The 71,888-nt window shown below is 45.2% G+C and overlaps 3 protein-coding genes across 4 annotated transcripts; 1 reads left to right on the top strand and 2 right to left on the bottom strand.

Moving 5' to 3' along the window:
- The first annotated feature begins 33,042 nt into the window (after positions 1 to 33,042).
- LOC147973201 (uncharacterized) lies at positions 33,043 to 34,413 on the top strand. The gene has a single exon (XM_087524603.1). The coding sequence runs from the start codon at positions 33,043 to 33,045 to the stop codon at positions 34,411 to 34,413; it is 1,371 nt and encodes a 456-aa protein (XP_087380729.1).
- A 4,439-nt stretch (positions 34,414 to 38,852) lies between these two features.
- LOC147973200 (FRIGIDA-like protein 4a) lies at positions 38,853 to 42,267 on the bottom strand. 2 transcript variants are annotated; one of them, XM_087521961.1, is made up of 3 exons: positions 41,232 to 42,267; positions 40,033 to 40,181; positions 38,853 to 39,768 (listed from the first exon to the last, which is right to left on the bottom strand). In XM_087521961.1, the coding sequence occupies exons 1-3, from the start codon at positions 42,142 to 42,144 to the stop codon at positions 39,193 to 39,195; spliced, it is 1,638 nt and encodes a 545-aa protein (XP_087378087.1). In that variant the 5' UTR covers positions 42,145 to 42,267; the 3' UTR covers positions 38,853 to 39,192. The 2 variants fall into 2 exon arrangements, with proteins under 2 accessions (XP_087378087.1, XP_087378086.1); XM_087521960.1 differs by having other exon boundaries at positions 40,006 to 40,181; positions 41,232 to 42,265.
- A 575-nt stretch (positions 42,268 to 42,842) lies between these two features.
- On the bottom strand, positions 42,843 to 53,291 carry XRN4 (exoribonuclease 4). Its single transcript, XM_087521959.1, has 22 exons — positions 52,856 to 53,291; positions 52,626 to 52,728; positions 52,455 to 52,531; positions 52,186 to 52,377; positions 51,976 to 52,095; positions 51,834 to 51,896; positions 51,562 to 51,696; positions 51,251 to 51,415; positions 51,074 to 51,151; positions 50,104 to 50,190; positions 49,517 to 49,588; positions 48,901 to 48,999; positions 48,007 to 48,077; positions 47,188 to 47,316; positions 47,019 to 47,095; positions 46,807 to 46,847; positions 46,647 to 46,721; positions 46,330 to 46,484; positions 46,121 to 46,225; positions 45,955 to 46,030; positions 44,707 to 44,783; positions 42,843 to 44,321 (listed from the first exon to the last, which is right to left on the bottom strand). Exons 1-22 carry the CDS (start codon positions 53,060 to 53,062, stop codon positions 43,481 to 43,483), a joined length of 3,045 nt encoding a protein of 1,014 aa, XP_087378085.1. The 5' UTR covers positions 53,063 to 53,291; the 3' UTR covers positions 42,843 to 43,480.
- Positions 53,292 to 71,888: the final 18,597 nt, after the last annotated feature.

Below are 71,888 nucleotides of genomic sequence, written 5' to 3'. Positions count from 1 at the left end.
GACTCAGCAGCTCAGAGGCGGTTCGGAGTGAGGCCGCTCCAGCGAGGGCGGCTCGAGGCAGGTCTGCGGCTTGGACGGTAAACAACTCGTCTCACAGAGGCGGCGGCCAGAGCAACTCGAGGTCGAAGCAATCCGGAGGCCAGGCGACCGGGTCGGCGAAGGCGGAGTAGTCTCGACAGGACCGCGGTGGTAACTCGGATTCGGCGAGGCGGGTCAACCCTGACCCCTCGTCCGGGTCGTAGTTTTCTTTAGATCAAGGCAATACAAAGGCTAAGGCTTGTAGCCACTTAGGAGGCGGCGTAACCAAAAGACTGATGCCTATCTTGGCTTTTAAGGGCATTTTCAACTCGGTTTCGTCGGATCATCTGGATGCTGCGGTGCGTACCGTATTGTCCAACTCCAATTTTCAACCGTGCGCCCGATGCCACGTTGTTGATCTGCCTGCGGGCATCGGTGCGGCGGTTTTCCACCGTTCCTGTTGAGGATCAACATAATTGAACTTTGAATCCGATTGATTGCGAACTTCTTGATTCCTGAGAAAAATCCCTCCAAAAACTCAACACCACCGTGCGCAGGTTCCACGGTGGGCGCCAACTGTCGTGAAATTGTCACGACAAATGTCCTTAGTGTCAGGACTTAGTCGTGAGGCCAACGCATCTATGTGGTAGCTTGAGAGGGGTTGAGCGGGACGAGAGACGCGATGTTTTACCCAGGTTTGGCCCCTCACGGTGGAGGTAAAAGCCTACATCCTGCTTCATTGATATTGATGATGACGATCACGGTTATAAGAGTGCTCTATCTCGAGAGCTATTGTCTAAACCTAACTTGTCCAACTTGTGGAACTTGTGAATCTTGTCCATCTTCTCCCCTTTTGGGGAGCCCTGCCCCTCCTTATATATGTTGAAGGGGCGGTTTACATATGGAGTCCTATTAGTATTAGGACTAGTCTATCTCTAATACAAACCGGACACAAGTCCAGGTCTTAACTCCTTGTAAGATAAACGTTCCTTATGCCTTTCCTCTTAAACCGGCCCACCGTTAAACGTGAACCGGCCTTCTGGGCTTTGGGCCTTGTCATCCGTCGATCCCGCACGCCGGATCACCAGTGAGTCATAATGACCAGGTGGGTTGCTTATAAACCGCCAGGTCAGGGCGGGTCGCCAGTAACTCGCCAAGTGTCAGCGGGGTCTTCAGATAAACCGCCAAGTCTGGCCGGGTTAACTTCTGGCCGGTTTACACCGCGGGGTATATCCCCGACACGACGAGTAGGGATTGCCATGCAACGGATGCAGTAAGAGCTATAAGTGTATGAAAGCTCAAACTAAAACTAAGTGGGTGTGCATCCAACTTGCTTGCTCATGAAGACCTAGGGCATTTGAGGAAGCCCATCGTTGGAATATACAAGCCAAGTTCTATAATGAAAATTCCCACTAGTATATGAAAGTGATAACTCAAGAGACTCTCTATATGAAGAACATGGTGCTACTCTGGAGTACAAGTGTGGTAAAAGGATAGTAACATTGTCCCTTCTTTTTTTTTCTTTTTTTGTAGGCTTCTTTGGCCTCTATCTTTTGGGGGGGGGGGGGGCTTCTTTGGCCACTTCTATTTTGATCATGGGACAATGTTCTAATAATGATGATCGTCATATTTTTATTTACTTACAACTCAATATTACAACTCGATACTAGAACAAAGATATGGCTCTATATGAATGCCTCCGGCGGTGTACCGGGATGTGCAATGATCTAGCGTAGCAATGACATCAAAAAATGGACAAGCCATGAAAACATCATGCTAGCTATCTTACGATCATGCAAAGCAATATGACAATAAATACTCAAGTCATGTATATGATGATGATGGAAGTTGCATGGCAATATATCTCGGAAGGGCTATGGAAATGCCATAATAGGTAGGTATGGTGGCTATTTTGAGGAAGATATAAGGAGGCTTATGTGTGACAGAGCGTATCATATCATGGGGTTTGGATGCACCAATGAAGTTTGCACCAACTCTCGAGGTGAGAAAGGGCAATGCATGGTACCGAGGAGGCTAGCAATGATGGAAGGGTGAGAGTGCGTATAATCCATTGACTCAACATTAGTCATAAAGAACTCACATACTTATTGCAAAAATGTATTAGTCATCGAAAAAAAGTACTACGTGCATGCTCCTAGGGGGATAGATTGGTAGGAAAAGACCATCGCTCGTCCCCGACCGCCACTCATAAGGAAGACAATCAATAAATACCTCATGCTCCAACTTCGTTACATAACGGTTCACCATACGTGCATGCTACGGGAGTCACAAACTTCAACACAAGTATGTCTACAATCCACAACTACCCACTAGCATGACTCTAATATCACCATCTTTATATCGCAAAACTATTGCAAGGAATCAAACATATCATATTCAGTGATCTATAAGTTTTATATAGGATTTTATGACTAACCATGTGAATGACCAGTTCCTGTCATCTCTCTAAATCGATATAAGTGAAGAAAGAGAGTTTAATTATTTCTATAAAAGATATGCCCACACTCTAACAAATATAAGTGAAGCAAAAGAGCATTCTACAAATGGCGGTTTTCTATGTGAAGAGAAACAGGCAATCCAAACTTCAAAAGAAATAAGTGAAGCACATGAAGCATTCTATAAAGCCATACTCAAAAGATATAAATGAAGTGCAATGAGCATTCTATAAATCAACCATGGACTATCTCATACCAGCATGGTGCATAAAAGAAAAGTGAAAACTAAATGCAAAAGACGCTCCAAGATTTACGCATATCATGTGACGAATAAAAATATAGCTCCAAGTAAAACTACCAATGATTGTTAGAAGAAAGAGGGGATGCCTTCCGGGGCATCCCCAAGCTTGGTTGCTTGGGAGTCCTTGAATATTTCCTTGGGTTGCCTCGGGCATCCCCAAGCTTACGCTCTTGCCACTCCTTATTCCTTCATCCGTCGTGATCTCTCCCAAAACTTGAAAACTTCAATCACACAAAACTTAACAGAAAGTTCGGTAAGATCCGTTAGTATAATAAACCAAATCACTACTCTAAGTACTGTTGCAAACCAATTCATATTTTGTTTTTGAATTTTAGCTACTGTAATATAACTTTTCCATGGCTTAATCCACTGATAGAAATTGATAGTTTCATCAAAACAATCAAACTATGCATCAAAAACAGAATCTGTCTTAAACAGGACAGTCTGTAGTAATCTGAACATTCACCATACTTCTGGTACTCCAACAATTCTGAAAAAATTAGAAAAAATAAACAATTTGTATAGGAAGACAGTGCAAAAAGTACATAACCGTTTGACGTTCCAGTAAAAAATGTAAAATCACGCACTACAGCCAAAGATTCTGTTTTGCACCGCACAAACCAACAAGCAATGTAAACATCCTAAAGGCAAACCTTGGCACATTATTTTTATAACACAATGGAATTGTACAAGGGGGTAATTATTTTTGTTGAAAAGTTTCTGTAATCAAGATTCACAAAGTTTCCGTGAGCACGAACAAAGTTCAAGGAGCTCCCTCACTTCAACAATGCTTGTCTCTCTCACTTTCACTTTCCTTTTTGAAAAGTTTTGGATTCCCCTCTTTATTTTTTTGTTTTTAAACTATATAAAAGCACTCAACAGAAATAAATGACTCTATAAAACTTCCAGGTTGTCTCCCTGGCAGCGCTTTCTTTAAAGCCATTAAGCTAGGCATATAGTGCTCAAGTAATGAATCCACCCGGATCCCGAGGTATATCAAAGCCAATTCTAATTAACAATGATTTGTGATTTAGTAGTGAGAACAAAGTAACATATATCATGCAACAACGAAGTCTAACTCTCTTCCTATGCATCGGCATGTCATAAAAGAACAATTCATGCACACATAGTAAAGGCCAATGCATAGTATAAACAGTTTCTTGCAATTTTATCATATTGGAAACATGGAGAGGCGGAGATGTAGTTCCTCTCTCATAATAATTGCAAGTAGGCGCAGCAAGAACATGCATATTATATCTATCAAATCATCATCTGTAGTAGTAAAATGCAACCCATCAATATAATCCTTAATAAGGGCAAACTTCTCCGATATAGTGTAGTCGGGAGAATTCAAAAAGATAATAGGACTATCATGTGTGGGTGCAATAGCAACAATTTCATGTTTAACATAAGGAACTATAGCAAGTTCATCTCCATAAGCATAATTCATATTGGCATCTTGGACACAAGCATAGCAAGCATCATCAAAAAGGGATATTTCAAAAGAATCAACGGGATCATAACAATCATCATAGCATTCATCCTTCGGTAAATTCGAAGGGAAATTAAACAGTGTATGAGTTGAAGAGTTACTCTCATTAGAAGGTGGACACGGGTGATCAATCCGCTCTTCCTCCTTTTGTTCTTCGCTCTCCTCCTCATCTTTTTCATCCAATGAGCTCACAATGTCATTAATTTCTTCTTCCATAGACTCCTGCAAAATATTAGTCTCTTCTTGGACAGCGGAGACTCTCTCAATAAAATCATCAATATCGGAATTGAATTCATAATTCTCATAGCAATATTTAAGTATAGCAAAATTTTCAGGTCTATAAACTGAATCATCAAAATCTTCAAAATCTTTAAACAAAGATTCAATTTCATAAGCACCCATAAAAGCAACGAATTCTTCTATTTGTTCCACATCATAGTAATCATATATACAATTAGCATAAGAAGCCAAGGTTTTATCATCATTAAATTTGCTTGAAAAGGGAAGGTGTGGAGCCTTCATCCTAGAGCAACAAGTATAATCATATCTCAAGCATAGTTGCCTAGCATACCGATACAACATATAAATTTGATCCCATAATAGTTTCCCTTTTTGAGTCAAGCGATAATCCCTAAAGTATTCACGTTGATCCAACGTGTCTCCCATTACATAATTGAATGGGGTTTTCTCAGGATTATTAAAGTAGTGCATAATATCCTTCACATAATGAGCATCGAGGGTTTTAGGAGGTTCCCCATCTCCATGAGTAGCAAGTAAACCTATTTTTTTTGGTATTTCGTGTTCCATATCCATAACTAAAGATAGAGAACAACTTAGAGCAGCAAATAAAAACTACTTAGTGATAAAGCAAACAAGCACACACGAGAATATTCACCCCGCTATAACTCCCCGGCAACGGTGCCAGAAAAAGGTCTTGATAACCCACAAGTATAGGGGATCAATTGTAGTCTCTTTCGATAAGTAAGAGTGTCGAACCCAACGAGGAGCTAAAGGTAGAACAAATATTCCCTCAAGTTCTATCGACCACCGATACAACTCTACGCACACTTAACGTTCGCTTTACCTACAACAAGTATGAAACTAGAAGTACTTTGTAGTTGTTTTTGGATAGGTTTGCAAGATAATAAAGAGCGCATAAATAAAAAGTAGGGGCTGTTTAGATGAAGACACAACTAAGTTAGTTTTATTAGAGAGCTTGTTGTCACAAGAAAGTTATTTGTCCCTAGGCAATCGATAACTAGACCGGTAATCACTATTGGAATTTTATATGAGGGAGAGGCATAAGCTAACATACTTTCTCTTATTGGATCATATGCACTTATGATTGGAACTCTAGCAAGCATCCGCAACTACTAAAGATCATTAAGTAAAATCCAACCATAACATTATAAGGCATCAAGTCCTCTTTATTCCCATACGCAAACAACCTACTTACTCGGGTCTGTGTTTCTATCACTCACGCCACCCACCATAAGCAAATCATGAACATATTGCAAACCCTACAGCAGGGATCCCTCATGCTTGCGCGACACGGAGAGCACCATATGACAGCACCAATAATAAAACATGCAACTCAAACCAATCACTATCATCAATTAACCCATAGGACAAAACGGATCTACTCAAACATCATAGGATAGCCATACATCATTGGGAAACAATATATAGCGTTGAGAACCATGTTTAAGTAGAGATTACAGACGGTAAAAGAGGGGTTACACCGCTGCATAGAGGGGGAAGAGTTGGTGATGATGGCGGTGAAGTTGTTGGTGTAGATTGCGGTGATGATGATGGCCCCGGCGGCGTTCTGCTACCTCTTGAGCACTGTGTTGGTTTTCCCTTGAAGAGGCAAGGGTGATGCAGTAAAGTAGCGTAAGTATTTTCCTCAGTTTTTGAGAACCAAGGTATCAATCCAGTAGGAGATCACGCTCGAGTCCCATGCACCTACACAAACAAATAAGAACCTCGCAACCAACGCGATAAAGGGGTTGTCAATCCCTTCACGGTCACTTACGAGAGTGAGATCTGATAGATATGATAAGATAATATTTTTGGTATTTTTATGATAAAGAGAAATAAAGATGCAAAGTAAAATAAACAGCAATAGAAATAACTAAGTGTTGGAAGATTAATATGATGGAAGATAGACCCGGGGGCCATAGGTTTCACTAGTGGCTTCTCTCAAGAGCATAAGTATTACGGTGGGTAAACGAATTACTGTCGAGCAATTGATAGAATTGAGCATAGTTATGAGAATATCTAGGTATGATCATGTATATAGGCATCACGTCCGCGGCAACTAGACCGAAATGATTCTGCATCTACTACTATTACTCCACACATCGACCGCTATCAAGCATGCATCTAGAGTATTAAGTTCATAAGAACAGAGTAATGCTTTAAGTAAGATGACATGATGTAGAGGGATAAACTCATGCAATATGATATAAACCCCATCTTTTTATACTCGATGGCAACAATACAATACATGTTGGTTCCCTTTCTGTCACTGGGATCGAACACCGCAAGATTGAACCCAAAGCTAAGCACTTCTCCCATTGCAAGAAAGATCAATCTAGTAGGCCAAATCAAACTGATAATTCGAAGAGACTTGCAAAGATAAACCAATCATACATAAAAGAATTCAGAGCAGATTCAAATATTGTTCAAAGATAAACTTCATCATAAACCCACAATTCATCGGATCTCGACAAACACACCGCAAAAGAAGATTACATCGAATAGATCTCCAAGAAGATCGAGGAGAACTTTGTATTGAGATCCAAAGAGAGAGAAGAAGCCACCTAGCTAATAACTATGGACCCGTAGGTCTGAAGTAAACTACTCACACATCATCGGAGAGGCCATGGAGTTGATGTAGAGGCCCTCCGTGATCAATGCCCCCTCCGACAGAGCTCTGGAAAAGGCCCCAAGATGGGATCTCTTGGGTACAGAAGGTTGCGGCGGTGGAATTAGGTTTTCGTGGTGCTCCTGGATGTTTGGGGATACATGGATATATATAGGAGGAAGAAGTACGTCGGTGGAGCAACGAGGGGCCCACGAGGGTGGAGGGCGCGCCCAGGGGGTAGGCGCGCCCCCTGCCTCGTGCCCTCCTCAATCGTTTCTTGATGCCCACTCCAAGTCTCCTGGATCACGTTTGTTGAGAAAATCACGTTCCCGAAGGTTTCATTCCGTTTGGACTCCGTTTGATATTCCTTTTCTGCGAAACCCTAAAATAGGCAAAAAAAACAGCAATTTGGGCTGGGCCTCCGGTTAGTAGGTTAGTCCCAAAAATGATATAAAAGTGTAAAATAAATCCCATTAACATCTAAAATAGATAATATAATAGCATGGAGCAATCAAAAATTATAGATACGTTGGAGACGTATCACGTTCAGGCGCCACCGGGAGAGAGGGGGAGAGGGGCCCCTTCTTCTTCTTCCTTGACCTTCTCCCTAGATGGGAGAAGGGTTTCCCCTATGGTCCATGGCCTCCATGGCATGGGAGGGGCGAGAGCCCCTTCGAGATTGGATATGTCTCTCTATATCTCTCTGTTTCTGCGTTTCTGATTCTGCCCTTTCACCATTTCTTAAATTCCCAGAGATCCGTAACTCCGATTGGGCTGAATTTTAGACACGATTTTTATCCGGATATTAGCTTTCTTGCAGCGAAAGAAGGGCACTAACCGCCTTACGAGGTGGCCATGAGGGCCCAGGGCGCGCCTGACACCCTCGGGCGCGCCCCCTGCCGCGTGGCCCCCTCGAGCATCGTCTTGCATTGATTCTTCTTCCCAAAAATCACATATATTCCAAAAAAATCTCCGTCAGTTTTTATCCTGTTTGGACTCCATTTGATATGGATTTTCTGTGAAACAAAAAACATGCAACAAACAAGAACTGGCACTGGCCACTGGATCAATATATTAGTCCCAAAAATAGTATAAAAAGTTGCCAAAAGTATATGAAAGTTGTAGAATATTTGCATGGAATGATCAAAAATTATAGATATGATGGAGACGTATCAGCGGCGGATATCGTTATTTTCTCACCTTCACGGATGATTTGAGCAGATATGGGTATATCTACTTAATGAAACATAAGTCTGAAACATTTGAAAAGTTCAAAGAATTTCAGAGTGAAGTGGAAAATCATCGTAACAAGAAAAATCGAGTTTCTGTGATCTAATCGTGGAGGTGAATATTTGAGTTATGAGTTTGGACTTCATTTGAAACAATGCGGAATAGTTTCGCAACTCACGCCACCTGGAACACCACAACGTAATGGTGTGTCTGAACGTCGTAACCGCACTTTATTAGATATGGTGCGATCTATGATGTCTCTCACTGATTTACCGCTATCGTTTTGGGGTTATGCTTTAGAGATGGATGCATTCACGTTAAATAGGGCACCATCAAAACCCGTTGAGATGGCACCTTATGAACTGTGGTTTGGCAAGAAACCCAAGTTGTCGTTTCTTAAAGTTTGGGGTTGCGATTCTTATGTGAGGAAGCTTCAACATGATAAGCTCGAACCCAAATCGGAGAAATGTGTCTTCATAGGATACCCAAAGGAGACTATTGGGTACACCTTCTATCACATATCCGAAGGCAAAATATTCGTTGCTAAGAATGGATCCTTTCTAGAGAAGGAGTTTCTCTCGAAAGAAGTGAGTGGGAGGAAAGTAGAACTTGACGAGGTAATTATACCTTCTCCCTTATTGGAAAGTAGTTCATCACTGAAATCAGTTCCAGTGATTCCTACACCAGTAAGTGAGGAAGCTAATGATGATGATCATGAAACTTCTGATCAAGTTACTACCGAACCTCGTAGGTCAACCAGAGTAAGATCCGCACCAGAGTGATAGTTCTGGAAGTCATATTACTTGACCATGAAGAACCTACGAACTTTGAGGAAGCGATGATGAGCCCAGATTCCGTAAAATGGCTTGAGGCCATGAAATCTGAGATGGGATCCATGTATGAGAACAAAGTGTGGACTTTGGTTGACTTGCCCGATGATCGGCAGGCCATAGAGAATAAATGGATCTTCAAGAAGAAGACTAACGTTGACGGTAATATTACTGTCTACAAAGCTCGACTTGTTGCAAAAGGTTTTCAACAAGTTCAAGGAGTTGACTATGATGAGACTTTCTCACCCGTAGCGATGCTTAAGTCCGTATGAATCATGTTAGCAATTGCCGCATTTTATGATTATGAAATTTGGCAAATGGATGTCAAAACTGCATTCCTTAATGGATATCTTAAAGAAGAGTTGTATATGATGCAACCAGAAGGTTTTGTCAATCCAAAAGGTGCTAACAAAGTGTGCATGCCCCAGCGGTCCATTTATGGACTGGTGCAAGCCTCTTGGAGTTGGAATGTACGCTTTGATAGTGTGATCAAAGCATATGGTTTTATATAGACTTTTGGAGAAGCATGTATTTACAAGAAAGTGAGTGGGAGATCTGTAGCATTTCTGATATTATATGTAGATGACATATTATTGATCGGAAATGATACTGAATTTCTGAATAGCATAAAAGGATACTTGAATAAGAATTTTTCAATGAAAGACCTCGGTGAAGCTGCTTATATATTGGGCATCAAGATCTATAGAGATAGATCAAGATGCTTAATTGGACTTTCACAAAGCACATACCTTGATAAAGTTTAGAAGAAGTTCAAAATGGATCAAGCAAATAAAGGGTTCTTGCATGTGTTACAAGGTGTGAAGTTGAGTCAGACTCAATGCCCGACCACTACAGAAGATAGAGAGAAAACAAAAGGTTTTCCCTATGCTTCAGCCATAGGCTCTATCATGTATGCAATGTTGTGTGCCAGACCTGATGTGTGCCCGCTATCAGTTTAGCAGGGAGGTACCAAAATAATCCAGGAGTGGATCACTGGACAGCGGTCAAGAACATCCTGAAATACCTGAAAAGGACTAGGGATATGTTTCTCGTTTATGGAGGTGACAAAGAGCTCGTCATAAATGGTTACGTCGATGCAAGCTTTGACACTGATCTGGATGACTCTAAGTCACAAACCGGATACGTATTTATATTGAACGGTGGAGCTGTCAGTTGGTGCAGTTCTAAACAAAGCGTCGTGGCGGGATCTACGTGTGAAGCGGAGTACATAGCTGCTTCGGAAGCAGCAAATGAAGGAGTCTGGATGAAGGAGTTCATATCCGATCTAGGTGTCATACCTAGTGCATCGGGTCCAATGAAAATATTTTGTGACAATACTGGTGCAATTGCCTTGGCAAAGGAATCTAGATTTCACAAAAGAACCAAGCACATCAAGAGACACTTCAATTCCATCCGCGATCAAGTCAAGGAGGGAGACATGGAGATTTGCAAGATACATACGGATCTGAATGTTGCAGACCCATTGAATAAGCCTCTCTCACGAGCAAAACATGATCAGCACCAAGACTCCATGGGTGTTAGAATCATTACTATGTAATCTAGATTATTGACTCTAGTGCAAGTGGGAGACTGGAGGAAATATGCCCTAGAGGCAATAATAAAGTTGTTATTTATATTTCCTTATATCATGATAAATGTTTATTATTCATGCTAGAATTGTATTAACCGTAAACTTAGTACATGTGTGAATACATAGACAAACAGAGTGTCACTAGTATGCCTCTACTTAACTAGCTCGTTGAATCAAAGATGGTTAAGTTTCCTAGCCATAGACATGAGTTGTCATTTGATTAACGGGATCACATCATTAGAGAATGATGTGATTGACTTGACCCATTCTGTTAGCTTAGCACGATGATCATTTAGTTTGTTGCTATTGCTTTCTCCATAAATTATACATGTTCCTTTGACTATGAGATCATGCAACTCCCGAATACCGAAGGAACACTTTGTGTGCTACCAAACATCACAACATAACTGGGTGATTATAAAGGTGCTCTACAGGTGTCTCCGGTGGTGTTTGTTGAATTGGCATAGATCGAGATTAGGATTTGTCACTCCGATTGTCGGAGAGGTATCTCTGGGCCCTCTCGGTAATGCACATCAATATAAGCCTTGCAAGCAATGTGACTAATGAGTTAGTTGCGGGATGATGCAATACGGAACGAGTAAAGAGACTTGCCGGTAACGAGATTGAACTTGGTATTGAGATACCGACGATCGAATCTCGGGCAAGTAACATACCGATGACAAAGGGAACAACGTATATCGTTATGCGGTTTGACCGATAAAGGTCTTCATAGAATATGTGGGAGCCAATATGAACATCCAGGTTCCGCTATTGGTTATTGAACGGAGACATGTCTCGGTCATGTCTACATAGTTCTCGAACCCGTAGGGTCCGCACGCTTAACGTTCGGTGACGATCGGTATTATGAGTTTATGTGTTTTGATGTACCGAAGGTAGTTCGTAGTCCCGGATGTGATCACAGACATGACGAGGAGTCTCGAAATGGTCGAGACATAAAGATTGATATATTGGATGACTATATTCGAACACCGGATGAGTTCCGGGGGTCACCGGATAATTATCAGAGTGCCAAGGGTTATCGGAACCCCCGGGGGAACTAATGGGCCAACATGGGCCTTGTGAGAGAGAGAGAGAGGAGGAGCCATAGGGCTGCCCCCCCCCCTTGGGAGTCCGAATTGGACAAGGAGGGGGGCAGCGCCCCCTCTTTCCCTCCCTCTCTCCCTCTCTTTCCTTCCCCCTCCTTCTTCCTAGTTGGACTAGGAAAGGGGGGTCCTACTCCTACTAGGAGGAGGACTCCTCCCTCTCCTTGGCGTGCCCCAAGCCCAGCCGGCCTCCCCCCTTGCTCCTTTATATACAGGGGCAGGGGGCACCCTAGAACACAGAAGTTGATTGTTTCCGGCCGTGTGCGGTACCCCCCCCCCCCCTCCACAATAATCCACCTCGGTCATATCGTAGCGGTGCTTAGGCGAAGCCCTGTTCCGGTAGCATCATCATCACCGTCATCACACCGTCGTGCTGACGAAGCTCTCCCTCAACACTTTGCTGGATCGTGAGTTCATGGGATGTCACTGAGCTGAACGTGTGCAGATCGCGGAGGTGTCGTACTTTCGGTACTAGGATCGGTCGATCATGAAGACGTACGACTACATCAACCGCGTTGTCATAATGCTTCCGCTTACGTCTACGAGGGTATGTAGATAACACTCTCCCCTCTCATTACTAAGCATCACCATGATCTTGCATGTGGGTAGGAAATTTTTTGAAATTACTGCGTTCCCCAACACCTATAGGATAAAGTAGGATGAAATCATGTAGGTACTAATCCACCTCAAACTTGTGTTTCCACTCAATCTATTGAACCACTCCAAAGTGTCATGAATAGTTCTAGAGATCGTACTATGATACTCATCAATAAAATCTAATGTCACCACGAGTATCTTTGGGTGAGACATGCATCAAGTGATCTCAAATCCAAAATATTCAATCTGGTAACAAAGAGCCCTCAAAGAGCAAGATTCAATTCACCACAAGAGGATCCACTAGGGTTCTTGATGTTGCAAATGATAATGATGTGGATGATGATGATGATGACAGGGTGGATGATGATGATGACAGTGGCGATGATGTTTGTATCTCCTCCGTGCGTGATGGGGAATATCCCCTTCTTTTCCTTGCCAATCCCTCCTCCGGATGAACTCCGGGGGCTAGGGTTCTGCCTTTTGGACGAGTTTCTGGTGCCTCCATGCGTCTAATCCATGATCCGATTCGATGGGGTGGAAGTAGTCGATCTGGCAGTGGCGGCGGCACTCCATATGAGCAGGCGCGGTCGTATGGAACATCGTCTTTTGCCCTGGAAGCGCGGCGACGACTGTTTCTTTGGTCCTCTTGCTTGATTCTTTTATGGCAGATGATTATGACTTTAAATACGTGATTCCACTACCATTTCTGAGGATTTCTTCCATTGTATGATAATTGGCAAAAGACGTTACCTAAGGGATTATCAACAAAAGAGGTGCACGAACGCAGTAAAATCCACAAAGCCTACTATGTAGGCACAAAATACTTAGCAGAATCATCACATAAGTTGGACTCATCAACTCCCCCAAGCTTAAGTCTTGCTCGTCCACGAGCAAGTACCGTAGCTTGTAAAGAACAAGGTCAGCCCTATGTTTATGAGATACGGATATAAAAGAGTCGTGAGTCCATCACTATTTAAAAGAAATGATTTGGGATGAAAGAGTTCATGACAAATGATAGCTCATCTTTACTATGATAATGATCATACAGGCATTCACACTTGGTCACTTTAATTTTGTTGTGGATAGGTAACAACTTCATACTCTAATTCATTGTTGTTTCAACTCGTCAAGCAGCTAATTCTTTTTCCTCTTTTATTTTAGAGATTCCACATTCTTAATTATTTTTGTCTCCTGTCATTGGGACATGTTAAAAGCTCATTTCTTGTGCAAGCTAAACATGAATCTCGAGAGAACTTATTTTATAAAGGAACTTTTTAACTTTTAAGAGGATTTATTCTGCTTGCCCTTTATGAGTTGAACCTTCAATGAGCTAGCGTAATGTGGAGTACTTATGATCATCATGCAAGTAATTATGTGCTACTATTTAGACAACTATCATCTGTTATGTTCTCAAGTACGCAGTAATGATCACACACATCATGATATCCTTATGGTCATCGGAAGGATCATCCCTTATTTAAAAGGAAAAATTGATAGTTCAACCTTATTGAAAATGAAACTTATAACATGTTCTCAGTTTGCGGAAAGGAGATGCAGAAAGGTAAGGATACAAAGTGCATGTGAATCTTCCCCAAGCTTACAATCAAGCCGGGGAGATCTAGACACTAAGCATTTTATGCTTACTCCTGGGCATCCTAGAAGGCAGCGAAGATGCTCCTGAAACGCTTCCTCGTCTCCTCGATCACGGCCTGCTGATCATCTACAACCTAGGCCAAAACTCAAGTTGTGTTGTGTTTTGATTAAAGTCTCAATCATAAGCCTGATCTTGTGGAGAAGATCACTTCCAGATCTTTACTCATCAACCAGTAAGAGTCAATCCCATCTCTAATAACATTCACACAAGCCTTCAAAACCTTCCCTAATTCTCTGATATTTTTGTTCATCTCTTCTAGGGTCGGTGGCTCCTTTCCCAACTCAATTTGAGGGGGGGGCAGAAGAAATAATGGAATAAATCCATGAATAATGAATTGGTAGGGATTAGGAGGATACTCATCTGGAGTGGTGTCGTCATCCCGTTCCTTTGTTGGTTCCTCCTCCTTGATCTTCGCCATCACGAATTTTTCATCAAGGTCTTTCCTCTCCGGACGTGGTTCTTCCTTGAGGCTTAGCTTCCTCAAGTCTTCCCATCCCGAGGGCACAACATCATCCAAGTTTGGGAAGGGGATGATGCAAGCACAGGTGGATGAGGTCTCATGGCGGCGACCGTGCTTGTTTTTTGCAACTAAAAGCTTTTTGGTGGAGATGGCAAACAAAGGAGAAGTGAGATTAGATGGTTTAGGGCTTAATGGTGTGCCCCTTCCCTTCTTATAAAGGTTAAGTTTACAGGTAATCACGAGATCACGAATAAAAAGTTAGTTAGAGAGAAATCGAAACAAAATCGGGAAGGAATCGCGAAAACAGACCAGTCGACGGCCTTCCATACGTATGGCCGGCCGTAGACTGTCTGTCGAAACTTTGTTTTTTTTTTCATACCTGTCAAGCCTTCGTGATCTTTGAAGCCAAGATCCTTCTCTTGTAGGGTGTGGTGTTGTTGTGGTATTCTTGCGTGCCGTTCTTGGTTTGTTTGCTCAGCCTAGTCATTTTAATGTGTCTTCATTATCATCATCAATGAAATGCAACGCCATTGCTCTTCTTAAAAAAATGTTGCCTGGCTTTGATGAAAATGTACCCTGGGGATGGATAGTGTTGCGATCACACGATTTGGCATACATTCCCTCGATATGTTACGATCCCATATATAGTTTGCTGCAAACACACAGATGAAATGCCCCGATGGGTCCGAAGGCCTGCTGCAAACATTGTTTTCATGCATCCTTTGAAATATTTTTCATGTTCGCTTTTTTGCGAATTATTCTTCTCATGTTATTGGTGTGGCAGCATTTACATGTTAGCAACTTAGCATACAGTCGGTGCCATGATTCTTCTCGACGAGGTGCTTTGTTGCGACAAGTGGAGATTTGGTACGTTTTCTCACACTAAAATAAGAATGCTATATACATTGGGTTTGCTTGGAATGCTTCGATGTTTTTTGGTATGTGCTTTGGCACACTGTAACGCCCCGAGACCGATGTGCCAGGTGTCCTCCAGTTATTCGTTGTTGTTGCCATGTCATTGCTTGCGTGTCATGCATTGCATATCATGTCATCATGTGCATTTCATTTGCATACATGTTCGTCTCATGCATCCGAGCATTTCCCCCGTTGTCCGTTTTGCATTCCGGCGCTCTGTTCTCCTCTGGTGGTCATTTCTACCTTTCTTTCATGTGTGGGGGTTAAACATCTCCGGATTGGACTGAGACTTGCCAAGCGGCCTTGGTTTACTACCGGTAGACCGCCTATCAAGTTTCGTTCCATTTGGTCTTCGTTTGATACTCCAACGGTTAACCGAGGGACCGAAAAGGCCTCATGTGTGTTGCAGCCCAACACCCCTCCATTTTGGCCCAAAACCCACCTAAACCTCCTCCATCATCTCGGTCGTTCGATCACGATCGCGTGGCCGAAAACCGCACCTCATTTGGACTCTCCTAGCTCCCTCTACCTATAAATATGTGGCTTCCCCCGAATTTTTCGGATCTTTCCCTACCCTAACCCTAGTCTTCGTCCTCCTCCAGCCGCCGGACGTGTCCGACCGGGCCGGACATGTCCACCCGTCCGCGCGCCGCCGCCCCCAACCTCTCCAGGACCGACACGTGACAAGCGCCGCCGCGGGCCCGCGAGCCCACGGCCGGCCCTCCGAGCCCATCTCCTCCGCGCGCCTGCCCCGAGCGAGGCCTGCCTCCGCGCCGCTTCTTCCTCCGCGCCGGCGCCGCCAGCCGCACCGGGCGCCATCACCGGCCGTCGCGCGGGACCCTCATCGGCGCCGCCATCCGACCTCGCCGCCCCACTCCGCCTCCCTTGCGGCGCCCTCCGCCGCCCCGCGAGATCCGGCCGTAGGTGCCCGAGCTCCGCCAGATCCGACGCCCACCGAGCTCGCCGGCGACCTTCCTCGTCTTCTCCGGCGACCCAGTCCTCCCTCCGGCCGTCGTCGTCCTCTCCGGTGAGATCCGGTGGATCGGGACGAGATCCACCGGGATCTCATCCAAACGCGGCCCCTCGATCCGGATCTCCTCGTCCCGGATATCCTCGTCCCGCGTTGACTTTTCGCGGAGGTATAAAATTCCACTAAGTCCCCGAAATTCCCAGATTCATATGGCCATGTTCATCATGCCATAACTTTGCATCCGTAACTCTGATTTGAGCATGTAGCATATCAAAATGTTCGTCTCAGAGAGCACATCATTTCATCTCATTGCATCATTTTCATTTGAGTTCATCTTGATGCCCGAAATACTGTTGGAAGAGTGCTATTTGAGTTAATTGTCAGATCTGCTCCTCCAATTAGATATTTGTTATTTTTGCCATGATTATTGTGTGCATGATATGCTCCTGAGCTCTACATGTGTTTTGTTATATGCCATGTCATCTTTCCAGGGGTGCTATCCATGTATTTTTGTGATGTGTGTGGTGACTAGCACAAGATTGCAAAGTGGTGCATTCGTTAATGCTGATTTCAGGGACTTAGCTTTTCCACTAAGTCCTTGATCTGTTCTTATCATTATGCCATATGTTCATGTTGTTTCCTAGTGATCCGTGCCTCTTTTGAGGATGATCAGTAAGGATGTTTTGTTAATCTTGTGGTGCTCTATCCATCCATGACTTTGTTTGCAATTATGGAGCACCCTAGCTTGAGTCAATCGAGCTCTACTTTTGCCATTTCGTGAATCTGGGCAGATTGTCTACTTGTTAGCGATTTTGCCGAGGATGTTGTTGTTGATCCGTGCATGCTATGCTATTGTTCTTGCCATGTCTAGCTTGTATAATGTGTATTCTTGATGGATGTATGCTTAGTTTGTTATGCCTTGCTTTGTAGTGAGTGCATCGAGCTTGTAAACAAGCCTACTTGATATCTGTTTTGCATGCTCCAGTTTTTCACTAAGTCTGTGATCTGATTATGTTTTTGCCATGTTCACATGCTTGCAATTGTATTTTCTGATCCCTTTTGGCTCAAGGTCACTAAGGGGCTTTTGTTAAGCTCTTTGAGTAGCTCCATGCCATGTTTCACTTTGCCATGTTCAGGCCCTGTAGCATATAGTTTTCATGCTCCAAAGTGTGCTACCTGATCTGTAATTCCAGACAAGTGCTAATTTCACTAAGTCTGAAATCTGTTTGCCAAATGCATTTTTGCCATGCTTGTTTAAACCTGTTAATGGATGAATTAGCCCTAGCTCAATGTTCATCTTTTGTTAAGCATCATGAATGGATCCCTGCCATGTATTTTGTTGCCATGTTTGAGTGTTGTAGCATGTTCATCTTGTTGCATTTAGATGGCTACTTGCTGTATATCGCAGACCAGTGCCATATTTGAATTGCTTGCCATTTCCAAACCGTAACTCCGATTCTGGTGATCTTTGTATCGTTTTCAAGCGGTTTCATCTCACCTTTCCAGTGGCACACTTGGATTTCCAAGTTGAGGCCAGGTTCAATCATTCCTTGTCAAATCATGCATATGCATCGCATACCGCATCCCGCATATCACATCATGTTCATGTGTTGGTTGTTTACTATGTTGTGTGCTTCTTTCCGGTGTTTGCTTCTTCGGGTTGGTTCCAATAACGTCACGCTTGTGAGGACCCGTTCGTCTACGTCCGTTTGTCTTCTTCATGGACTCGTTCTACTTCCTTGCAGGATTTCAGGCAAGATGACCATACCCTCGAAATCACTTCTATCTTTGCTTGCTAGTTGCTCGCTCTTTTGCTATGCCTATGCTATGATGTCTACCACTTGCTTATCATGCCTCCCATATTGTTGAACCAAGCCTCTAACCCACCTTGTCCTAGCAAACCGTTGATTGGCTATGTTACCGCTTTGCTCAGCCCCTCTTATAGCGTTGTTAGTTGCAGGTGAAGATTGAAGTTTGTTCCTTGTTGGAACATGGAGATGTTGTTCCTTATTGGAACATGTTTACTTGTTGGGATATCACAATATCTCTTATTTAATTAATGCATCTATATACTTGGTAAAGGGTGGAAGGCTCGGCCTTATGCCTAGTGTTTTGTTCCAATCTTGCCGCCCTAGTTTCCGTCATATCAGTGTTATGTTCCCGGATTTTGCGTTCCTTACGCGGTTGGGTAATAATGGGAACCCCTTGACAGTTCGCCTTGAATAAAACTCCTCCAGCAATGCCCAACCTTGGTTTTACCATTTGCACTAACAACCTACCACCTTCCCTTGGGTTCTGCAGACTCAAGGGTCATCTTTATTCTAACCCCCCCCCCCCCCCCGCCCCGGGCCAGTGCTCCTCTGAGTGTTGGTCCGAACTGAGCTGCCTGCGGGGCCACCTCGGGGAAACTTGAGGGTTGGTTTTACTCGTAGCCAGTCTCATCTGAGTGTGCCCTGAGAAAGATATATGTGCAGCTCCTATCGGGATTTGTCGGCACATTCGGGCGGTGTTACTGGATTTGTTTTAACTTGTCGAAGTGTCTTGTAGAACCGGGATACCGAGTCTGATCGGAACGTCTCGGGAGGAGGTCTATTCCTTCGTTGACCGTGAGAGCTTGTCATGGGCTAAGTTGGGACTCCCCTGCAGGGATTTGATCTTTCGAAAGCCGTGCCCGCGGTTATGGGCAGATGGGAATTTGTTAACGTCCGGTTTTGGAAAACCTGAAGTTGACCTTAATTAAAATGCATCAACCACGTATGTAACCATGATGGTCTCTTTTCGGCGAAGTCCGGAAAGTGAACACGGCGTTGGAGTTATGCTTGACGTAGGTTATTTTAGGATCACTTATTGATCATACTTTTATCGACCGTACTTTGCCTTCTCCTCTCGCTCTCATTTGCGTATGTTAGCCACCATATATGCTAGTCGCTTGCTGCAGCTCCACCTCATACCGTTACCTTACCCATAAGCTTAAATAGTCTTGATCGCGAGGGTGCGAGATTGCTGAGTCCCCGTGGCTCACAGATACTTCCAAATCCAGTTTGCAGGTGCCGATGAGTCCGTGCAGATGACGCAACCAAGCTCAGGAGGAGCTCGACGAAGATCTTGTCCTTTGTGTTGTTTCGTTCTGGCTGATCAATAGTGGAGCCCAATTGGGTCGATCGGGGACCTTGTCGTATTTGGGGTTCTTCTTTTATTTTGGTTCCGTAGTCGGACCCTGATTGTATTTAGCTGATGTAATGCTTTATTCATGTATTTGTGTGAAGTGGCGATTGTAAGCCAACTATGTATCTCTTTCCCTTATGTATTACATGGGTTCTGTGAAGATTACCTCACTTGCGACATTGATTTCAATGCGATTATACCTCTAAGTCGTGCTTCGACACGTGGGAGATATAGCCGCATCGAGGGCGTTACAAGTTGGTATCAGAGCCTTCCCCGACCTTAGGAGCCCCCATTGCTTGATCGTTTTTAGCAGCCGTTGTTGAGTCTAGGAAAAATGTTTTGAGTCATTTAGGAATTATATATGGGAGAGTTTAGGAATTATTTTTACTTCCCAGTCTCCTCATCGCTCTGGTAAGGCTTCCTGATGTAGAGTTTTGACTCTTCTCTTCTCAAATTTCACTAAAAAAAATTTAGGATCACGCGGGTATCTTGGAATCGTTCCGGTGGATTTGTGACGAGAACATTGTTCTTGGTGCCTCCTGTCATTTAGGGGTTGCGGCAGTGTCCCGGGGAGTTGAGCTCCGAGGTGTTGTCATCACAATTTTATCGTTGCAGTTCTGGAATACCTGAGTTTAGTACGCTGACATCGAAAATCTCTTTTATGCAGTTGTTGGTGAAATAACCTCGACGCCACCCAGTACTGGGGCGGGAGTTCGGGAGTATTGCCATAACTTGTATAACAGATGCTTTTCGAAGGTTGAGGTAGATGATTTCCGAAGGTTTCTTGGTTATGTGTTGAAGGATGGATACAGGTGGATGTAGGATTTGCTAGTTTTGGGTGAGATATTATGCTTCCCCTGTATCCCCAACACCTGATTGCATAACCGGAGAGTTTCGGGAGTTTCATAGGTGGGAATTCAAGTAGCTCTTAGGATATCTTTCCAACAGATGTATGATATGAAATTGGGGTTCGACGTCTAGTGGTCCGCCTATTCACGGTTGGTTTTACAGTGGTCTCGTTGTGTCTTAAAGAGTCCTTGGCTATGCCAACTCGGGGACGCTTCGTATGTCATGTGCACTGCCTTGTACATGATGGTGCTGTATGATCGAGCCCGTGTAGGCCCCACCACAAAAACTTCGGATGAAATCTCTATCATATGTTTGTTCCGGCCTATTCTGCAAGCCAATCCTTTGTTTTTGGTTTTGAGTTGTGGTATTCGAGTTGCTTCGAAGTCAAATGTTGATTCCATACCTTCCCCAAGCGGTGTTTTCATATTTCTATGCGAATACTAATCCTTCTCATTTATTGAGATTGTCATGTCAATCCTTCTCAACTGGTGTGTCTCTCTTCAAGTGGATCCGATCATTTCAACATCAGCAAGATCTATTACTAGTTCTTCTCAACGGTGTTTGTTTCATCCGTCTCCAAGTTGCCTTTATTTTTTCCCGCCCACCCACCCTTTTTTTCTCAAGGACTCGGATTTCTTAATCAAGCATCCTTTTATTATTGCGAAGTCTCTCCATTCTTTTCCTTCATGTTCTTACCCGGTGATTCTCATGAAGATGCTAACGAAGCTTCTAGTTCATCATTCTTCGTTCTTTTTCTTCTCCGGTGGGTTCTAGTCAAGCTTTGTTGATCATATCCTTTCCTCGTTTCAATGCCTTATCATGCCGGTGCAATTCTTAATCATTCACCTCGCGCCATTCAGTTGTTCCGGAGTGCTCAAAATATCTCAAAGATTCGTGTTTTCCACTCTGCATTCGTTCAAGATCTTTCGAGGTTGTTATCTCATTCAAGTCATTTAATTCAACCGGTGCAACCTCTCTTTTAAATCATTTCAACGGTGTTTCTTTTGAGTGGGCCCTAACCCACAGGTCTTTTCCCAGGATCTTACCTGACTCTTCTTATTTTCCCGGCATTACTCTCAAATTCTTTTCCAACTTTGACGCAAGAATGAGTTATCATTGGTCAAATGCCTTTCTCCTTGATCTTTCAAATTCTTTCATCGTTGGTTCAACCTTTCCATTTTTCATCCCGGAGTATCTCAACAATTTGGTGGTGTTTCTCATCGTCATTCTCAGATATTGAAGACCGAAGAAGAGTTTCTCTTTAATCTTGCTCCATTCTCTTCAAGATTCGTGATTCTAGTTTGTTGCCATCCTCTCATAATTGTTTTTTGATTGTGAGAATTATTTTCACCTATCCGGAGCAATTCAAGATTCTTTTCAGTCTGATTCTCCGGAGGCCATCAATTCAGGTTTATTCATTCTCAGCTTTCAGCTATCATTCTCCAAAATCATACCGGAGCTTAAATCAAGGATTCTCTAGTCATCTCGTAATCTCTTCGTTCTCAGGGATCTAAATTCTCTCGAGAATTTTTTTTTATTTGCTAATCCTTCCCGGTCTTCCTTCATGTTTTATTCATTCTTTTTTTTAATTCTTACGGTGATTCGTTCAAGAGTTATCTTCCTCGGTTATCATATTAATTCATTCGTTGTTTCAATCCTACCGGCGGTTCATTGAAGACGTTCTCAAGTTATGTTATATCTATCTTAATCCTTTCTACGAGAATAAGTAGTTTGTCAAATCCGTTGATTGTCATCAATTTAATTGGTGAAGGATATGCATAACGTAATTCTTATTCTTGCTTCATCCAAGTGATTAATTCCTTATTCCGGAGGTTCATCAAATTCTCGATTCAAGTTGTCCATCTTTCTTTTTCGGAGCTCAAAGTTATTTCAATTATCATTCCAAAGATCCATCAAATCATTGCAAGGATTCACCTTGTGTTTTCGACCTCTCTTTCCTTTCGTTTGATCATTCTTTTCTTACCGGAGTTCTTTATGGAGACTCTACATGATGGTTCATCAAGGATTTAATTCCTTCTAGAAGTGTTCATCAAGATTCTTTTCAGAGGAATTCAAGCATTCTTCATTTTGCTATCGGGAGTGCAATTCTTTCTCCTGTATCATTGGAGGTGGTATTATGTCATTCTTGGTAATCTGAGTTCATGTTCCATGATTCACATGCTGTTAAGAATGAGCTATTTTAAAGCCATCAATCTCATCATTGGAATTATCTTGGGCTATATTTCACCTAAAACCGTCCCTAAGGATTGTTGCTATTTATGGTGCTCATATAAGACCCAAGTTCTTCTTTCATCCTTCCGGTGAAATACGTTTCTCGTCTCCTTGTTCTTATCAATCCAATTCTTTTTCTCGCGAGTGGCAGGTTGTCACCTCATAATCGGAGATGTATTTCTTAAGACCATATCAAGCTTATTCTTTTCGTTGCTGGTTTTCCAACAACTCCGTTCTAGCATTTGTTGTAAGCGTGCTCCCTCAAGATCATGTTTCCCTTCGCTCATTCCATTCCATTCTATTCTTTTGTCCGGAGTCATGGTGATGTTGCTCTTTTATCTCATCATCTTGGATAGTGTTCTTTTCGTGCCTATCCATTTAACCGGAGTGTCGTGTCCTCTGCTCAAGCTCTTTTCTTCCTATCTAGTCTTTCATCTCTTTTCAACCGGAGTGCTGTCAGAATTCGTTCTTCCTTGTTTCCCTTTTCTAACGGAGTGTTTTCAACTTCATTCATCTTCGTTGTATTCTTTTCTCGACATGGCTTAACCTTTGCAAGGTTCTTGGTTTCACTCATTGGTCATAGAAGCAACTTAGTTTTACCTCTTCTCTTTCTCTTCCGTTTTTTTCCCTCCGGTGCCATTCTAGATCTCGGGACGAGATCCTCTCGTAGTGCTGGACTGTTGTAACGCCCCGAGACCGATGTGCCAGGTGTCCTCCAGTTATTCGCTGTTGTTTCCATGTCATTGCTTGCGTGTCATGCATTGCATATCATGTCATCATGTGCATTTCATTTGCATACATGTTCGTCTCATGCATCCGAGCATTTTCCCCGTTGTCCGTTTTGCATTCCGGCTCTCCGTTCTCCTTCGGTGGTCATTTCTACCTTTCTTTCATGTGTGGGGTTAAACATCTCCGGATTGGACCGATACTTGCCAAGCGGCCTTGGTTTACTACCGGTAGACCGCCTGTCAAGTTTCGTGCCATTTGGTCTTCGTTTGATACTCCAACGGTTAACCGAGGGACCGAAAAGGCCTCGTGTGTGTGTTGCAGCCCAACACCCCTCCATTTTGGCCCAAAACCCACCTAAACCTCCTCCATCATCTCGGTCGTTCGATCACGATCGCATGGCCGAAAACCGCACCTCATTTGGACTCTCCTAGCTCCCTCTACCTATAAATATGTGGCTTCCCCTGAATTTTTCGGATCTTTCCCTACCCTAACCCTAGTCTTCGTCCTCCTCCAGCCGCCGGACGTGTCCGACCGGGCCGGACATGTTCGCCCGTCCGTGCGCCGCCGCCCCCAGCCTCTCCTGGACCGACACGTGGCAAGCACCGCCGCGGGCCCGCGAGCCCACGGCCGGCCCTCCGAGCCCATCTCCTCCGCGCGCCTGCCCCGAGCGAGGCCCGCCTCCGCGCCGCTTCTTCCTCCGCGCCGGCGCCGCCAGCCGCACCGGGCGCCATCGCCGGCCGCCGCTCCGTCGCGCGGGACCCTCGTCTGCGCCGCCATCCGACCTCGCCGCCCCACTCCGCCTCCCTCGCCGCGCCCTCCGCCGCCCCGCGAGATCCGGCCGCAGGTGCCCGAGCTCTGCCGGATCCGACGCCCGCCGAGCTCGCCGGGACCTTCCTCGTCTTCTCCGGCGACCGCGTCCTCCCTTCGGCCGTCGTCGTCCTCTCCGGTGAGATCCGGTGGATCGGGACGAGATCCACCGGGATCTCATCCAAACGCGGCCCCTCGATCCGGATCTCCTCGTCCCGGATATCCTCGTCCCGCGTTGACTTTTCGCGGAGGTATAAAATTCCACTAAGTCCCCGAAATTCCCAGATTCATATGGCCATGTTCATCATGCCATAACTTTGCATCCGTAACTCTGATTTGAGCATGTAGCATATCAAAATGTTCGTCTCAGAGAGCACATCATTTCATCTCATTGCATCATTTTCATTTGAGTTCATCTTGATGCCCGAAATACTGTTGGAAGAGTGCTATTTGAGTTAATTGTCAGATCTGCTCCTCCAATTAGATATTTGTTATTTTTGCCATGATTATTGTGTGCATGATATGCTCCTGAGCTCTACATGTGTTTTGTTATATGCCATGTCATCTTTCCAGGGGTGCTATCCATGTATTTTTGTGATGTGTGTGGTGACTAGCACAAGATTGCAAAGTGGTGCATTCGTTAATGCTGATTTCAGGGACTTAGCTTTTCCACTAAGTCCTTGATCTGTTCTTATCATTATGCCATATGTTCATGTTGTTTCCTAGTGATCCGTGCCTCTTTTGAGGATGATCAGTAAGGATGTTTTGTTAATCTTGTGGTGCTCTATCCATCCATGCCTTTGTTTGCAATTATGGAGCACCCTAGCTTGAGTCAATCGAGCTCTACTTTTGCTATTTCGTGAATCTGGGCAGATTGTCTACTTGTTAGCGATTTTGCCGAGGATGTTGTTGTTGATCCGTGCATGCTATGCTATTGTTCTTGCCATGTCTAGCTTGTATAATGTGTATTCTTGATGGATGTATGCTTAGTTTGTTATGCCTTGCTTTGTAGTGAGTGCATCGAGCTCGTAAACAAGCCTACTTGATATCTGTTTTGCATGCTCCAGTTTTTCACCAAGTCTGTGATTTGATTATGTTTTTGCCATGTTCACATGCTTGCAATTGTACTTTCTGATCCCATTTGGCTCAAGGTCACTAAGGGGCTTTTGTTAAGCTCTTTTACTAGCTCCATGCCATGTTTTACTTTGCCATGTTCAGGCCCTGTAGCATATAGTTTTCATGCTCCAAAGTGTGCTACCTGATCTGTAATTCCAGACAAGTGTTAATTTCACTAAGTCTGAAATCTGTTTGCCAAATGCATTTTTGCCATGCTTGTTTAAACCTGTTAGTGGATGAATTAGCCCTAGCTCAGTGTTCATCTTTTGTTAAGAATCATGAATGGATCCCTGCCATGTATTTTGTTTCCATGTTTGAGTGCTGTAGCATGTTCATCTTGTTGCATTTAGATGGCTACTTGCTGTATATCGCAGACCGGTGCCATATTTGAATTGCTTGCCATTTCCAAACCGTAACTCCGATTCCGGTGATCTTTATATCGTTTTCAAGCGGTTTCATCTTACCTTTCCAGTGGCACACTTGGATTTCCAAGTTGAGGCCAGGTTCAATCATTCCTTGTCAAATCATGCATATGCATCGCATACCGCATCCCGCATATCATATCATGTTCATGTGTTGGTTGTTTACTATGTTGTGTGCTTCTTTCCGGTGTTTGCTTCTTCGGGTTGGTTCCGATAACGTCGCGTTTGTGAGGACCCGTTCGTCTACGTCCGTTTGTCTTCTTCATGGACTAGTTCTTCTTCCTTGCGGGATTTCAGGCAAGATGACCATACCCTCGAAATCACTTCTATCTTTGCTTGCTAGTTGCTCGCTCTTTTGCTATGCCTATGCTATGATGCCTACCACTTGCTTATCATGCCTCCCATATTGTTGAACCAAGCCTCTAACCCACCTTGTCCTAGCAAACCGTTGATTGGCTATGTTACCGCTTTGCTCAGCCCCTCTTATAGCGTTGTTAGTTGCAGGTGAAGATTGAAGTTTGTTCCTTGTTGGAACATGGAGATGTTGTTCCTTATTGGAATATGTTTACTTGTTGGGATATCACAATATCTCTTATTTAATTAATGCATCTATATACTTGGTAAAGGGTGGAAGGCTCGGCCTTATGCCTAGTGTTTTGTTCCAATCTTGCCACCCTAGTTTCCGTCATATCGGTATTATGTTCCCGGATTTTACGTTCCTTATGCGGTTGGGTAATAATGGGAACCCCTTGACAGTTCGCCTTGAATAAAACTCCTCCAGCAATGCCCAACCTTGGTTTTACCATTTGCACTAACAACCTACCACCTTCCCTTGGGTTCTGCAGACTCAAGGGTCATCTTTATTCTACCCCCCCCCCCCCCGGGCCGGTGCTCCTCTGAGTGTTGGTCCGAACTGAGCTACCTGCGGGGCCACCTCGGGGAAACTTGAGGGTTGGTTTTACTCGTAGCTAGTCTCATCTGAGTGTGCCCTGAGAAAGAGATATGTGCAGCTCCTATCGGGATTTGTCGGCACATTCGGACGGTGTTGCTAGATTTGTTTTAACTTGTCGAAGTGTCTTGTAGAACCGGGATACCGAGTCTGATCGGAACGTCTCGGGAGGAGGTCTATTCCTTCGTTGACCGTGAGAGCTTGTCATGGGCTAAGTTGGGACTCCCCTGTAGGGATTTGAACTTTCGAAAGTCGTGCCCGCAGTTATGGGCAGATGGGAATTTGTTAACGTCCGGTTGTAGAAAACCTGAAGTTGACCTTAATTAAAATGCATCAACCGCGTGTGTAACCGTGATGGTCTCTTTTCGGCGGAGTCCGGGAAGTGAACACGGCGTTGGAGTTATGCTTGACGTAGGTTATTTTAGGATCACTTATTGATCATACTTTTATCGACCATGCTTTGCCTTCTCTTCTCGCTCTAATTTGCGTATGTTAGCCACCATATATGCTAGTCGCTCTTTGCAGCTCCACCTCATACCTTTACCTTACCCATAAGCTTAAATAGTCTTGATCGCAAGGGTGCGAGATTGCTGAGTCCCTGTGGCTCACAGATACTTCCAAAACCAGTTTGCAGGTGCCGATGAGTCCGTGCAGATGACGCAACCAAGCTCGGGAGGAGCTCGACGAAGATCTTGTCCTTTGTGTTGTTTCGTTCTAGCTGATCAGTAGTGGAGCCCAATTGGGGTCGATCGGGGACCTTGTCGCATTTGGGGTTCTTCTTTTATTTTGGTTCCGTAGTCGGACCCTGATTGTATTTGGCTGATGTAATGCTTTATTCATGTATTTGTGTGAAGTGGCGATTGTAAGCCAACTATGTATCTCTTTCCCTTATGTATTACATGGGTTGTGTGAAGATTACCTCACTTGCGACATTGCTTTCAATGAGGTTATGCCTCTAAGTCGTGCTTCGACACATGGGAGATATAGCCGCATCGAGGGCGTTACACACACCACAGGAGAAAAAAATGCAAATTAAACGCTCAGTTCTCCTAAAAGGATACTATTATATATCTAGAGTTGTAGACTCCTCTCTATCTCTACTCTCTTCACCGGTTTAATTAACTTACCTTTGCCGCCACTCAGATTTTTTTAGAACATGCCACCTCTCAGATACTAATCCTATCTTGTTGGCGAAGAAATATCTATCAGATCCGGTTGAGATCTGCTTCCAAGGATTCTCTCTCTCTATCTCTCTCTCTCTGTGCCACGCTAGCTGTCAAATTAAATTAACAGCAAGTGATTCCGTTTAAACCTGGCGGCAGTCTCTCTCTCCCTATCTCTATCTGTCGCGTCGCGCTGTCAAATTAACAGCAGGTGAATCCCGTTTAAACCGCTCGTAACAAACCGGATCGATCCCAGCCTTTCCTTCCTTCACCCGCCATCGATCGTCCATCGTCTCCGAAGCGGACTCCCATCCCGCCGCGATCCACCAGCTAGCTCGATCGTAGCCTCGTGCGCCACGGAACCCCCGCCGACTTAGGCAGGCTTAAACCCTAGCTAGCTAGCGATCTACCACCCCGGCTCCGAGTCCCACTGCGCCTTGTCTCCGCAGAACGGATCTACCCCTCACCCAAGCCCTCGCTCTCCATATAAGGCAACCCACTCCTCCTCTATCTCCCTCCCCACCCCACAAGCAAAGCGTAGGCGCAGGCCCCCCACAGCACAAGCCAAGCCCTAAACCCTCCAGCGTAGCGTAGCGATATATACGAGTGAATTGCAAGAAACCACCACATTTGGGGCTTATCTTGCAGAAAACAACGTGGTCGCTAATCATTTGCAAAAGCCACCACGGATTCAGTAACAGTTTTGCAGATTGCACTGAACATGTCATTTGGCTCGGTTGAGGGTGTTTCCGACATGTGGGGCCCAATATGCGTGACATGGCGTAACGGACACGCTGACGGCGCCGTTTGAGCGTACATCTTGTCGAGCCGGACCGACCGACCAACGGCGCCCGACTAGACCAGGTCTGCTCCGTCCTCTCCCTCCAGCTCCAATCCATGGCGACGACGAAACCTAGTGGCGTGGACGGCGGCGGGGGAGTTGCTGTCGGTGGGGATGCTCCGGGCGGCGGTGCTGGAGATCCACCGGAGTTCTGTGGGAGCTCCAATCCGTCGAGCGCGCTGCCTCTTCCCCAACCGCCGTCGCCGCCGAAGTTGTTGGAATGCGCGGCGGCTACTGCGTTCGCCCAGGCGGTGAAGGCCAATCCGACGGGCAGCCACCATTTTGCCTCCTCCTTCGGGGTGTGGAGTAAGTCATCCTCCTCCTCCTTTGTCATTTCCCTGATTGGTATTCTAGGGTTAGGGTTGTAGTGTTAGGGTTCTATGGTTGGTGTTCTTGGGTAGTTGTAGTACGGCTAAGGTTGTAGTGTTAGGGTTCTAGCATTAGGGTCAGTGTTAGCTGTTAACTGAATTTTCAGTAAACTGTTAACTGTGTACTGAATTTATTGAACACTGTATATTGTTAACTGAATTTTATGAAGACTAATAAGTGGATTTTAACACTGTTAACTGAATTTCTGTTGCCAACAATTTTAACTCTGTTAACTGAATATTGTGAACACTGTTAACTGTTAACTGAATTTATTGATAACTGTATGTTGTTAACTGAATTTTGTTTACACTGTTAACTGGATTTTAACACTCTAAACTGAATTTCTGTTGCCACCAATGAGACCTCTTAACAATAATTGTGAACACTGTTAAATGCATTTTATCTGAATTTGTAGCTTGGATGATGAAGAATGGGAAGTGAGGTCCATTTCCTAGACAGAGATAACTTGGAAAGAACAATCTGTTTATCAGACATAACCTTCTGGAATCTCATTGCCCTAATAGAGGTAGAAGGCTATAGTTCAAGGGATTTTATGTATTATGTTAGAGATCTAGGAGCTGGGGTGTCAGGAATGGAAGAATTAACTGATGATGACAAGGTGGAAGAAATATTGGATCACATAGCTAGTAAAGGAAAGAATATTGTTAACATTACAGTTATGAGAAGTGATGCACCTAGACCAGTTGATTTGAACATTGGTCATGCTTATGAAGAGCAGGTTCCTTTGTCAGAAATAGGTGTACCAGTTGTCTATGAGGTAGACAATTCAGGAGTTCTTTTCCCTAGTCCAGTGAAACCCCAACCACAGCCAGTCCAAGTAATGAACACACATGAGAGCTCTTGTTTGTTGAAGCAAAAGGGTCCAAGTGAACCTGAGTTTGCTTTGGACAATGGTAATGAGAGGTATGAGTATTTCATGGAGACAGACCAAGAGCAAGAGCACATTGAGCAGATGATGGAGCAAAAAAGAAATGAAGAAATTCAGAGGTATAGGAGTAATATGATACAAAGAGAGAAGTACAAGGCAGCAAAAAGAAAACTCCCACAGTTGCTTACTGAGGAGTTCACTGATAGTGAAAGTGAGGATGAAGATCTTGAAGATGAGGACATATCGGCTAGGTTGGGGGCAATGAAGAGGCATAGGGATGATCCACTACATCACTTTGAAGGAGACACTGATGTAGAAGAGCTATATGGGCCAGATGAGGAGGAGGAGAATGAAGGAAGAGATGAAGAGGAAGGACAAGAGGAGCCACTAGATGAGGGCTTGAGAGGAGGAAGCAGTGTAGGAGGAAGCAGCAGCACAGGAGGAAGTAAGAGGAGGGGGAAGGGGCCAACAACAAGATCCCTTGCAAGTTTGGATCAAATCATAGAGCAAGACTGGGCACCTTCATCTGATGAGGAGAGCAACCCAGGTGACTTAAGTCAGGAAGAGAATGATTGTGCTCAGCTTCCACCATTTAAGCTACCAAATGGTAGGAAGAGCAGGGCCAAAAAGAATAAAGTTAGGGTTTGGTATGATGAGGAGAGGGAAAACCCACAAGAACAATTTGTCAAGCAACTTTGTTTCCTAGATGTCCAGCAGTTCAGGAGGGCACTCCTTACATTTCACATCTCACAAAACAGGAACTACTCATTTCATAGGAATTGCTCAGATAGAGTTATTGTAGTTTGCAGTACAGATGACTGTCCTTTTTTCATTGCTGCTTCCAAAATTGCACATGAGAAGACATTTTGCATGAAGAAAATGAACTTGTACCACAACTGTCCTGCTGTTGGAGAGAGCACCAAAGTCACTGCAAGATGGTTGGCACATGAGTGTGAGCAACAGTTAAGGTCTGACATAAACACACCAGTCCAGGCAATAATTGACAATTTGAAGAAAAAACATGGAATTGAAGTGTCTGTTCACATGGCCTACAGGGCAAGGAAAGCAGCTAAGGAAGTTGTCCAAGGAGATCAGAGGGCATAATACACTAGGATAAGGGATTACCTCCAAGCTGTGCTGGATACCAATCCTGGAAGTAGATGCATTGTGACAACAAAGCATTTAAAGCTTCATCCTAGCAAAAACCCTAGATTTCATGGCTTGTTCATGTGCCTCAATGCTTGCAAAGAGGGCTTCCTAAATGGTTGCAGACCCTTCATAAGTACTTGCATAATTATTTTCCCAACATATTTCCCAACATCATCCAAGTTTGGGAAGGGGATGATGCGAGCACAGGTGGATGAGGTCTCATGGCGGCGACCGTGCTTGTTTTTTGCAACTAAAAGCTTTTTGGTGGAGATGGCAAACAAAGGAGAAGTGAGATTAGATGGTTTAGGGCTTAATGACGTGCCCCTTCCCTTCTTATAAAGGTTAAGTTTACAGGTAATCACGAGATCACGAATAAAAAGTTAGTTAGAGAGAAATCGAAACAAAATCGGGAAGGAATCGCGAAAACAGACCAGTCGACGGCCTTCCATACGTATGGCCGGCCGTAGACTGTCTGTCGAAACTTCGTTTTTTTTTCATACCTGTCAAGCCTTCGTGATCTTTGAAGCCAAGATCCTTCTCTTGTAGGGTGTGGTGTTGTTGTGGTATTCTTGCGTGCCGTTCTTGGTTTGTTTGCTCAGCCTAGTCATTTTAATGTGTCTTCTTTATCATCATCAATGAAATGCAACGCCATTGCTCTTCTTAAAAAAATGTTGCCTGGCTTTGATGAAAATGTACCCTGGGGATGGATAGTGTTGCGATCACACGACTTGGCATACATTCCCTCGATATGTTACGATCCCATATATAGTTTGCTGCAAACACACAGATGAAATGCCCCGATGAGTCCGAAGGCCTGCTGCAAACATTGTTTTCATGCATCCTTTGAAATATTTTTCATGTTCGCTTTTTTGCGAATTATTCTTCTCATGTTATTGGTGTGGCAGCATTTACATGTTAGCAACTTAGCATACAGTCGGTGCCATGATTCTTCTGGACGAGGTGCTTTGTTGCGACAAGTGGAGATTTGGTACGTTTTCTCACACTAAAATAAGAATGCTATATACATTGGGTTTGCTTGGAATGCTTCGATGTTTTTTGGTATGTGCTTTGGCACACCACGGGAGAGAAAAAATGCAAATTAAACGCTCAGTTCTCCTAAAAGGATACTACTATATATCTAGAGTTGTAGACTCCTCTCTATCTCTACTCTCTTCACCGGTTTAATTAACTTTTCTTTGCCGCCACTCAGATTTTTTTTTAGAACATGCCACCTCTCAGATACTAATCCTATCTTGTTGGCGAAGAAATATCTATCAGATCCGGTTGAGATCTGCTTCCAAGGATTCTCTCTCTCTATCTCTCTCTCTCTGCGCCACGCTAGCTGTCAAATTAACAGCAAGTGATTCCGTTTAAACCTGGCGGCAGTCTCTCTCTCTCCCTATCTCTATCTGCCGCGCCGCGCTGTCAAATTAACAGCAGGTGAATCCCGTTTAAACCGCGCGTAACAAACCGGATCGATCCCAGCCTTTCCTTCCTTCACCCGCCATCGATCGTCCATCGTCTCCGAAGCGGACTCCCATCCCGCCGCGATCCACCAGCTAGCTCGATCGCAGCCTCGCGCGCCACGGAACCCCCGCCGGCTTAGGCAGGCTTAAACCCTAGCTAGCTAGCGATCTACCACCCCGGCTCCGAGTCCCACTGCGCCTTGCCGCCGCAGAACGGATCTACCCCTCACCCAAGCCCTCGCTCTCCATATAAGGCAACCCACTCCTCCTCTATCTCCCTCCCCACCCCACAAGCAAAGCGCAGGCGCAGGCCCCCCACAGCACAAGCCAAGCCCTAAACCCTCCAGCGTAGCGTAGCGATATATACCGAACCCTCACTGCTGATCGGTCGATTGATCTGGTTTCCTTCCATGGCCGGTCCCGATGATCGCCTGGCCCAGTCGCGGCGCCGGCGCCGCGAGATCGAGGAGGGCGAGGTCGTCTCGGGCGGCTACAGCACGGGCTCCGACACCGACACCGACGACGAGGACGCGCGCTACTACCTCCACCCAGTGCCCCACCGCGACGACCGCCAGCGGACGATGGTCACGGTCGCGCGGCCCGGCCCGGCCCCTGTACCGGAGGACGTGGTCGTCGGAGGCGGCGGCGCCGTCTCAGGATCAAGATCGACTACCCGGGACTCTTCGCCCACATCCTCGCTTGGCTCTGGCAGGACCATCAGCGACGTCGGCCACGCAGGGGGCGATGCTACTGCCACCACCGCATTATTCCCGGCCTGCCCCATCTGCCACAGGCAGTTCCACAGCTCCAAGGCCGTGCATGGCCACATGAGGGTCCACGCGCAGGCGCAGCCCAGAGAGGAGGAGAAGGTGTCTGCTGCGGTCAGCGCCGTGGACGACTCCGTGTCCGTGTCCAAGCCCAATGTCGTCGCGGAGCCCAAGGTCTCGGACGATCCCATGCCCGTGGATGTGGCCAGCAGCCATCAGGTTGTCCCCGGCAGCGGCAGCGCAAGCGTGGAGCCAAGTCAGAGTGCCGCTGATCTTTCCATGGCCATCGTGGTGGCAGAGGCAGCACCACCGGCCGCTGCACCTAAGCAAGTCGACATCGCCCCGACGCCTCCTGCACCGGCGCAAGTCCCCGTTCCCCCTCCGGTCGCACCAGCACCAGAGCCAGCCGCCGTCTACATCCACCAGCCCGCCCCCGCACAGCAGCATGTCTTCGTCCCCCCACCGCAGGCCGCGGCACCGCCGCATGCCTTCCACGGGCCGCTGCACATGATCCCGCACCAGGACCCGGCCGCCCCGCGTGGGTTCTCGTGCAAGGAGTGCTACCGGTGGTTCCCGACGCACCAGGGGCTGGGCGGCCACGTCGCCGGCCACAAGAACCGGCGGGTCGCTGCGGCGGCCGCCGCAGCCATAGCCGCGGGGATCGACCCGATTGACCACGCCGCGGGCGCGCCCAGGCCGGTGAGGCAGCACACCTGCAAGGTCTGCGGCGCCGTGTACAGCAGCGGCGTCCGACTCGGGGGCCACATGAGGAAGCACTACACAGGCAAGCCCATCGTGCCGAGGAAGCGGGCGCGCCTCCTCCTTCCCCCGGATCACCTCGGGCTCGCGATCCCCGGGCAGGGACCACAGGCGCCAGCTACCGAGGTGGCGGCGCAGCCACTGCAGACGCCGGCGGTGCCGGCGGGCTGGCTAAGGATCTTCGGCGTCACCATCATGCAGGAGGCGAAGGAGGAGGACCCCCCGTCGCCGTCGAGGACAAGCAGTGACCGATGAATACGGCAAACATGCAGTTTGATACGGAGTTTATACGTATAAAAATGTTAGGAGATTGGTACGATTAGAAGATTTATTAGGTCAGAAACATCTCAGGAGAAGTCTAAAGTTGTGTGATAGTTTGATCGATATGTGCTTGAATTTGGATAAACTAGTAAGTTGGCACGTGCAACCCACGTGTAATCTTTAAAAGAATAAACTAGTAAGTTGGCACGTGCAACCCACGTGTAATCTTTAAAAGAATTCTGAGCCTTCCATCTTGGTTGCCATCCATAGTAGCCCACTCTGCTCATTCACATGACATATGACATCTTTGGTCTTTTGTAGTATACTCCTCCGATCCAAAACAAGTGTCGTGGTAAACTAAAACCATGACACTTATTTTGGATCAGAGGCAGTATATAGCGGACATATGTGCCACAATTATCCCTGACATTTGCCAAATCGAGATAGTATTAATGAACGAATTAACGTCAACACTATATTTTATCCATGAATGGTTATTTATAACAGGTGATACCTAATATCGCATGCTTATGGCTAATCCCGATCTTGACAAACTAACCATATGATACCACAAAAGAAAACCCAATCAATCAAAATAACATGAACAACAACTTCTGAAGTACTCCCTCTGTTCCTTTATATAAGGTGTATTTGTTTTTTGATAAAATTTCATAATGTAAGGTGCATTTCTTATAAAACCTCATAATTCCTTTTTTAGCCCTTCAAAAAAAGGAAAGTATCTCTCTCCCGATTGCCTGTATCTCTATTTCTAGAAGAAGAAGGAAAGCATCTCTTCCCTGATTGTGTGTATCTTTTCATTTTCTAGCCTAACCGATTTACTTGCCACTAACCAACAAAATTTTAAAGTGAAATTTTGTTCTAAATTATCTATAGTTTGTTGCCTTGGTCACCGTGCCCAAAAAAATACACCTAACATAAAAGAACGGAGGGAGTATTTAATAACAGCAAAAGAAAACTACTAAATTAAACTTCGCATCAGGGTAACTTATGGTTCTTCTCAAGAATTAGAATCTCTGAATCGTAAAAATCGACGTGGCTTCCTTAGAGATATAGCTCAAGTTTGTTAATGTAGTTCAAAGCAATGGCCTATTGAAAAAGTTTGTACCGGAGCTCGTTTCAGCCAAGTTAAGTATGATTCCAGTGAAATCAATCATCTGATCCGCTATTGTGTGCATAATGGGATTATACATAGAAGATGAAATTAGTGAACGGTGAGTACACACCTTTTATTTCACTGGGGCGTCCAGATATATAACTTGTGCTCACACATCTTTCTTCACCTTGCATATCATCTATACCAATATAAAAAGACTCAGTGAGGCAGATCCAATAAATCTCAGTACATCCTGATCGTACCTCGCTGGTAATTCAAATTAGCGCACATCCTGATCGTAGCGGAGAAGCACCCGAATGACTATTTTGCATCTGCGAGATGTGTGTACAAAATCAGTGAAATCAGTATAATATGCATGAACATGGATGAGCAAATTTCAGGCAATGCAAATCACACTGGTAATGAAGCTTAAGTGCTAAATGCCTGCATTCAAATCGCCGATCAAAGAGTTTTAAACTCTGTTAACAAGCTTGATTTGCCTTCAGTTATCAAGTGTATACGGGGCTACTTTTCGGTTGATCGATCTTAGGTAAGTGAAACGTTAATCAGTACATCACATATGCCAAAACAGATAGCACACGTGAACCAATCTATAAAATGTGAAGCAAAGGTGAACAAAAGACAGTACAAATGAAAGACCTCTCCGGCCGTCAGGCCCGGCGGCGGTGTGTTTGAAGGTAGCACATCCCCTGACCGTGCGAGATGACGGGGAGATGTGAACTCACGGCGTGGCCGACGGCCCAGCCAGGCGGTTTAGGCGGCGTCCCCGACGGCCGGCCAAGCAGTTTAGGCGGCGGCGCTGATGGCCGAGGCTAGGCGATCCGATGGGTGGGAGCGGCACGGAGCTGTGAGGGGCGGCGTCCCTGAAGGTGTGGCAGCTCGATCAAGGCGATGGGGTGGCGTCCTGAATGGTGCGGCAGGTCGATGCGATGGCGGCGGCGTGCAGCGGCTCGAGGCTATTTGGGCGGCGCGAGGCGGCGTCCCGACGCTGCGGTGGTTCCGGTTTCCTTTCATGCGAAGTGTTCGTAAGGGAAGATAATCAGGAAAGAGAAAGTATTACTCGCTAAATGTGTTTAGTCGCTCACCATCAGGACAATAAGGACGGTTGGATGAACGCAAACGGATGACTGAGATTTATTGGATCTGCCTCACTGGGTCTTTTTATATTGGTATAGATGTCTCTATTGGCCGTATATACTCTTTGTTCATCCAAGTTTTATAACGTTGACTGTTACAAGGACGACACAGTGCACACCACACACACGCACAATCATCTCGATCACCGTTATTGGAACGAAAAAGACGCAAAAGCTCTGTGGCAGAAATTTTCTCGGGAGCAATGCTACAAGTACAAATCACTACAGGGTTTTACAGGGAAGGATTAATTTGTGTGTTTGTGATTGGTCAATAGGTTGTGGAGTGATAAAAAGAGTTTGTAAAACCCCCTATATTTGTTTGTACGTCTAGCATTTTTTGGAAACGATCCTACAATTCACGCTCAAACTGGAAGTGCATGCATGCGTGCACAAAGCCAAATAAATCAACACCCGAAAAGTGTGGTTCTACGGAGTGTGTCCACCAACAGGGGTTTTCCAGGAGAGGCGATTGCAGGGCGTTCGTCTTCCGCGCTACTAGGGTTAGGTTTTTCCTCTCAGGGGTGGTGAGGCGTGTAGGGTGGCGACGGCGCGGCAGCCAAAACGCAAAAGACTCCAACGCAAACGGCGAGGACGGCAACAGGATCATCAAGCCGGGGTTCGACGAAATCCCCAACGGAAGGGGAGGAGTCGGAAGAGGCGGCCAGCCTCATTGCAAGGATGGGAGAACTGCTGCTTACTGAGGAGGAGTCGGCAAGCTTTGTGTTTCAAGACCGGGGCAGGATCACCCAAGACCGAGTAGATGGTCTGCCATGGGCAAAGTCTGCTCACCCCGGCCGGTGAACATAGTTACAGTCTTACATACATGCGCTAGAAAGAACAATGATGAGGGCCTGGGGGCTGCACCGCGAGGCACAATTCAGAGACATCTTTGTTGTCCACTTTGGAAGCAAAGTGAGACTGGAAGCATGCGCTTAACAATGGACCGTGGCAGTTTGACTTCCATGTGATAGTTCTCAAGGACTATGAGGGGGGTGCTGTCAGGCCGTGGGAGATGTTTTTTAACACGAGTGGAAATGTGGGTTCGTGTGACAGATCTGCCGCTAGATAAAATATCTGAGGACTTTAGCAAAGCGTTGGGCAACTGGCTTGGTGAAGTGGTTCGTGTTGACATAGAGAAAGATGGTTTTTCCATAAGCAAACATCTTCGTGTGCGTGCAAAGCTGTCAGTTTTTGATCCGCTTGTGCCTCAAAGCATCACTGGAAGATAAAAAGAGGACTCTGGTATGATTTTTGCTATGAAAAGATGTCCCACTTTTGCTTTGATTTTGGATGGTTAGCGCATGCAGATGGTATAGCTCAAGGACGAGCGACAGCGAGAGGGGGTGACGCGGTAAAGCGTCTCATGCTCGTGGACCCTCAAAGCCACGGAAGGGAAGAATACTGCGGCACGCACCACAAGTGATAGTAGACTCGGTGATGGAGACAGGCTCAAGAAGCAAAGTCTACTAGAGTGCGGGAGACAGTGCAGCATACGGTTGGAAACCGTCAGAGGATGGTTGGCTGAAGATAAGGAAAGCGTTGATAGGGCTGTCTTTGAAACTTGCTCTTTTTTTGAGAGAGAGACTGTCTTTGAAACTTGCTGACAAAGGAGAGGGTGGTGTTTTGCTCAGAGACCACACCGACGCTTTCCGAGGAGGTGCTTGTTACTTCTTTCCGGAGGCGTTGAATCTGGAGTTCGTCGAAATTCTGGCGTGCCAGCCAGCGTTGCAGCTTGCTGAGGAAAAGAATGTGCAACTGACTTCATGTCTGTAAGGCGGTGGTCATGTCAAAGCTTACTGTAAGGTGGTGGTCGACATGCTGGCTGCGAAGCAAGGAGGAAGAACCTATCAGCTGTTGGGACACTAATCAAGGACTTAGGACCTCAAGAAGGGGCTCCAGGCGCACCGTATAAGGTAGTAAGCTGGGCTCATCGAACAGCCAACAGTGCTGCTCATGTTTTGACTAAAGAGGGTGTGAGTAAAGAACTCTGTCAAGTGTGGAATTATAGTCCACCGGATTCTATTCTGCACATTATTGTATCAGAGGCTTCCGATGTCTTTGAATAAATAGCAAGCTAAAGTTAAGCTAAGAAAAAGCATAACTAGTAACGCCAGGCACACAGATGCAATAATCAGAGAGAAATAATGACCAACGCCCCATCATAAGTATAGCTAACAGAAGATATTAATAGTCAATGCTCGAGGATTACATGCATAATATATATTTTTTTGGTTTTTCGCCTAGTGCTTTAAACGGAATTACAACACAAGGTCCACATACACGGCATCCATACTAAATTTACATTCAGTTTTTCAGTTCTCAGTGCGAAAGTAAACATGAGTGCTAATAACCGGACAGAACGAAGTAACATAAGCACCTAGTAGTGATGTATTAAGGACGTACGCAACCTACCGTTGTAGTCAGTCGCTACAAAACAGGGCACCGTTGACGAAGCCCCGTCGTCGTCATCGGCTCTTGTCATTTGGTCATTTCCGACTGATTCTACCGGTAGTAAGCCTGGTGAAAGGCTGGGGCCATGGCATTGCCATAGGCTCCCAGGCCGCTGTTGTATCCAGGGTAGATGGGGTAGGTCATGGGAGGGGCTTGGTATGGCATTCCAAGGCCAACATTAGGCACCGGCACCGCAGGTGGGTATGCATATGGCTCCCTCATTGGAAGTGGGCTCTGGCCACAGTAGAGGGCGTGCCCAGCTGACCTATCATAAGAGTAGGGAGATCCGGTACCGTAGGAGACATGGGAGGCTGGAGAGCCGATGAATGCGGTGGCGGTGCTGCTGCTGGTGGCGGTGGCGGGGGAAGATGGTGCACCGGTGTTGTCGCTTAGACGACCAGACTTGGAAGGGGACATTGCTCCCCCGGTGCTCCCTTTGATGCGCTTGCTTGCTGGGCCGCCACTGGAACAACTCGACGCTGCCTTTTTCTTCTCAGTCTTTGCCATCTCCAAATCTTCCAGCCGTTTCCGGAGATCCTCCAATGGAAACTCAGCTTCGAGTTTGTGGTCCTCAACACACTTTATAACAGCCCGAAGTGCAGACTGCTCCTTCTTGTTTGCATTGACCTACAAGAGACGCAATATTAGACCCTAATTTGGTACGAGAAACAGAGCAGGCAGAAGATCCTCGCCAAAGCCACAACGGAGAATTAAAATGCAATGCTAGCTACTAGCAAACAGAGGTAAACTGGAATATAGCTGCAACAAGCAAACATCTGTATATCTTTCAGAAAGCCCTGTTGACAGACTACTTGTAGACTTTCAGGCATGCGACACTGAATTCAGTATTACTACTAGTCTTACCCCAGATTGGCCACTGCTGGTGCTCACATTATCTGAAGTGCAATATATCTTCTTAGAATCCTCTAGGTAGGATTTCAAAAGAGGGACTGGGGAGAATTTTTCCAGAAGACCAGCCTCATAGGCAAAGTTCACGGCATCAAGTTGTTGCCCCTTTGTGATAAGTTCTTCAATGATTTCTGCAAACACGATTCAGGTCAGATAAGACAGCTTAAATTCTTAACAAACTCACTTGAAAAGAATGACCTACAAAGTGATTACTAATGTACAAAGCGCCAGCAGCACGCATACATGATCAGGCCAACTGAAATGGTCACAACAGCCCAACAAGGCAAGTCTCATACAGTAAAAAAAGCATTTACTGGATAACTGAGATTACACAAGTGTTGCATGTTTCAATAAAAAGCATCACACTTTATCGGAAAAAAAGCACCACTCTTGATGTATTTTTTAGAAAAATAGCCAGAATGGTCCGTTGTGCTGGCCATACTACTGCCCTTGGAAGACTGTACCGTTCCGCAGCGCTTGTCTACGACAGTGACAATTCATCCAGGTACAGAATACACATATCGCAACTATGCATAGGCGGACTGCATTCCCAACAATAACCCAAACATGGCTACACCACAGCAACCCACTTGTGGCTTATCAATTGAAACCACAATGCATGGCAAAACCAGGGAATCCACATGACACTCTGCTACTAATGGTTATAAAGCTCGTTTGGTGAAATAATAGCATAGAACTAGTATAAGGATAAGAATCCAGACAAAATACAGAGGATGGTACTTGGTGGCCCATCCACCAAGGCAACTGAGGCACCACTCACCCGATTGCAATAGCCAGAGTGGTCCATGGTGCCGGCCATACTGACCTTGAAAGACTGTAACGTTTCCCAACACTTGCTACGACAGTGACAATTCATCCCGGTAAGGACACACATATGGCAACTATGCACACGCGAACTGCATTCCCAGCAATAACCCAAACATCGCTACACCACACATGTGGCTTATGAATTACCAGTTCGATAAGACTTGCTGAAAGAATATAAATCTTATCTACTAACCTAATCCACACCCTCCTGAGCGAACCGTAGTAAGTAGCATCTAAACGCTGGATCTAGCCAATTTTATGCGCTGCGTCTACTAACAACTAGCTCATCATTTTAATTTTAGGGAGCATCTGGAGATAAAAGAGCTGAAATGTGGAGAGAAATTAAGTACTACCTTCCATGTCATCCTCGAGGCCAAGCGTGAGAGCAAGGCGTGGCATCTGCCTGCGCCAGGAGAAGCTGAGGACAATCCTCTTGTACAGCTCCTTGTCCTCCTTCTCCGCCACGGCGAAGGTGGCGACGTGCTGCAGGAAGGCATGGGCGTCGGGCGGTTTGGCGCCCTCCACCCCGCCCTTGCGCTCGGCGGCCTCCTTCCACTCGGCGGCCATGCCGCGGGCCCTGTCGCGCGCGGCCTGCGGCACCATGGGCCGCGCCGCCCCGATCTCCGGGTCCGGGTCGGCCAGCGCGGGCACGACCGCCTCCAGTATGAGCACGCAGGCCCAGGCGAGGTCGGTGGGGGAGCGGACGGCGCGGCGGTCCACGGGGAAGACCTCGGAGACGGCGTCCATGGCGAACCTGGCCGGGTCGACGCAGCGCTGGAGCGCGGCGGGCAGCTCGGCGCGGAGCGCGTCCACCTCCTTGCGGCGCTCGACGACGAAGGCGAGGAAGCCCGCGGGGTCCATGGCGGCGCAGAGCGCGGCGAGGCCCTCGGCGACGTCGTCCGACGGCGGCGGCGGGGGCGGGGACGGTGGCCCGTCCCCGTCCTCGCGGTCGCGCTTGGGCGCGGGGGATTTGGCGAGGGCGTCGAGGCGGGAGAGCGCGAGCTTGACGGAGGCGTCGATGGAGAGCTCGCGGCGGCGGAGCGCGTCGAGCCGGCGGGAGGCGCGAAGCTCGACGACGCGGCGCCTGGCGCGGAGCGAGTCGGAGCGGGACTTGATGCCGCGCTCGAGGGAGCCGAAGTGCTCGGTGAGCTGCTGGTAGAGGCGCGTGCAGCTGGCCAGCAGCTCCTGCTGCCGCTCCAGCTCCGCGAAGCCGTCCCTGATCGCGTCGGCGCCCGGCGCCGCCTCCTCCGCCGCCGCGGCGGCCATGGATGGGGCCGGCGGGGAACCCTAGCTGGGCGGGGATCCGCGGAACCCTAGCTGCGGCGGGGGAGTTTGCGATGGGGAAAGGGAAAGGGGAAAGCGGGGGGGAGAGCGATGGGGGGTGGGGGGTGGGGAATAAAGGCGGGGAGGGGACGACAAGTGTGTGCGATGTGAGGACGCGCCCGCGGGAGGGATGGGTCTCGCTCGCTTTGGTACCCATCGGCCGACGCCGGCCGGGGGTGGGGCCGGGCCCGCCTGGAGGGGAGACGGGCTGGGCGAGCGCGGCGTAGAGGTTTTCCGGGGGAGGAAAAGCTGGAGGCGTGGCGTGAGATGCAGTGGAACAGTGCGGGTTGGTCGGGCCTTTGCGGAGGAGCACGCGAGGCGATTCATTCCGGCTCTGCTCTGGAACAGCGGCAGGGGTGAATTATTGCGCGGGGCTAGCGTTTTCTAGGCTTTCTTTCTGCCCACCAACCTATCAGTAGCTAATCATGAAATCTATCTAGCCTAATAATCCCTTGAACTTGTTGTTGGATATGCTAAAACTGGTACTAATTCTGATTTCGCTGTAGTACTTTGTGTGTGTGTGTTTTTTTCGTTCTTTCCACTGACGACTCCTACCACTAACCAGCGCACTGGTAGGCGGAAGTCCCACCGACGTCCGGTGGTGAGTAACGCTGGCCTGGTCCTCTCGTGTGAACTGCATATAAAATAAAAACAACCCAAGTGCTAGTGCTTCTCACGCACCAGCAGGAGGCAGATTTATAGTGGTGCTAGTACAGCAGAGTTCAAAGACAAAGTTACTCCGTTTCGAAAAAAAAAAAGACAAAGTTACCACGGCAACAGTCCACACTTCACACGAGACCCGACACCCCGGCGGCAGCAACAGCCAGTCCTGTCCAAACGCACTAAGGAATGATGGGGTTCAGTCAGGCCTTGCCACCGGCGAGGGCAGTTGTTACGCACAAACACGGTTTCAGGGTTACAGGCATACAACAGCAGTGGTTGCCCTCTGCTCACGTTCTGTCCTAACGACTTGATAACGTTTTTTTTTTCTAAATCATTGCCCTATATCATTCAGCGCGATACAGCAGGTCAACTCCACTCGACCTGATCATCAACAGTTCAACTCCATTCAGACGGGGATACAACAGGTGCAGCAATGGGACGATAAATTAACAGCGGCCGGCATAGCAAGAAATCCCTACGGCTGCTTCCAGGAGTATGTTGAGTTCAATGAACCTCCTTGTAGCAGCATTGCCCGTGCACATGGAACACAACAGATCATCATCTTGCAGCAGTTCGGTGAATCACTCGGCTTGCGGGTTCTTCATGGTTATTATCTTCACTCTGGCAAGCCATTGGGAGCTTGGCCTTTGACACGGTATACCACCTTGGCAGCCTGCTGTCTGCTCTCATGCTGTGATCTCAGGTTATCCTGCTTTGGCTGTCTATTATCCTGCTTAGGCTGTCTATTTGCCCTTGGGTCCTGCTGCTTGGCAGGTGTACCAGCCTGGCCTCCGCTTGGTTGCTTGCCGATCCAAGTGCTGGGAGGTAGTGGTGGGGGAACCCCGTTCACTGGTTGCTGCTGCTGCATGAATCCTGCATTTTGAACAGGCCTCTGCTGTGGGAATACAGCATTTTGAACAGGCCGCTGCTGAACAGGCCGCTGCTGTGGGAATGGTGCATTTTGGAAAGGTCGCTGCGGTGCAAAATTGGCGTTCTGCATGGGCCGCTGGGGTGGGAACCCACCATACTGATTCGGATATGGCTGGTTTGGAAAATATCCAGGACTCTGCATCCTGGGATTTTGATGCATTCTTGGCCCATCTTGAATCGTCAGTTTTGACATCCCTGAATGGATGCCACCATCATTGTTTCGATTGTTTGGCCGCTCTAGTATCCGCACATTCTGTCTGTTGGCTTGAGCTTCACCAAAGAACTGAGGCCGAGGATTTGGAGCGCTTCTGGACATGTGTGCATGGTATGGGTTGTCCACAAAACCCCTCTCATATCCCAAAGGTCCAGAGGGCCTTGCTCTGTTTCCAGGGCCATAGGGTGCTGCTCCGTATGGAACATGAAGCAGCCCAGCAGAGCTGCCAGATTTGATCTGCAGGGAATTTTTCAGTAGACGGTGTGCAGCCTCTCCTAAGACAGAACCTGTCAGAGCTCCATGCACCTGAGGCCTGGAATTATCAAATTGTTCACAATGAGAGCAAACAATTTATCAATTAGCCAGGCTACGGCTAAAGAGAAAAGGTACAAAGTTCACATTGAGAGCAAACAATTTATCAATTAGCCAGGCTACAGCTAAAGAGAAAAGGTACAACGTTCACAATGAAAGCAAACAATTTATTTTTGAAACGGATAAGCAAACAATTTATCAATTAGCCAGGCTACAGCTAAAGAGAAAGGATTTTTATCAGTTTGCCATTATTTGTGTCCTGAATAAGATGTGTATTAATCTTCCATCCGATAGAATAGGATGTACTCCAGTAATCTATACGCGGTACTCAATGCAGAAGTAGTGTCAACAGTTTCCGCTAAGAACATATGAAATGGTAACCATACCTGTCTCGTGTCTGTCGCCGACTATTATCTTCATGCCACAACACAGGGAAAGGTTTGAAATCGTAAGGTTTCAATATCTACAAAATGGTACACTATGTTGGCCAGTGATTTATCTCAACAAAAGAAAGACCATATATTTGAATTGGGAAAATGAACAGTGGTCAACCAATCCAAGACAATAAACTATTCTTTTCCAGCAAACAAAAAAAATATGATACTCCTTTTGTTTCACATACTAGTAAATGCACACGTGCAATGCACGTAAATATTTAGGCAATATATTAATTGCACGCGGATATTAGGTATGCTATTTTTTGTGTGTTAATCCTGTTATTAGTGCAATATTTGGTATGATATTAATTGCACGTTAAACACATTTTAACGCTCGCCATTGGAGCAGTCTAGGTCGTTGGATTGACTTAGTTCGATGGCCGAGATCAGTTGGATCTGCCCCTTTGGGTCTTTTTATATTGGTATAGATAAGTTACTGTGGCTTGCATACAGACAACTTTATCCTTGAATAGTACAGTACAGTATAAAAAAGTATTTCATCCATGTCACTGCATGAAAATAATTAAATAAAAATTGGTTCATCCAATATATACTTTTTGGGAACATGATAGTATTGTAGAAAAATAATGATCAAAGTAACATCTCCTAGGCAATGCAGAGTCAAAAAAGAATGCCAAATTGCATGAGGCCGAGGAGGCGGCACAAGAAAACTCGTCACCACTCATTACACACTTAGCTGAGTCATGTTAGCAATTCCTCCATTTACCATCCAAGGCAGAAGTTTAAAAGGCTGAGCTAGAAATGATTATGCTATTAATACCAAGAAACTAAATATGTTTATGTTTAATTATCACCAATAAGTATTAATTATCAAGCTAAACGCGCACAAGGTTAGCAGGAGGATGATGCATAAAAAAAGGTTGTGATCTTCTGGAGGCCAGGTCTTGTTATGCTGCTAAAGATTCATCTGGAGAACTATGATCAGCCCAGACAAATGGGATGCTGGAATATGTTTTTTTGAGTTTTGAGCTTGTCAGGGGCCCGCTGTTGGCAGTTTGGTTCAGCCTGGTTGTATGAGTTAGCTGCTTTTCGTTTTTTATTCTGTTGTTCAGAACTTATTATGTTGGCAGCTTAAGGATGGATTTTTGTTGTGTCTGTTCTGTTATCCCTTGATAACGGAACCCAATCCATTTTTTGGATCGAATGGGAAAAATTGCAGATAGGGTTAGTAAATACCTTTGGAGGTATAATGGCACCCTCTGGAGGCTCCGGGATGTGTTTGTGATACTGAGGGTTAACATAGGTAGCATTCCTGGAAAACAATAAAAGAATAATATAACACTTGAAAGATTTGATGGTCACATTTGGCTTACAATGTGCTTTTCCATCTTATGATACTTACAAAACTCGGTTATTGGTGATGCCATTGAAGCCCTTAACTGGAGATCCTACAGAGATGCTGTACCAATTTCTTTGAGATAAACAAAGAAATCCATTCATTCCGCCACTGAAACCAGGAGCCAATATACCAACATTGTAAATAAATATCGAGGCGAAAGCACCATCAAGAAATAGACAATCCAGATCAATATATGCAGTATATATACCAACCTAGCAGCAGGGTCAATGGGGATACAATAGGAAGGATCTGCTATCATTTGTTGAGAGTACATCTGATACAGGAATGCAATCTGAGCAGCCAATGGATGAGTTTCCCGCACATAAATTATGTCAAACATTGTCGTATTCCTGAATCTCTCTTCTTCCTGCAAAAGCCAGTAACAACCAAAGCACACTCAATAGCTGAAAAAGGAACTACAAGCCTAGGATCAGAATCAAAGCACACGTTAACTCAAAACGATCCTAAAATAGAAGTCAAAGACAAATAAGACTAACACATTGATAAAGATGGATCAGAATCTACATACTGTTAATGTATCTTCAAGTTTCTGTGTCTCCGCAAGCAACCGCCTTTCATCAATAAAAGGCAATTTCGCAATACCCTGGAAAAGAAAAACAGAAACAGATCTCCAAGCTATAGTTAACCGGACACCTGACGCAAAACTGATTCGTCCATTCATTGATTACCTGCCATGCAAAACGCTTTCCATTCATGTCTATTTCAAAATCTGCAGTTGCAAAAGGAAGGTGGTATGGAGTAAGATACAAAGTACCAAACAATGCATGATGAGGTCCGCAAGAAAAGGGATACATCATATCCTCAATACTACATCTTTGAGATCTCTTATACTGTAATTTTTAAGCAATTCCACTCCCCATTAGGCAAGAGATGGTGGTACCTTTGGGATAGAAATAATTCAACGGTGAATTTGGATCAGTCATCAAATCCCCGTAGTGCTTTGGCAGTGCATTAGAGCTACAGAAAAAATGAAGAATGTATGGTGGTTTTCAGCTTACGACTCGTGATATGTTTATGGATAGGCTCGTTAGCACAGAGAAATGACAAACCTAGCAGCTGGCAGTGTTCCCATTAGTTGATCAAATGGCTTGAAAGGTTGACCCAAGAAAAAGGTTATCTCAAACTCAGTCAAATTTTTCAGGTCAGATGCAAAAGGCGCATAATGGTATGGATAGAACCTGTTTCAGGTGAAAAGAATTAAAAAAATAACAGAGTTCATACTTCATACTTGATTACAAACAAAGGGTTACTCATGATCATTAGCTTTGCCAACCAAGCTGCAGAACTTATATGTGCCTATGTTCAACTGGTCAGCTATGCATGTGGACATGACGGGTATGAAGTATGTTAATAAATGATTGAGACAAAGTCAAGTTTTCAACTCTGAATTTTGGCAGGAGCCCAGTTTTTTTAACCCTGATGAATTCTAAAAAGAAAGTTCACTTTTCAAACTCCTACGTGGATTCTACAGCTGCAGCATAATGTTGCACCACAGATAAATAGCAGCTGTTCCTGACATCATCACAAAGAAGAATCACTTTGGATTTCATGGTTGGCAATTGTACAAGAATTAATTATTTTATACCAAGTTACAACACATGATGTTGCAACAATTAGCAATAGACTGATTCCAGTATGATTTAGAATTATGATCATGGAGTTGCTACAAATAATAAGATAACTGAGTCTCAAGCATACAACCAATAAATAGGTCACTCGAGTATGATCGTGGAGTTTGAGAATCTTTAACAAGACGTATTGACATGAGCGGTGAAAATGGCTTGCAAAAAAATCAAGTGATGTTTTCTCTACCAGGAGAAAAAACAGTAGTTATGCATCCTCAGAGTTGATGGTCAACAATTACCTACCACTGCCATGAACAAACACCCTGATAATAATATCTCATAACCCAGCAAAGACCTTCCGCATATTTCTGAACCTGAAAACATGGATTGCATCAGGTTAAACAAAAAGGATTGCAGATAGAGATAACATCAGCGTTAAGAGCATGCGGTCAACAAATAGGCAGATATGTACTACAACTACTCTACAAATTTTGTTTGAAGGAGACCTAGTAATCTTTTAACAACAGAGTAGAACATCTCCAACTGATCCAGATGGATTAAAACTAACAACATGCTTCTCAAGGATAATGTGGCATGTAAATATGTGGGCTGGAGAGTGTGCATATAGTCTTTACACGTAGATCTACGAGTCAAAAATCACTTCGGGTTCCTATATGTAATATGTATATAACTGAAAGCCCAATCTGGGAACAATTTATATCAAGTTTAGTTTTGATTCTAGAAACAAGTGCGATCCCTTTTTATTATTATTAATCTATTCAGAAATATGGCAGCCACCATTGCAAATACAGCAGGATGTTTATTGGAGTCAATACATTGCCATAAAATAAATGTTGATTGTTTTGCAAGACTAAATATGGCATCTTAATCAAGAATGTGTTCTTAATATTGTTGAACACAAATCATCGATAATGGCTCACAAAAAAATGTGACATGGTTAAATTACATTTTATTGATGCAATCATAGAGGCGACACATTCGCGATGGTGCTGTAGATAACAAAACATTACTTTAGACCACTCAATTTCTAGCATGTGAGATTCAGTCATATACCACATGTCAAACTCAAATAAAAGAAGAAGCACGCCAGGACTGATAGTGTATGGTAATGCTTGATGATAAGTTCATGAAGTAGTGCCACTTAAGAAACCAACGGTGAATAGCAAGAAGACTCACAACATCTCTCTGAACTTGATCAATGGGCTTTGATTCTGCCTCTTCTCTAAATTTCTCAGCATAGTACCTCTCCCTGTATCCTGGCTCTCCTAGTTTAACCTGAAGGGCAGTCAGTGCAAAATAAAAGATAGGCAAAACTTACGTAACACAAGCTGCCACACTCCCTATTTAATTAGCATAAACCAAAACGCTAGAAATTATTATATTTACAGATTCTTTGGATTTTAAGCAAATGCTACTATCAGATTTTGGAGCTACCAAAATGTCGTAATCTGAAAAATTGTGTGGTGCGCATAATGTTACTCCTAAAAGTAATATAAGAGAAGACGAAATGAAGCATACAAAGACACCTACAATACCAACTAGGAAAAGCAACCCACAGATAGACATTGTTCCACATACAGTTCTAGTCAATTGTGAAACCCTTAGATAGTGACAGACAGCCGTGCTCTGGAATCATGCAAGATACTATTTGGATATGAGATTAGAGCAAACTAAAACTCCTTTTGGAGAGATTGCCCAGACTTGATTTCATATGATCTACCATCAATAGTTCTGTACTATCAGTCCACTCTCCCACTACAATAAGAGAAACGAACCAAGAAGAGAAACAAACCATGTCCACATATTGATTTTCCTCGGAGTTCTCTCCCTGCGCTCTACGTCTATCCTCGTTGTTCTCATACGCCTGCAATTTAAACATCATACCATTCATTGTCATTAGGGATAGCAATCACAAAAGGACAGACTTTGTGCACTTCATTCATTAGTTGAAACTAAGGTTGCCATGAACCGAAAAGGTTAGAAATTGTTTTTAAATATATGCTCATATGGAAGCTGAACTACACTCCATGTGGAGGCATTCACGAATAGCGAGTAAGAATTGTTCATCAAAAGCAGCAGCATATTGGAATCCACTTTCACTATTTCAATGCAGCTTAACTCTCGAATCGTGACTCCCACCGTATGGATACAAATATATATTTCACCAAAAGCATATAATTGCACCTTAGAACTGGGCCAAGTAACTTGACCTTGTTAGCATAAAATGCCCTAAGCATCTTCATACCAGACATACATTTGCACCATAAAATAGTTATTTCAGGAAATGACATACATAGGTTCATGTACACTAACATGGATCAAAGGTGTAGCATTACAGAAGTCAAGAACGCATTTGATTAGAGAATAGCTAGAAAGTACCTTCTGAATACGTGCACGCTTCCGGAAAATTTGTTCTTCATGGATAGCAACAGCCTGAATGAAATGCTCCACTCGTTCCAGTAAAACCTTTCATTAAAAAGAAGAACATGTCATGGTTTCGGACAACTATAAATACCACCAAGCCAATATGTCAGGCTTAAAGTGAACCACATCTATTTTGGTTTATTTTTTGTTCCGGTTACAGGGAAGATACCCCCACCACCTCACACAGTAAGGCAGACAAGCTAAACAAGGGGAACTATAATGAGCAGTTACACAAGATTGGCCAAGCAAAGAAAGCCAAAACCTGGTAGCTTCTTAAACAATAACAGGTTTATGTTCCCATATTCTAACGTCTACACAATTGCGTTCTTTGGAATGGGGTGGATGTGGTCCTAGAACCATGGTGCTGGCAGGGAAGAAAAAGCCTGTACACAAGGGAAAATAGAAGTACAGAAGGAAAAGAGTGAACTGGAAGTGTTGGGATGCTATGGTTCCTACTCCGCAATAATAATGCATTTAATGCATCACGGAAAATGGGAATCATGCAGTCAGTTGATCATGCTCAAGCCATAGTCGGAAAAAAAATTAGGCATGATGCTTCATCAAAGTGTACACAAGGAAATCAGGTTCAATCTAGTAATTTTACTATGATGTCTCTATTAACCCAATTCTGCCATTACAGGTTAGTTCATCTGACTCCTATCATTCATCTCAAGGAATTTTTACACTGCATCTTACAAAGTAATGATACAATATGAAAACATGTGCAGGGATGTCCTCTCTCTGTTGGTTTCCCTAAAGGATCTAGGTGATACCAGACAGGGACAGCTCAATAATTTGTTTATTATATTACAACTTACAGCTAAAGCTGATAATAATCCAATATTACTCCTTTTTAAATTATTTAAGCAAAGATAATGGTATTTTCTTTGAACCATAAGAGAATTTGAGCACAAAGAAACTCTACCTCACCCCCATCAGTGAGGTAACCGCCCATTGGTTTGAACTCTGCTCTATAAATATTCATCAGAAGATTAATGGCACCCTACAGTGTAGAACAAGAAATTAATGACTTCATAGCTCAAATTATCTGGTGAGACAAAAAGAAACCTATTAAAATAGGGAAGTCTGTAAATCAACAGACCTCGCGAATTTCCAAAGTCGGCATGTGAGGCAGAAAGTCATTCCCAACAAAGAAGCAGAGAAACACAAAATCATCCAAGATGCGTTCAAGGTTTATCTTGAAGGGGGGATCTACAATCTCCAGATCCTTCTCCAGGTATTCCCGCAGCACCCAGATGTTAAGAAACTGTTAACAAGGTCAATAGTTGCACAGTGAATGACTATAGTTACAAATTGCTTATCAGATGCATCCCCCAAAAGACATTAGACACAAAAGGAAAGGAGAAGGAAAAGGAAAAATAGTAGAGCAGAAGCTGTCATGCTTCTGAGTACCTGGTACTTCTTTTTATGAATTGGAGGGAGCTCCACGACATTATCAGCAGGACCAGGGCCTTGGCACTCAGCAGCCAAATGCCCAACTTGACCACACAGAAAGCATTTTTCATGTTGCCCTGGCATGGTGATCACCTGTAAAGTCAGTTGAATTCTGTAGTTACAGAAGTACTCCTAAATTACCATAAAGAACGTGAAATTTGACTTAAGAGGCATTGGACAGAGTCAGTTGCATGCGTACAGTTCTAAATAAAGAATTGTTGCAAATTTACCTCTCTTAAAATTGAGAAGTGGACCTCATGAGTTGCCAGAGCAAGCATGATCAAATCAGCATCCTGAAAAATGTGGTGATCAAATGAGTAAAAAGGTGGGTGCAAAAATGGCAGCTACTTTGAAATTTGCGAGTAAACTTACAAGGCCATATAAGACATGGCGTGTGTTTGGGTCAAACCCTGGAAGATTGCGCTGCAGACGGATATATGACATGATCTTATGTTCCCCCTCTCCAGGAACATTTGAGTCCGACAATATTACCTTACAAAATGCAACCAATGCAGTTCCCATTTAATACAACATAATAACGACAAAAGCGAGTAATTAACCCAACATGCGCTAGTATCACACCTTGACAGACTGCCACCCAGGGGAGTGATTCAATCTCAACTGTATGTAGTACTGAAGCGCCGAAGAGAGTACAAACATGAAGGGCGTCCCGGGAGTTATGACATTCGAGTCGATTGCCTCCGACTTTTCCTTTCGGACCAAATTCCTCCCCTCCGCCTCGAATTCCAGCCTCAGCCTTTCCTCCTCGGCCGCCTGAACAAAGCAACAACATGAGAACAGCCACAGCTGCCTGCAATGGCAATGCCATCAAGCCCTAGCAGTAACCTTACCGCATCAGCCGCGTCCTTCGCAGCCCGGAACCGCCTGGACCGCTGCTGATTCATCTTGGCTCTCGGCGCAACACCGTCTGCGCAATTCAGCGGAACGTTAGCGAAACCAACTTAGCATGAAACCGCATTAGCACAGAGCAAGCAGAGCAGGCAAGCAAGCGAGCAGCTCACCGATCGCCATGTAGAGGATCTTCCTGGGGCGGACGAGGCAGAAGAGGTGGTCGATGTAGTCAAAAATCGACTTGAACACCTCGTCGTAGGTGGTCGGGGAGGGCTGCGGGAGAGAGAGAGAGAGAGAGGACCATGAGCGCGATAATAAGCAGGGAAACAAGTAGCATTAGCTTGACGAGGGTTTAGGGGAGGAAGGGAGAGCGTGGAATCGGGGGGAAATCGAGCAGTACCCGGCCCTCGGGGTGGAAGCAGGGGTGGATGATGCCGTTCATGTCGAGGTAGAGGTTGTCGAACTCGAGGCCGTTGGGGTTGGGGCGGCGCGGGTCGACGGGGACGAAGGCCCCGGGCTCGAGCTCCACGGGCTCCTCCTCCTCCGCGTCCGACACCGTCTGGGGGTACCGGTCCGCCAGCCACCTGTAGAACGCCGGGACTCCCATCTCTCGGAACCTTCGGGCCGGATCCCTCTCCTCTCCTCTCCTCTCCTCCTCGGGGGGCGGCGGCGGCGGCGCTTGTGGCGCGGGCGGTGGCGTGCGCGGCGCGGGCGGTGGGGCGGTGGCTCCCCTCTTCTTCTCTCTGGTTCGATCTGGATACGAAGGGGGCAGGAGGCTGCGGGGTGGGGAAGACGGGGTAATGGGCTCGCTCGCGTCGCGTCGCGTGCGTGCCGGAGCTGGTGGTTGGGCACTTGGGTTCGGCTTCGGCTCGGTCGCTGCCGTAGGCTTTGTTTGCAGTCGTGGCGCGATCCGACCTGATCCGGTCCGGATAAATGATGGGGTGCAGTGAATTAATTTCTTCTTTATTTCTTTTGATTGATTGATGACACCACGGTACTCGTAATTACGAGCTGCAGGAGACTGCCAGAGGGGTACGATACGTGTCTTGGACGGTCAGGATTGTGAAGTGGCCCATGCATGGAGTCACGGCTCTCTACGTGTTTGGCAATGTTTAGAAAGGGCATCGGAGACATCTCGGCCGTCTAACCTCGCGATCTAACGGTTCAAGATCTCTCAAGGTTGAGCATCAATCATGTTAAGCACACTGCCAAGCCACTAATCACACCTGTCAACACCTAATCTCGTACCTCACCGTCTTCATCATAACTACCTCTTTGAGCTCACCATCTCTCCTCTCCCCTCTAGTTGTCGGCCGCTCACCACTCCTCTGCAGGCCATCATACGTCGTTCTGCCGCCTCTGCCATCTAATTGTCGGCCTCTCCTGCATCCTCTTCATCAAGCTCCCATCCCAAAACCTGCACAATGCCCGCCCTAGTGCCGGGGGGCTTCTTGCGCGGGTGGTGGCTCCTCTCTTCTTCTCTCTAGTTCGATTTGGATACGAAGGTGGCAGGAGGCCGGGGGACGAGGTAATGGGCTCGCTCGCATCACATGTGTGCCAGAGCTAGTGGTTGGGCACTTGGGTTCAGCTTGATCATTGGCTTTGGGTTGTCGTGGTGTTGTAGGCTTTGTTGTCGTGACGCGATCCGACCTGATCCGGTTCGAATAAATGATGGGGTGCAATGAATTATTTTGTTCTTTATTTCTTTTTATGACACCATGGTAGTAATTAGGGCATGAGCTATGGTGGTATCACCTAGGCGTGGTCTCGGTCTCCACCTAAGCAAAAAAACCGTGAGGCCACAATATGAATATTCCCCATCCAACACAAGCAACATCTCTAGTGGTCCACCTATCTCTCTTCGTAACTACATTTTTACTTTCCATCCAAATAAATACAATTGCTCTCTCCTCCACTCCTCCTTACCGTTTGCCTTTTTCAGCGAGGAAGTCGGATCATATGCTAGAGGTCGTTTCTGCTTTTCTCCTCGAGACGGGTTGCTCATCCGACGTGTACCTATGGGATAATTGTCCACCCTGGAGGGATGGCCATGCCCTTACGAGCTGCAAGTTGCAGGAGATGGAGGGGTATAGTATGTATCTGGATGGTCAGGATTTGTAGAGTGGCCCATGCATGAAGTTACGATCACTAGGTGTTTGGCAATGTTAGAAAGGGCATCAGTGACATCTCACCCATCTAATCCCGTGATCTAACGGTTCAAGATCTTCCAAGGTTGAGCATCAGTCATGTTGAGCACTCTAACAAGCCACAAATCACACCAATCGACCCCTAATACCATACCTCTTCGTCCTCACCATAATTACCTCCTCGAGCTTCCCATGCCCCCCTATCGCCGCCTCTCCCTTGTAGTTTTTTGTCACTCATCACTCCACCGCAGGCCATCGACGTCGTTGTATCGCCTCTACCATCTAGCTGTCGGCCTCTCCTACACCATCTTCATCATGCTCCCAACCCGAACCCTGCATTGATGCCCGGCCTAGTGCCATAACAAAGGTCTAGATGGAACCGCATCCACCGCCACCCAACCCCATTGAGGTACCAACGAGAATCGCCTCCCCCGGCGGTTGTGAAGATGGGCTACCACTAAAGACACTCCCCACTAACCGCCAGACAGTACCAATGAGATTAACGGGGTCACCCTCGAGGTCGGTCGTAATGGCCAGTTCGCACCGCCACCAATAACTACCTCCTCGAGCTTCCCATGCCACCTCCCCTTCCCCAGCCTCTCCCATCTAGTTGTCGGCCCCTCCTACACCATCTTCGTCATGCTCCCAACCCGAACCCTGCGTTGATGCCCGACCTAGTGCCATAACAAAGGTCTAGATGGAACCGCATCCACCGCCATCCAACCCCATTGAGGTACCAACGAGAATTGCCTCCCCCGACGGTTGTGAAGAAGGGCTACCACTAAAGACACTCCCCACTGCTACCTCTTGAGTATGCGTTGGTTTTCCCTTGAAGAGGAAAGGTGATGCAGCAAAGTAGCGTAAGTATTTCCCTCAGTTTTTTAGAACCAAGGTATCTATCCAGTAGGAGACTACACACAAGTCACATAGTACCTGCACAAACAAACAAAAACCTCGCAACCAACGCGATAAAGGGGTTGTCAATCCCTTCACGGTCACTTACGAAACTGAGATCTAATAAAGATAATAAGATAAATAGTTTTGGTATTTTTGTTGTATAGATTGAAAAGTAAAGATTGCAAAATAAATAATAAACTAAAATTGTAGATCGGAAACTTATATGATGTAAAGTAGACCCAGGGCCATAGGTTTCACTAGTGGCTTCTCTCAAGATAGCATATATTATGGTGGGTGAACAAATTACTGCCGAGCAATTGATAGAAAAGCGCATAGTTATGATGATATCTAGGCATGATCATGAACATAGGCATCACGTCCGTGTCAAGTAGACCGAAACGATTCTGCATCTACTACTATTACTCCACATATCGACCGCTATCCAACATGCATCTAGAGTATTAAGTTCAAAAGAACATAGTAACGCATTAGGCAAGATGACATGATGCAGAGGGATAAACTCAAGCAATATGATATAAACCCCATCTTTTTATCCTCGATGGCAACAATACAATACGTGCCTTGCTGCTCCTGCTATCACTGGGAAAGGACACCGCAAGATTGAACTCAAAGCTAAGCACTTCTACCATTACAAGAAAGATCAATCTAGTAGGCCAAGCCAAACTGATAATTCGAAGAGACTTGCAAAAATATCAAATCATGCATATAAGAATTCAGATAAGAATCAAATATTGTTCATAGATACTCTTAATCATAAACCCACATTTCATCGGATCTCGGCAAATACACCGCAAAAAGAATTACATCGAATAGATCTCCAAGAACATCGAGGAGAATTTTGTATTGAGATCCAAAGAGAGAGAAGAAGTCATCTAGCTAATAACTATGGACCCGAAGGTCTGTGGTAAACTACTCACACATCATCGTAGAGGCTATGGTGTTGATGTAGAAGCCCTCCGTGATCGAATCCTCCTCTGGCAGATCGCCGGAAAAGGTCCCCAGATGGGATCTCACGGGTACAGAAGGTTGCGGCGGTGGGAAAGTGGTTTCTTGGCTCCCCTCGATGTTTTTAGGGTATAAGAGTATATATAGGCAAAAGAAGTAGGTCGGTGGAGCTACGAGGGGCCCATGAGGGTGGGGGGCACGCCGCCCTACCTCGTGGCCGCCTCGCTGCTTCCTTGACGCCCACTCCAAGTCTCCTAGATTGCGTTTGTTGCAAAAAAGATCCTGCGAAGATTTCATTCCGTTTGGATTCCGTTTGATATTCCTTTTCTGCGAAACACTGAAATAGGCAAAAAAACAGCAATTTGCACTGGGCTTTCGGTTAATAGGTTAGTCCCAAAAATAATATAAAAGTGCATAATAAAGCCCATAAACATCCAAAACAGATAATATAAATAGCATGGAACAATCAAAAATTATAGATACGTTGGAGACGTATCAAGCATCCCCAAGCTTAATTCCTGCTCATCCTCGAGTAGGTAAATGATAAAAACGGAATTTTTGACGTGGAATGCTACCTGACATAATGTTCAATGTAATTCTCTTTACCGCGGCATGAATGTTTAGATCCGAAAGATTCTAGAAAGAAGTTTAATATTGACATAAAAAATAATAATACTTCAAGCAATACTAACCAAGCAATCATGTCTTATCAAAATAACATAGCCAAAGAAAGCTTATCCCTACAAAATCATATAGTTTGGCCATGCTTCATTTTCGTCACACAAAATACTCCCATCATGCACAACCTCGATGACAAGCCAAGCAATTGTTTCATACTTTAGTCTTTTCAAACTTTTTCAACTTTTACGCAATATATGAGCGCGAGCCATGGATATAGCACTATGGGTGGAATAGAATATGATGATGGAGGTTGTGTGAGAAGACAAAAGGGAGAAAGTCTCACATTGACGCGGCTAATCAACGGGCTATGGAGATGCCCATCAATTGATGTCAATGCAAGGAGTAGGGATTGCCATGCAACAGATGCACTAGAGCTATAAATATATGAAAGCTCAACAAAAGAAACTAAGTGGGTGTGCATCCAACTTGCTTGCTCACGAAGACCTAGGGCATTTTGAGGAAGCCCATTGTTGGAATATACAAGCCAAGTTCTATAATGAAAATTCCCACTAGTATATGAAAGTGAAAACATAAGAGACTCTCTATCATAAAGATCATGGTGCTACTTTGAAGCACATGTGTGGAAAAAGGATAGTAACATTGCCCCTTCTCTCTTTTTCTCTCATTTTTTGGCCTCCTTTTTTATGGCCTTTCTCTTTTTTTCTTTTTTTCGAAGAACTTCCCTCACATGGGACAATGCTCTAATAATGAAAATCATCACATTTTTATTTACTTACAACTCAAGAATTACAACTCGATACTTAGAACAAAATATGACTCTATGTGAATGCCTCCGGTGGTGTACCGGGATATGCAATGAATCAAGAGTGACATGTATGAAATAATTATGAAGGTGGCAAAGCCACAAATACGATGTCAACTACATGATCATGCAAGGCAATATGACAATGATGGAGCGTGTCATAATAAAAGGAACGGTGGAAAGTTGGATGGCAATATATCTCAGAATGGCTATGGGAATGCCATAATAGGTAGGTATGGTGGCTGTTTTGAGGAAGCTATAAGGAGGTTTATGTGTGATAGAGCGTATCATATCACGGGGTTTGGATGCACCGGCGAAGTTTGCACCAACTCTCGAGGTGAGAATGGGCAATGCACGGTACCGAAGAGGCTAGCAATGATGGAAGTATTTGAGTGCGTATAATCCATGGACTCAACATTAGTCATAAAGAACTCACATACTTATTGCAAAAATCTACAGGTCATCAAAACCAAGCACTACGTGCATGCTCCTAGGGGAATAGATTGGTAGGAAAAGACCATCGCTCGTCCCCGACCGCCACTCATAAGGAAAGCAAATCAAAGAACACCCCATGCTTCAAATTTGTCACACAACGTTTACCATACGTGCATGCTACGGGACTTGCCAACTTCAACACAAGTACTTCTCAATTCCATAATTACTCAACTAGCACAACTCTAATATTACCACCTTTATATCTCAAAACAACTATCAAGGATCAAACTTCTCATAACATTTAATGCACTCTATATGAAAGTTTTTATTATACCCATCTTGGATGCCTGTCATATTAGGACTAATTTCATAACCAAAGCAAATTACCGTGTTGTTCTTAAAAGACTCTCAAAATAATATAAGTGAAGCATGAGAGATCAATGATTTCTATAAAATAAAACCACCACCATGCTCTAAAAAGATATAAGTGAAGCACTAGAGCAAAATTATCTAGCTCAAAAGATATAAGTAAAGCACATGAGTATTCTAATAAATTTCGATTCATGTGTGTCTCTCCCAAAAGGTGTGTACAGCAAGGATAATTGTGGTAAAATAAAAATCAAAGACTCAAATCATACAAGACGCTCCAAGCAAAACACATATCATGTGGTGAATAAAAATATAGCCTCAAGTAAAGTTACCGATAGATGAAGACGAAAGAGGGGATGCCTTCCGGGGCATCCCCAAGCTTAGGCTTTTGGTTGTCCTTGGATTTTACCTTGGGGTGCCTTGGGCATCCCAAAGCTTAGGCTCTTGCCACTCCTTGTTCCAAAATCCATCAAATCTTTATCCAAAAACTTGAAAACTTCACAACACAAAACTCAACAGAAAATCTCTTGAGCTCCGTTAGTATAAGAAAACAAATCACCACCTTAAGGTATTGTAATAAACTCATTCTTTATTTATATTGGTGTTAAACCTACTGTATTTCAATTTCTCTATGGTTCATACCCCCTGATACTAGCCATAGATTCATCAAAATAAGCAAACAACACACGAAAAACAGAATCTGTCAAAAACAAAACAGTCTGTAGTAATCTGTAGGTTTTGCATACTTCTGTAACTCCAAAAATCCTGAGAAATTATTACATCCTAAATAATTTTTATATTGATCGACTGCAGTTGGAATCAGTATTTTATCGCTCTTTGGTTAAAATGAAAATTATTCTCGTGAGCACATACTTTCTGTTTTTTTGAGCAAGATCAAATAACAATCATCCAAGATCCTAAAGGCTTTACTTGGCACAAACTCTAATTAAAACATAAAAAACACAATCATAATAGAAGATAGATGATTTATTTATTACTAAACAGGAACAAAAAATTAAGAAACAAAAAATAAAATTGGGTTGCCTCCCAACAAGCGCTATCGTTTAACGCCCCTAGCTAGGCATAAAAACAAGAATAGATCTAGGTATTGTCATCTTTGGTCCTTTTAATAGGGTTTTGCTCGGATCCGGGAGGTTCCTTACGTTTCCCTTCATACATGGAGATCTTTAGATCTAGAGCATCCAACCACTTATTACAAAGAGTGATCAACATATTCATGTGGTGAAGGTTCCCACTAACATTTTTAAGGGGTTCGAGAGATTTTTGCAAAATTTTAGTTACTTTGCATATTTTCTCAAAAACTTGGGTTCCATCTTGAGTATGGAGTCCCTTTTGTGGGGGTAGTATTCCTACTATTCCCTCTATAATCTCATACACAATGTTGGGATCAACGTCAATAAAACTCCCTTTAGCGGAAAAGTCCAAGAGTTGTCTATGGGACATGGTTAGCCCAACATAAAAATTGCAAAGCAAAATCTTGAAATCCCCCCTATAGTGCAATTACGATAAGATTCTATCATTCGGTACCAAGCATCCTTTAAGTTTTCTCCTTGTCTTTGTTTGAAGTGAAGAACTACAAAATCGAGAGACAAAGGAAGAGAAGAAGGGCTCGCCATGAAGACGAAACAAATGATCTAACACACGGACACACAAGAGGCAAGCGGGAAGAGACGAACGGAAAAAGGGCAAACAGAAAAGAGGCGAATAAAACGGCAAAGGTGAAGTGGGGGAGAGGAAAACGAGAGGCAAATGGCAAATAATGCAATGCGAGGGATAAGAGTTTATGATGGGTACTTGGTATGTCTTGACTTGGCGTAGTGATACGTCTCCAACGTATCTATAATTTTTTATTGTTCCATGCTATATTATATTCTGCTTTGGACATTATTGGGCTTTATTATACACTTTTATATTATTTTTGGGACTAACCTACTAACCGGAGGCCCAGCCCAGAATTGCTGTTTTTTGCCTATTTTAGGGTTTCGCAGAAAAAGAATATCAAGCGGAGTCCTTCGGGAACGTGATTTTCGGAATGAACATGATCCAGAGGACTTGGACCCTACGTCAAGACATCAACCAGGAGGCCACGAGGTAGGGGGCGTGCCTACCCCCCAGGCGCGCCCTCCACCCTCGTGGGCCCCCTGTTGCTCCACCGACGTACTCCTTCCTCCTATATATATATATATGTGTGTGTGTGTGTACCCCCAAACTACCAGATACGGAGCCAAAACCCTAATTCCACCGCCATAACTTTTTGTATCCACGAGATCCCATCTTGGGGCCTGTTCCGGAGCTTCGCCGGAGGGGGCATCGATCACGGAGGGCTTCTACATCAACACCATAGCCCCTCCGATGAAGTGTGAGTAGTTTACCTCAGACCAACGGGTCCATAGTAATTAGCTAGATGGCTTCTTCTCTCTTTTTGGATCTCAATACAAAGTTCTCCCCCTCTCTTGTGGAGATCTATTCGATGTAATCTTCTTTTGCGGTGTGTTTGTTGAGGCCGATGAATTGTGGGTTTATGATCAAGTTTATCTATGAACAATATTTGAATCTTCTCTGAATTCTTTTATGTATGATTGGTTATCTTTGCAAGTCTCTTCGAATTATCAGTTTGGTTTGGCCTACTAGATTGATCTTTCTTGCAATGGGAGAAGTGCTTAGCTTTGGGTTCAATCTTGCGGTGTCCTTTCCCAGTGACAGTAGGGGCAGCAAGGCACGTATTGTATTGTTGCCATCGAGGATAACAAGATGGGGTTTCATCATATTGAATGAGTTTATCCCTCTACATCATGTCATCTTGCTTAAAGTGTTACTCCGTTCTCTTGAACTTAATACTCTAGATGCATGTTGGATAGCGATCGATGTGTGGAGTAATAGTAGTAGATGCAGGCAGGAGTCGGTCTACTTGTCTCGGACGTGATGCCTATATACATGATCATACCTAGATATTCTCATAACTATGCTCAATTCTGTCAATTGCTCAACAATAATTTGTCTACCCACCGTGAATACTTATGCTCTCGAGAGAAGCCACTAGTGAAATCTATGGCCCCCGGGTTTATCTTCTATCATATTAATCTTCCAATACTTATTTATTTCCTTTGCCTTTTATTTTACTTTGCATCTTTATCATAAAAATACCAAAAATATTATCTTATCATATCTATCAGATCTCACTCTCGTAAGTGACCGTGTAGGGATTGACAACCCCTTATCGCGTTGGTTGCGAGGATTTATTTGTTTGTGTAGGTGCGAGGGACTCGTGCGTGGCCTCCTACTGGATTGATACCTTGGTTCTCAAAAACTGAGGGAAATACTTACGCTACTTTGCTGCATCACCCTTTCCTCTTCAAGGGAAAACCAACGCATGTGCTCAAGAGGTAGCAAGAAGGATTTCTGGCACCGTTGCTGGGGAGGTCTACGCAAAAGTCAACAAAGCAAATACTCATCACAAAACCCTTATCTCCCGCATTACATTATTTGCCATTTGCCTCTCGTTTTCCTCTCCCCCACTTCACTCTTGCCGTTTTATTCGCCCCCTCTCTCTCTATCCTCCCTCTCTTTCTCTATTTGCCTCTTTTTGCCCATTTCTTGTTTGCTTGTGTGTCGGATTGCTTGCTTGTCATGGTGGCTCAAGATAATACCAAATTGTGTGACTTTACCAATACCAACAATAATGATTTTATTAGCACTCCGATTGCTCCTTTTACCGATGTCGAATCTTGTGAAATTAATGCTGCTTTGCTGAATCTTGTCATGAAAGATCCGTTTTCCAGCCTTCCTAGTGAAGACACCGCTACCCATCTAAATAGCTTCGTTGATTTTTGTGATATGCAAAAGAATAAAGATGTGGACAATGATATTGTTAAATTGAAGCTATTTCCTTTTTCGCTTAGAGATCGTGCTAAAGCTTGGTTTTCGTCTTTGCCTAAAAATAGTATTAATTCGTGGAATAAGTGCAAAGATGCTTTTATCTCTAAGTATTTCCCTCCCGCTAAGATCATCTCTCTTAAGAACGATATTATGAATTTTAAGCAACTTGATCATGAACATGTTGCACAAGCTTGGGGGAGGATGAAATTAATGATATGTAATTGCCCTACGCATGGTTTGAATTTGTGGATGATTATACAATTTTTTTATGCTGGATTGAATTTTGCTTCTAGAAATCTTTTAGATTCGGCCGCGGGAGGCAATTTTATGGAAATCACTTTAGGAGAAGCTACTAAACTCCTAGATAATATTATGGTTAATTATTCTCAATGGCACACCGAAAGATCTACTAATAAGAAAGTGCATGCGATAGAAGAAATTAATGTTTTGAGTGGAAAGATGGATGAACTTATGAAATTATTTGATAATAAAAGTGTTTCTTCTGATCCTAATGATATGCCTTTGTCTACTTTGATTGAGAATAATAATGAATCTATGGATGTGAATTTTTTGGTAGGAATAATTTTGGTAACAACGCGTATAGAGGAAACTTTTATCCTAGGTCGTATCCTAGTAATTCCTCTAATAGTTATGGTAATTACTACAATAATTCTTATGGAAATTATAATAAGATGCCCTCTGATTTTGAATCTAATATTAAAGAATTTATTACTTTGCAAAAGAATTTCAATGCTTTGATTGAAGAAAAATTGCTTAAGATTGATGAGTTGGCTAGGCACGTTGATAGAATTTCTCTTGATGTTGATTCTTTGAAACTTAGATCTATTCCTCCTAAGCATGATATCAATGAGTCTCTCAAAGCCATGAGAATTTTCATTGATGAGTGCAAAGAAAGAACCGCTAGGATGCGTGCTAAGAAAGATTGCTTTATAAAAGCACGTTCTTCTAGTTTCCATGATAATAAAGATGAAGATCTAAAAGTTATTGATGTGTCCCCTATTAAATATTTGTTTTGCAGTATGAATCTTGATAATGATGGGACTGAATATGATCCACCTTTACCTAGACGGCGTTCCAAGAATTCGGAATCTTTAGATCTTGATGCTAAAATTGTTAAAAGTGGGATTGAAGAAGTCAAAACCTTAAATATTAATGAACCCACTATTTTGGATTTCAAGGAATTTAATTATGATAATTGCTCTTTGATAGATTTGTATTTCCTTGTTGCAATCCGTGCTAAATTCTCCTCATGCTTATAGTCAAAATAAAGCTTTTACTAAACATATCGTTGATGCTTTGATGCAATCTTATGAAGAAAAACTTGAGTTAGAAGTTTCTATCCCTAGAAAATTTTATGATGAGTGGGAACCTACTATTAAAACTAAAATTAAAGATCATGAATTCTATGTTTTGTGTGATTTGGGTGCTAGTGTTTCCACGATTCCAAAGACTTTGTGTGATTTGCTAGGTTTCCGTGATTTTGATGATTGCTCTTTAAACTTGCACCTTGCGGATTCCACTATTAAGAAACCTATGGGAAGAATTAATAATGTTCTTATTATTGCAAATAGGAATTATGTGCCCGTAGATTTTATCGTTCTTGACATAGATTGCAATCCTTCATGTCCTATTATTCTTGGTAGACATTTCCTTAGAACGATTGGTGCAATTATTGATATGAAGGAAGGAAATATTAGATTCCAATTTCCATTAAGGAAAGGCATGGAACACTTCCCTGGAAAGAAAATTAAATTACCTTATGAATCTATTATGAGAACCACTTATGGATTGCCTACCAAAGATGACAATACCTAAATCTATCCTTACTTTTATGCCTAGTTAGGGGCGTTAAACGATAGCGCTTGTTGGGAGGCAACCCAATTTTATTTTTATTCTTTGATTTTTGCTCCTATTTAGTAATGAATAATTTATCTAGCCTCTGTTTGGTTGTGTTTTTTGCGTTTAATTAGTTTTTGTGCCAAGTAGAACCGTTGGAAAGACTTGGGGAAAGTCTTTTTAATCTTGCTGTAAAAAACAGAAACTTTAGCGCTCACGAGAATTGTTGCCATTTTTATTTGAAAGGTGATATTTAGTTAATTCTTTTTGCATATGATTAATAGATAAATTCCTCACGTCCATCAATTTATTTTAGAATTTTTGGGGTTCCAGATCTTGCGTTAGCTACAGATTATTACAGACTATTCTGTTTTTGACAGATTCTGTTTTTCATGTGTTGTTTGCTTATTTTGATGAATCTATGGCTAGTAAAATAGTTTACGACACGACTAACGTCCTACCAGTCAGACATTAAGCAATAGATCCGCACGATTCCTCTCTTGTCTAGCTTGCTTGCATGCATCTTCATTTTTTTGATGCGTGTCCACTATCCACTATGCAGTTAATTAGCAGCTACTAATTATATACATGCAGAAGAAACGAAATTGATGATGTCATCAAAGATTCTCCCAAATGCGAAAATCTAGAATGTTTTGTAGCACAAACCGTCGCTCCGATCAAAAAACTGTTTTCACATAAAATATTCGTAGTGACAAGATCTTCGAAACTAGATCCCATGTTGATATGATTCGATGACTTTTTTTGAGTTAGAAGTTACCACGTGGTCTAAATAGTTATCATGCCTGTGGGGCGTAAGTTATCATGTTGTTTACACAGAAATTACCAGGCCATGAAAAAAGTTTCTCCAACCTTCTATATATTCACAAGCACATGCATTGGAAGAATTTTTTCATGTCATCCTAGTTCTCTTTGTTCGAAACTTTTAGATGTTTTATAGCTCAAATCGTTGGTCTAATCAAAAAGTCAATTTCACATTAAAAAATCTATCGCGACGAGACCTTTGAAACTAGATCTCATGTTGATATGTTTTGACGACTTTTTTGATGCAAATAGTTATCAGGCCCGGGCTAAGTAAGTTATCAGCTCTGATGTGTGTCTATTATCATGCTATTTACACATGAGTTACCGTGGTACATTTTCAACAACTATTTTTTTTCTGAACAAAGTTACGCGGTGTTTGTGCGTGAGTTACCATGTCTGCGGTCCGTATATTACCATGTTATTTACAGATAAGTTATCGAGGGTATGTTTTGAAACAACTGTCCCCCCGCTATCAAAGTTATCACGGTGTTTGTACATGATTTATCAAGTTTACGGTGCGTATATTATCATGATATTTATATGGAAGTTATCAGGAGGGGGTATGTTTTCAAACAACTTCATCCCCTCCCACCACCCCCGGACCAAAAGTTACCATGGTATTTATGCGTAACTTATCACGTATATGGTGCATACAATACCATGCTATTTTACGAAAGTTATCGATGATGTTTTTAAACACCTCCTCCCCCGGGTCAAAGTTATCACAGTATTTGCGCATGAGTTATTAGGTTTGTGGTGTGTAAATTATCATGCTTCTTATGTAGAAGCTATCGGGGGATGTCTTCGACTTTTCCTCCGGGGTCACAGTTATCATGATGTTTGTGCATTAGTTATCATGTCTGTGATGTATAAAATATCATGCGATTTACGCATAAGCTGCTAGGGATGTATTATACCAGATGTAGCCCGATAACGACAAAAATTAACCATGTTGTCTAGCCCAATAACTGCATAATAACCATGTTGATAACTATAGTAGATATTGCCAGATAACTATAGTAGATCTTGCCCGATAACTACAAAATGACCATGTTGATAACTATAGTACATCTAGCCCGATAACTATAAAATAACCATGTTGCTAACTATAGTGCATAGTAACTATGTTGTGGGATGGTGCATCTTGCCACTCTTCAAAATTTTGATGCGGGAGAGGACGGGCGTTGGACATTCCCAATTTACTCAACTCCTCCCAAAGCAAGTACATGCTGAAGCATGTTTTCAGAATTGATTGAACACTGTTTTCCTTGATATAAGATTATTTCTTACGAATCCTCATCATCGCCTGCTTACGAAAATATAAAAAAACGAATGTTCAATAAAAATTTCGCCTGAGTCAAAGCAACCTCGGTGTTTGCATGTAATTTGTTATGACTACGTCAAGTCAATTACCATGTAATTTACATCAAAATTACTGCAGGTATGTTTCAACAATTTTGTTTGGATCAACATTTGGGTAGGTACAAAGTCTCGATAAGGTGAATCCTTCGCTCTGTTTTTTAGCAACCAGGATCAAATCTGAATGGCAAAGGAAATTTGTTCTCTGTATAACGTACAAATTAAATAACTAGTTCAAACATGCACCAAAGGTTGTGCTAGCGTAGTGGTTAGTGCCTCTTTGTATTTCGTACTGGTCTAGAGTTTGAATCCTGTTCATAATGTAATTTTTGGCTTAAAAAATAGTGCAACAATGAGACAGAAAATGTGTAACGCCCAAAAATCACGGCAACCTCCCATTAAATGCCCCTGCTAAAATCGCGGAACTCCCACTAAACGTGAAACGACACCCTCCCATTAAAACATGGTCAACGCCCAGCTGTCCCACCGCGCAAATCGCTACCTAAATAATAACCAGGCGATCATGATCCAACGGCTCCAACATCGTCCGGAACTGTTACAATCTGCCAGCCGGCATGATTTTAGCTATTCCGAATGTTTATAAACCATAGAGAAGTTGGAATACAGTAGGTTTAACACCAATATAAATAAAGAATGAGTTCATTACAGTACCTTGAAGTGGTTTTTGTTTTCTTTCGCTAACAGAGCTCACGAGTTTTCTATTTTGAGTTTTGTGTTGTGAAGTTTTCAAGTTTTGGGTGAATTCTTTTGATGGATTATGGAACAAGGAGTGGCAAGAGCCTAAGCTTGGGGATGCCCATGGCACCCCCAAGATAATCCAAGGACACCAAGAAGTCAAAACTTGGGGATGCCCCGGAAGGCATCCCCTTTTGATCTCCATCTTCGGGGCTTCATGATCATCGTTGTCACCGGCATGGCACCATGATCTCCATCATCATGATCTCCATCATTGTGTCTTCTTGAAGTTGTCTCGTCATCTATTACTTCTACTACTATGGCTAACGCTTTAGCAATAAAGTAAAGTAATTACATGACGTTTATGTTGACACGCAGGTCATAAATAAATAAAGACAACTCCTATGGCTCCTGCCGGTTGTCATACTCATCGACATGCAAGTCGTGATTCCTATTACAAGAACATGATCAATCTCATACATCACATATATCATTCATCACATCCTTTTGGCCATATCACATCGCACGGCACATGCTGCAAAAACAAGTTAGACGTCCTCTAATTGTTGTTGCAAGTTTTTACGTGGCTGTCGGAGTAAATAGCCATGGGTAGCCTAGCCGGCTTCCCCTGGCCCTTCTGAAAAATTACGAGCCCGTCCGGCTCTCAAGAATCCAAGATATGGGGCCACCTTCCCCTTGTTGGCTGTTACCCAGGCCGGCTTTCGGAAGGCGGCCCGACTTTAGCCCTCATGAAGAAAGCCACGGGAGGGCCGGCTTCGAGAAGCCGGCCGCGAGAAGGCCGACTCCAAGAAGCCAGCTCCCACAAAGCGGTCGAGACCGTACCCTCAAAGTTTGCGTCCACCTAGCGGCGATGAGACGGGGCGTGGCTACAGTGAAGCCAGCCACCCCCGAATCCCGGAGCACGCCTGGCACAGTGCGCTGTACGGAGTGGGCATGACCCGTCCGGCGCGGCACTGTTGCCATGTTGACCCTGATGTCACCCACGACAGGCCGCCAGCGCGGCCCACGGGCAGTGGGCCCCTTCGGGCAGAGAGACGCCCGAAGGCGGCCGGACCTCCCCCAGTCGGCCCAAGACGGGGCCGGCTCCCCGCAGCCGGCTCGTTTCCCCCCTCAAAGGAGACGCCCCATTAAGGAGACAAGACGCGGTGAGGCTACAGCGATCGCCCACCGGACGGCGGCACTGTAGCCACACTTACCACGGCGAAGCCCTCGTCACCAAGATTGAGCAACAGTAACCAGCCACCGACAAGGCCCTGGACAGTGGGGCCTGCCTGTCGACCAGGGAGCCGGCAGCCAGCGGGCCCCAGCAACCGGCGCAGAAGCCGGAGAGCGCTGTCACAGACGGCTGGGCCCCGCGCCCAGTCGGATTATCATTGTACCCCCGGGGGGTAGGCCTATATAAACCCCCCGGGGCACCCATGCAAAGGGTTCTACCCCCAGCTAGTTTTAGACACCACACAAGGAGAAGAAGCAAGCTTGCCGTGCCCTTCTTCCTCCTCCCACCGAACAGCTCAAGGAGCATTGTGTAGCTACTTGTCCATCTAGTGATCATGCGGAGACCCCGCAGAGCAGCAGTAGGGGTGTTATCTCCACGGAGAGCCCCGAAGCTGGGTAAGATTCACCGGCGTGCATGTCTTCGCCTCATCCCGTTTCTAGGCACCGGTGACGTCTTACTGGCTCCCACAATGATAAGCCACCCATTGGCATATGTCGCACCTACCACCCAACATTTGGCGCCCACCGTGGGGCCAGGTGCACCGTCGTCCGGAGACCTGTTCTGGACGGGAACCCTCTTCCTCCCCAGCGAGCGTAGCCAGCCCGGCACGCCCGATGGCGCTTGCCACGACGCGCTGCAAGGCGTCATCAGCATCTGCACGGCGAGCAGCCTCGCAAATCTCCTCGACGAAACCCTCATCTCCGACGAGCTCGCCTCCGATGCGGGCACCGACCACCTCGCCAACCTCCTCGGCCAGCTCCATGTCTCCAGCGAGCCTGCTGTGGATCTGGAGTCGGTTGGCTCCACCGACCCGATGCCTGTCGACTCCGACATGGCCTCCTTCGACACCTTCCCCACCAACGTCGCGATCCACAACGACCCGCTTCCTCGGACCGACGGCCGCGATACTGTCATCACCGAAGTGATGGTCATCGGCCACGGCGGCCCGGCCGACGAGAGCGCCCGCGACGCCCCGCATGCGGCGGCCCACGACTTATCCACCCCCCTCCCGGCTGATGCCGACGACGAAGCACTGGAGGTGCGCCGCCTCGCCCTCCTCGCAGAGGGCCGGAGGCTGGCTTCCGTGAGACGCCTCACTGAGGCCTACCAGCGCGAAGCTGACCGTGCCGCCTTCGGCACGCCGGCCCCGGGCGGGCCAAGCCGGGCCGGCATTGTCAAGCAACGCGGCGCCGTCATCGCCGACACGCTGGGAATCGACCGCCCGGTCTACGCCACTCCGCTCGAGAACTTGCGTGCCGCCCAGGCGGCCGTGGACGAGTTGGACGTCTTGGAGGCCGAAGAACTCCCCCACATGACCCAGCGCATCCAGCAACTGATCGACGCGGCTGCACGGCGGCACGAAGCCGACGCCCGCGCGGGAAGCCCCCCCCCCCCGCGCCGAGATCACGGCGTGACATCCCAGACACCGACTACGAGCAACGCCCGCGCGCGGCGTGAGAAAGAGCCGGCGGCCAGCCGAAGCCGGACCCGAATCTCCATCGAGCGAGACGCGGACGGCCATCCCCGAGCCATGGAATGGCGGGGCAACCCGCCTCCGCCTCGACCCCGTGGAGAGAGATATCCCACTCCACCGCCAGTGGCGCACCCGACTCTCAGCGGCCGACTAGGTCGCCGCGAAGGAGTCAGCGAGAACGACGCCCGCCATCGGATCGACCGCCTGGCGCGATCCCTGGCGCTGGAAGAAGAAGACGATGTCGGCCCGCCTTGTTTCGGCCCCCGCATCCGTGACGAGCCTTTCCCCAAAGGGTTCTCGCTCCCAAGAGACACGCCCAAGTACAACGGCTCCGTGAAGCCGGAAGATTGGTTGATCGACTACTCCACGGCGGTCAGCATAGCCAACGGCAACCGGCGCGTTGCCGTGAAGAACGTGCCCCTCATGCTGCAAGGCACGACGCGGACCTGGCTCAACAGCCTCAAGCCTCTCAGCATCAACAGCTGGCTAGATTTCATCGAAGCTTTCATCCGCAACTTCACCAGCACCTACAAGCGGGCCCCCAAGCCCAGGCAGCTCTCCCTGTGCGTCCAGGGCCCAGCCAAGTCCACTCGCGACTACCTCACTGTTGGGTTTCGTAGTAATTTCAAAAAATTTCCTGCGCACACGCAAGATCATGTGATGCATAGCAACGAGAGGGGAGAGTGTTGTCTACGTACCCAACGCAGACCGACTGCGGAAGCGCTGACACGACATAGAGGAAGTAGTCGTACGTCTTCTCGATCCAACCGATCAAGCACCGAAACTACGGCACCTCCGAGTTCGAGCACACGTTCAGCTCGATGACGATCCCCGGGCTCCGATCCAGCAAAGTGTCGGGGAAGAGTTCCGTCAGCACGACGGCGTGGTGACGATCTTGATGCACTACAGCAGCAGGGCTTCGCCTAAACTCCGCTACAGTATTATCGAGGAATATGGTGGCTGGGGGCACCGCACACGGCTAAGGAATAGATCACGTGGATCAACTTGTGTGTTCTAGGGTGCCTCTACCTCAGTATATAAAGGACCAAAGGGGGGAGGCTGGCCGGCCACAAGGGGTGCGCCAGGAGAGTCCTACTCCCTCTGGGAGTAGGATTCCCCCCCAATCCTAGTTGGAATAGGATTCGCGGAGGGGGAAAAGAGAGAGAGGGGGCCGGCCACCTCTCCTAGTCCTAATAGGACTAGGGGAAGGGGGAGGCGCACAGCCCATGTAGGGCTGCCTCTTCTCTTTTCCATTAAGGCCCATCATGGCCCATTTAGCTCCCGGGGGGTTCCGGTAACCTTCCCGGTACTCCGGTAAAATCCCGATTTCACCCGGAACACTTCCGATATCCAAACATAGGCTTCCAATATATCAATCTTTACGTCTCGACCATTTCGAGACTCCTCGTCATGTCCGTGATCACATCCGGGACTCCGAACAACCTTCGGTACATCAAAATGAATAAACTCATAATATAACTGTCATCGTAACCTTAAGCGTGCGGACCCTACGGGTTCGAGAACAATGTAGACATGACCGAGACACGTCTCCGGTCAATAACCAATATCGGGACCTGGATGCCCATATTGGCTCCTACATATTCTACGAAGATCTTTATCGGTCAGACCGCATAACAACATACATTGTTCCCTTTGTCATCGGTATGTTACTTGCCCGAGATTCGATCGTCGGTATTCCAATACCTAGTTCAATCTCGTTACCGGCAAGTCTCTTTACTCGTTCTGTAATACATCATCCCGCAACTAACTCATTTAGTTGCAATGCTTGCAAGGCTTAAGTGATGTGCATTACCGAGAGGGCCCAGAGATACC

The sequence above is a fragment of the Triticum urartu genome, chromosome 5A, assembly GCF_056163025.1.
Source record: "Triticum urartu cultivar PI428250 chromosome 5A, HENAU_Tu73, whole genome shotgun sequence".
NCBI classification, from domain to species: domain Eukaryota; kingdom Viridiplantae; phylum Streptophyta; class Magnoliopsida; order Poales; family Poaceae; genus Triticum; species Triticum urartu.
This window is presented reverse-complemented; position numbering and strand designations above follow the sequence as displayed.

What these genes read in the sequence shown, in the direction of transcription:
- LOC147973201 (XM_087524603.1), top strand. Translation starts at nt 33,043, where the DNA reads ATGGCCGGTCCCGATGATCGCCTGGCCCAGTCGCGGCGCCGGCGCCGC.
- LOC147973200 (XM_087521960.1), bottom strand. Translation starts at nt 42,144, where the DNA reads ATGGCCGCCGCGGCGGCGGAGGAGGCGGCGCCGGGCGCCGACGCGATC. An exon ending in CCTCGAGGATGACATGGAAG is followed by an intron (nt 40,182 to 41,231) that starts GTAGTACTTAAT and finishes TCGTGTTTGCAG; the next exon opens with AAATCATTGAAGAACTTATC. An exon ending in CCAGCAGTGGCCAATCTGGG is followed by an intron (nt 39,769 to 40,005) that starts GTAAGACTAGTA and finishes CGTCTCTTGTAG; the next exon opens with GTCAATGCAAACAAGAAGGA.
- XRN4 (XM_087521959.1), bottom strand. Translation starts at nt 53,062, where the DNA reads ATGGGAGTCCCGGCGTTCTACAGGTGGCTGGCGGACCGGTACCCCCAG. An exon ending in CGAAGGACGCGGCTGATGCG is followed by an intron (nt 52,378 to 52,454) that starts GTAAGGTTACTG and finishes TGCTTTGTTCAG; the next exon opens with GCGGCCGAGGAGGAAAGGCT. An exon ending in TTCATAAAAAGAAGTACCAG is followed by an intron (nt 51,416 to 51,561) that starts GTACTCAGAAGC and finishes CCTTGTTAACAG; the next exon opens with TTTCTTAACATCTGGGTGCT.